The sequence below is a fragment of the Callospermophilus lateralis genome, chromosome 15, assembly GCF_048772815.1.
Source record: "Callospermophilus lateralis isolate mCalLat2 chromosome 15, mCalLat2.hap1, whole genome shotgun sequence".
NCBI classification, from domain to species: Eukaryota; Metazoa; Chordata; class Mammalia; order Rodentia; family Sciuridae; genus Callospermophilus; species Callospermophilus lateralis.
Genome location: NC_135319.1, coordinates 93905682 through 93974097, shown reverse-complemented (window position 1 = coordinate 93974097; position 68416 = coordinate 93905682). Strand labels below are relative to the sequence as shown.

The window sequence follows — 68416 nt, the reverse complement described above, 5'->3', positions numbered from 1 at the left end:
ATGTGCTGCCACCTGCTGCCACCTGCTGCCAGACACACCTGCAGGACAGCAGAGGGCCCAGGCATGAAAATCAGTCCTGGGCAGAGACCCAGGTGTGCCCAAGCCTTGCAGACATCCAGGGGCAGGGTCCCCTCAAGAGGTGTCTCTCAATAGATATCTCTCAGCAGGTCTCCCTCAGAATTTGTCCCCTCAGCTGGTGTCCCCTCAGCAGATGTCCCTCAGCAGCTGTACACTCAGCAGGTGACTGCTCAGCAGGTGTCCCTCAGCAGGTTCCCCTCAGTGATTGTCCCCCTCTGCAGGTGTCCCTCAGTAAGTGTCCCCTCAGCAGGTGTCCCCTCAGCAGGTGTCCCCTCAGCAGGTGTCCCCTCAGCAGGTGTCCCCTCAGTAGGTGTCCCTCAGTAGGTGACCCCTCAGCAGGTGTCCCCTCAGTAGGTGTCCCCTCAGCAGGTGTCCCTCAGTAGGTGTCCCTCATCAGGTGTCCCCTCAGTAGGTGTCCCCTCAGCAGTTGTCCCCTCAGTAGGTGTCCCCTCAGTAGGTGTCCCTCAGCAGGTGTCCCTCAGTAGGTGTCCCCTCAGTAGGTGTCCCCTCAGCAGGTGTCCCCTCAGTAGGTGTCCCCTCAGCAGGTGTCCCTCAGTAGGTGTCCCCTCAGCAGGTGTCCCCTCAGCAGGTGTCCCCTCAGCAGGTGTCCCCTCAGTAGGTGTCCCTCAGCAGGTGTCCCCTCAGCAGGTGTCCCCTCAGTAGGTGTCCCTCAGCAGGTGTCCCCTCAGCAGGTGTCCCTCAGTAGGTGTCCCCTCAGCAGGTGTCCCTCAGTAGGTGTCCCTCAGTAGGTGTCCCCTCAGCAGGTGTCCCCTCAGTAGGTGTCCCCTCATCAGGTGTCCCTCAGCAGGTGTCCCCTCAGCAGGTGTTCCTCAGTAGGTGTCCCTCAGTAGGTGTCCCCTCAGCAGGTGTCCCCTCAGCAGGTGTCCCTCAGTAGGTGTCCCTCATCAGGTGTCCCCTCAGCAGGTGTCCCCACAGCAGGTGTCCCCTCAGCAGGTATCCCTCAGCAGGTGTCCCTCAGTAGGTGTCCCTCAGTAGGTGTCCCTCAGTAGGTGTCCCCTCAGCAGGTGTCCCCTCAGCAGGTGTCCCTCAGTAGGTGTCCCCTCAGCAGGTATCCCTCAGAAGGTGTCCCTCAGCAGGTGTCCCCTCAGTAGGTGTCCCTCAGTAGGTGTCCCTCAGTAGGTGTCCCCTCAGCAGGTGTCCCCTCAGCAGGTGTCCATCAGCAGGTGTCCCTCAGTAGGTGTCCCTCAGTAGGTGACCCCTCAGTAGGTGTCCCCTCAGCAGGTGTCCCTCAGTAGGTGTCCCCTCAGTAGGTGTCCCCTCAGCAGGTGTCCCTCAGTAGGTGTCCCTCAGTAGGTGTCCCCTCAGCAGGTGTCCCCTCAGCAGGTGTCCATCAGCAGGTGTCCCTCAGTAGGTGTCCCTCAGTAGGTGTCCCTCAGTAGGTGTCCCCTCAGCAGGTGTCCCTCAGTAGGTGTCCCTCAGTAGGTGTCCCCTCAGCAGGTGTCCCCTCAGCAGGTGTCCCTCAGTAGGTGTCCCCTCAGCAGGTGTCCCCTCAGTAGGTGTCCCTCAGCAGGTGTCCCTCAGTAGGTGTCCCTCAGTAGGTGTCCCCTCAGCAGGTGTCCCCTCAGCAGGTGTCCATCAGCAGGTGTCCCTCAGTAGGTGTCCCATCAGTAGGTGTCCCCTCAGCAGGTGTCCCCTCAGCAGGTGTCCCTCAGTAGGTGTCCCTCAGTAGGTGTCCCCTCAGCAGGTGTCCCCTCAGCAGGTGTCCATCAGCAGGTGTCCCTCAGTAGGTGTCCCTCAGTAGGTGTCCCTCAGTAGGTGTCCCCTCAGCAGGTGTCCCCTCAGCAGGTGTCCCTCAGTAGGTGTCCCTCAGTAGGTGTCCCCTCAGCAGGTGTCCCCTCAGTAGGTGTCCCCTCAGCAGGTGTCCCCTCAGCAGGTGTCCCCTCAGTAGGTGTCCCTCAGTAGGTGTCCCTCAGTAGGTGTCCCTCAGCAGGTGTCCCTCAGTAGGTGTCCCCTCAGCAGGTGTCCCCTCAGCAGGTGTCCCTCAGCAGGTGTCCCCTCAGCAGGTGTCCCCTCAGTAGGTGTCCCTCAGTAGGTGTCCCTCAGTAGGTGTCCCCTCAGCAGGTGTCCCCTCAGCAGGTGTCCATCAGCAGGTGTCCCTCAGTAGGTGTCCCTCAGTAGGTGTCCCTCAGTAGGTGTCCCCTCAGCAGGTGTCCCTCAGTAGGTGTCCCTCAGTAGGTGTCCCCTCAGCAGGTGTCCCCTCAGTAGGTGTCCCCTCAGCAGGTGTCCCCTCAGCAGGTGTCCCCTCAGTAGGTGTCCCTCAGTAGGTGTCCCTCAGTAGGTGTCCCTCAGCAGGTGTCCCTCAGTAGGTGTCCCCTCAGCAGGTGTCCCCTCAGCAGGTGTCCCCTCAGTAGGTGTCCCTCAGTAGGTGTCCCTCAGTAGGTGTCCCTCAGTAGGTGTCCCCTCAGCAGGTGTCCCTCAGTAGGTGTCCCCTCAGCAGGTGTCCCCTCAGTAGGTGTCCCTCAGTAGGTGTCCCTCAGCAGGTGTCCCTCAGTAGGTGTCCCCTCAGCAGGTGTCCCCTCAGTAGGTGTCCCCTCAGCAGGTGTCCCTCAGCAGGTGTCCCCTCAGCAGGTGTCCCCTCAGTAGGTGTCCCTCAGTAGGTGTCCCTCAGTAGGTGTCCCTCAGCAGGTGTCCCTCAGTAGGTGTCCCTCAGTAGGTGTCCCTCAGTAGGTGTCCCTAAGCAAGGGTGCCCCTCAGTAGGTGTCCCCTCAGCAGGTGTCCCCTCAGTAGGTGTCCCCTCAGCAGGTGTCCCCTCAGCAGGTGTCCCTCAGTAGGTGTCCCTCAGCAGGTGTCCCCTCAGCAGGTGTCCCCTCAGCAGGTGTCCCCTCAGCAGGTGTCCCTCAGTAGGTGTCCCTCAGCAGGTGTCCCCTCAGCAGGTGTCCCCTCAGCAGGTGTCCCTCAGTAGGTGTCCCCTCAGCAGGTATCCCTCAGAAGGTGTCCCTCAGCAGGTGTCCCCTCAGCAAGTGTCCCCTCAGTAGGTGTCCCTCAGTAGGTGACCCCTCAGTAGGTGTCCCCTCAGTAGGTGTCCATCAGCAGGTGTCCCTCAGTAGGTGTCCCCTCAGTAGGTGTCCCTCAGCAGGTGTCCCTAAGTAGGTGTCCCCTCAGCAGGTGTCCCCTCAGTAGTTGTCCCCTCAGCAGGTATCCCTCAGCAGGTGTCCCCTCAGCAGGTGTCCCTCAGCAGGTGTCCCCTCAGTAGGTGACCCCTCAGCAGGTGTCCCCTCAGCAGGTGTCCCCTCAGCAGGTGTCCATCAGCAGGTGTCCCCTCAGTAGGTGTCCCTCAGCAGGTGTCCCCTCAGCAGGTGTCCCCTCAGCAGGTGTCCATCAGTAGGTGTCCCTCAGTAGTTGTCCCCTCAGCAGGTATCCCTCAGCAGGTGTCCCCTCAGCAGGTGTCCCTCAGCAGGTGTCCCCTCAGTAGATGTCCCCTCAGTAGGTGTCCCTCAGCAGGTGTCCCCTCAGCAGGTGTCCCCTCAGTAGGTGTCCCTCAGCAGGTGTCCCCTCAGCAGGTGTCCCTCAGTAGGTGTCCCCTCAGCAGGTGTCCCCTCAGCAGGTGTCCATCAGTAGGTGTCCCTCAGTAGGTGTCCCCTCAGCAGGTGTCCCCTCAGCAGGTGTCCCCTCAGCAGGTGTCCCCTCAGTAGGTGACCCCTCAGCAGGTGTCCCCTCAGCAGGTGTCCCCTCAGTAGGTGTCCCTCAGCAGGTGTCCCCTCAGCAGGTGTCCCTCAGTAGGTGTCCCTCAGTAGGTGTCCCCTCAGCAGGTGTCCCTCAGTAGGTGTCCCTCAGTAGGTGTCCCCTCAGCAGGTGTCCCCTCAGTAGGTGTTCCTCAGTAGGTGTCCCTCAGTAGGTGTCCCCTCAGCAGGTGTCCCTCAGTAGGTGTCCCCTCAGCAGGTGTCCCTCAGTAGGTGTCCCTCAGTAGGTGTCCCTCAGTAGGTGTCCCCTCAGCAGGTGTCCCTCAGTAGGTGTCCCTCAGTAGGTGTCCCTCAGTAGGTGTCCCCTCAGCAGGTGTCCCTCAGTAGGTGTTCCTCAGTAGGTGTCCCTCAGTAGGTGTCCCCTCAGCAGGTGTCCCTCAGTAGGTGTCCCTCAGCAGGTGTCCCCTCAGCAGGTGTCCCTCAGTAGGTGTCCCTCAGTAGGTGTCCCTCAGTAGGTGTCCCCTCAGCAGGGGTCCCTCAGTAGGTGTCCCTCAGTAGGTGTCCCCTCAGCAGGTGTCCCCTCAGTAGGTGTCCCCTCAGCAGGTGTCCATCAGCAGGTGTCCCCTCAGTAGGTGTCCCTCAGCAGGTGTCCCCTCAGTAGGTGTCCCCTCAGCAGGTGTCCCCTCAGCAGGTGTCCCTCAGTAGGTGTCCCCTCAGCAGGTGTCCCTCAGTAGGTGTCCCCTCAGTAGGTGTCCCCTCAGCAGGTGACCCCTCAGCAGGTGTCCCTCAGTAGGTGTCCCCTCAGCAGGTGTCCCCTCAGCAGGTGTCCCCTCAGTAGGTTTCCCCTCAGCAGGTGTCCCCTCAGCAGGTGTCCCCTCAGCAGGTGTCCCTCAGCAGGTGTCCCCTCAGCAGGTGTCCCTCAGTAGGTGTCCCCTCAGTAGGTGTCCCTCAGTAGGTGTCCCCTCAGCAGGTGTCCCTCAGTAGGTGTCCCCTCAGCAGGTGTCCCTCAGTAGGTGTCCCCTCAGTAGGTGTCCCTCAGTAGGTGACCCCTCAGCAGGTGTCCCTCAGTAGGTGTCCCCTCAGCAGGTGTCCCTCAGCAGGTGTCCCTCAGTAGGTGTCCCTCAGCAGGTATCCCTCAGCAGGTGTCCCCTCAGTAGGTGTCCCCTCAGCAGGTATCCCTCAGCAGGTGTCCCCTCAGTAGGTGTCCCCTCAGCAGGTTTCCCCTCAGCAGGTGTCCCCTCAGCAGGTATCCCTCAGCAGGTGTCCCCTCAGTAGGTGTCCCCTCAGTAGGTGTCCCTCAGTAGGTGACCCCTCAGCAGGTGTCCCTCAGTAGGTGTCCCTCAGCAGGTGTCCCCTCAGCAGGTGTCCCCTCAGTAGGTTTCCCCTCAGCAGGTGTCCCCTCAGCAGGTGTCCCCTCAGCAGGTGTCCCCTCAGTAGGTGTCCCTCAGCAGGTATCCCTCAGCAGGTGTCCCTCAGTAGGTGTCCCCTCAGCAGGTGTCCCTCAGTAGGTGTCCCCTCAGCAGGTGTCCCCTCAGTAGGTTTCCCCTCAGCAGGTGTCCCCTCAGCAGGTGTCCCCTCAGCAGGTGTCCCCTCAGTAGGTGTCCCTCAGCAGGTATCCCTCAGCAGGTGTCCCCTCAGTAGGTGTCCCTCAGCAGGTATACCTCAGTAGGTGTCCCCTCAGTAGGTGTCCCTCAGCAGGTGTCCTCTCAGTAGGTGTCCCTCAGCAGGTGTCCCTCAGTAGGTGTCCCTCAGTAGGTATACCTCAGTAGGTGTCCCCTCAGTAGGTGTCCCTCAGCAGGTGTCCTCTCAGTAGGTGTCCCTCAGCAGGTGTCCCCTCAGTAGGTGTCCCTCAGCAGGTGTCCCTCAGCAGGTATCCCTCAGTAGGTGTCCCTCAGCAGGTATCCCTCAGCAGGTGTCCCCTCAGTAGGTGTCCCTCAGCAGGTGTCCCTCAGTAGGTGTCCCTCAGCAGGTGTCCCCTCAGTAGGTGTCCCTCAGCAGGTGTCCACTCAGTAGGTGTCCCTCAGCAGGTGTCCCTCAGCAGGTATCCCTCAGCAGGTGTCCCCTCAGTAGGTGTCCCTCAGCAGGTGTCCCCTCAGTAGGTGTCCCTCAGCAGGTGTCCCCTCAGCAGGTGTCCCTCAGTAGGTGTCCCTCAGTAGGTATCCCTCAGTAGGTGTCCCCTCAGTAGGTGTCCCTCAGCAGGTGTCCCCTCAGTAGGTGTCCCTCAGCAGGTGTCCCCTCAGTAGGTGTTCCTCAGCAGGTGTCCCTCAGCAGGTATCCCTCAGCAGGTGTCCCTCAGCAGGTATCCCTCAGCAGGTGTCCCCTCAGTAGGTGTCCCCTCAGCAGGTGTCCCCTCAGTAGGTGTCCCCTCAGTAGGTATCCCTCAGTAGGTGTCCCCTCAGCAGGTGTCCCCTCAGTAGGTGACCCCTCAGCAGGTATCCCTCAGTAGGTGTCCCCTCAGTAGGTGTCCCTCAGCAGGTGTCCCCTCAGTAGGTGTCCCTCAGCAGGTGTCCCCTCAGTAGGTGTCCCCTCAGTAGGTATCCCTCAGTAGGTGTCCCCTCAGTAGGTGACCCCTCAGCAGGTATCCCTCAGTAGGTGTCCCCTCAGTAGGTGTCCCTCAGCAGGTGTCCCCTCAGTAGGTGTCCCCTCAGCAGGTGTCCCCTCAGTAGGTGTCCCCTCAGTAGGTATCCCTCAGTAGGTGTCCCCTCAGCAGGTGTCCCCTCAGTAGGTGTCCCCTCAGCAGGTATCCCTCAGTAGGTGTCCCCTCAGTAGGTGTCCCTCAGCAGGTGTCCCCTCAGTAGGTGTCCCTCAGCAGGTGTCCCCTCAGTAGGTGTCCCTCAGCAGGTGTCCCCTCAGTAGGTGTCCCTCAGCAGGTGTCCCCTCAGTAGGTGTCCCTCAGCAGGTGTCCCTCAGCAGGTATCCCTCAGCAGGTGTCCCCTCAGTAGGTGTCCCTTCAGCAGGTGTCCCCTCAGTAGGTGTCCCCTCAGCAGGTGTCCCCTCAGTAGGTGTCCCCTCAGTAGGTGACCCCTCAGCAGGTATCCCTCAGTAGGTGTCCCCTCAGCAGGTGTCCCCTCAGCAGGTATCCCTCAGTAGGTGTCCCTCAGCAGGTGTCCCTCAGTAGGTATCCCTCAGTAGGTGTCCCCTCAGTAGGTGTCCCTCAGCAGGTGTCCCCTCAGTAGGTGTCCCTCAGCAGGTGTCCCCTCAGTAGGTGTCCCTCAGGAGGTGTCCCTCAGCAGTATCCCTCAGTAGGTGTCCCCTCAGCAGGTGTCCCTCAGCAGGTGTCCCCTCAGTAGGTGTCCCTCAGCAGGTGTCCCCTCAGTAGGTGTCCCTCAGCAGGTATCCCTCAGCAGGTGTCCCCTCAGTAGGTGTCCCTCAGCAGGTATCCCTCAGTAGGTGTCCCCTCAGTAGGTGTCCCTCAGCAGGTGTCCCCTCAGTAGGTGTCCCTCAGCAGGTGTCCCCTCAGTAGGTGTCCCTCAGCAGGTGTCCCCTCAGTAGGTGTCCCTCAGCAGGTGTTCCTCAGCAGGTGTCCCCTCAGTAGGTGTCCCTCAGCAGGTATTCCTCAGTAGGTGTCCCCTCAGTAGGTGTCCCTCAGCAGGTGTCCCCTCAGTAGGTGTCCCTCAGCAGGTGTCCCCTCAGTAGGTGTCCCTCAGCAGGTATCCCTCAGTAGGTGTCCCTCAGCAGGTATTCCTCAGTAGGTGTCCCCTCAGCAGGTGTCCCCTCAGTAGGTGTCCCCTCAGCAGGTGTCCCCTCAGTAGGTGTCCCTCAGCAGGTGTCCCCTCAGTAGGTGTCCCTCAGTAGGTGTCCCCTCAGCAGGTGTCCCCTCAGTAGGTGTCCCTCAGCAGGTGTCCCCTCAGTAGGTGTCCCTCAGCAGGTATCCCTCAGCAGGTGTCCCCTCAGTAGGTGTCCCTCAGCAGGTGTCCCCTCAGTAGGTGTCCCTCAGCAGGTATCCCTCAGCAGGTGTCCCCTCAGTAGGTGTCCCTCAGCAGGTATCCCTCAGTAGGTGTCCCTCAGCAGGTATTCCTCAGTAGGTGTCCCCTCAGCAGGTGTCCCCTCAGTAGGTGTCCCCTCAGCAGGTGTCCCCTCAGTAGGTGTCCCTCAGCAGGTGTCCCCTCAGCAGGTGTCCCTCAGCAGGTATCCCTCAGTAGGTGTCCCTCAGCAGGTGTCCCCTCAGTAGGTGTCCCCTCAGCAGGTGTCCCTCAGTAGGTGTCCCCTCAGTAGGTGTCCCCTCAGCAGGTTTCCCCTCAGTAGGTGTCCCCTCAGCAGGTGTCTCCTCAGTAGGTGTCCCCTCAGCAGGTGTCCCTCAGTAGGTGTCCCCTCAGCAGGTGTCCCCTCATTAGGTGTCCCTCAGCAGGTGTCCCCTCAGTAGGTGTCCCTCAGCAGGTGTCCCTCAGCAGGTATCCCTCAGTAGGTGTCCCTCAGTAGGTGTCCCCTCAGTAGGTGTCCCCTCAGCAGGTGTCCCTCAGTAGGTGTCCCCTCAGCAGGTGTCCCCTCAGTAGGTGTCCCTCAGCAGGTGTCCCTCAGCAGGTATCCCTCAGTAGGTGTCCCTCAGCAGGTGTCCCCTCAGTAGGTGTCCCCTCAGCAGGTGTCCCTCAGTAGGTGTCCCCTCAGTAGGTGTCCCCTCAGCAGGTTTCCCCTCAGTAGGTGTCCCCTCAGCAGGTGTCTCCTCAGTAGGTGTCCCCTCAGCAGGTGTCCCTCAGTAGGTGTCCCCTCAGCAGGTGTCCCCTCAGTAGGTGTCCCTCAGCAGGTGTCCCTCTGCAGGTATCCCTCAGTAGGTGTCCCTCAGCAGGTGTCCCCTCAGTAGGTGTCCCCTCAGTAGGTGTCCCTCAGCAGGTGTCCCCTCAGTAGGTGTCCCTCAGCAGGTATCCCTCAGTAGGTGTCCCCTCAGTAGGTGTCCCTCTGCAGGTATCCCTCAGTAGGTGTCCCCTCAGTAGGTGTCCCTCAGCAGGTGTCCCCTCAGTAGGTGTCCCTCAGCAGGTATCCCTCAGTAGGTGTCCCCTCAGTAGGTGTCCCTCAGCAGGTGTCCCCTCAGTAGGTGTCCCTCAGCAGGTGTCCCTCAGCAGGTATCCCTCAGTAGGTGTCCCCTCAGCAGGTGTCCCCTCAGTAGGTGTCCCCTCAGCAGGTTTCCCCTCAGTAGGTGTCCCCTCAGCAGGTGTCCCCTCAGCAGGTGTCCCCTCAGTAGGTGTCCCTCAGCAGGTGTCCCCTCAGTAGGTGTCCCTCAGCAGGTGTCCCTCAGCAGGTATCCCTCAGTAGGTGTCCCTCAGCAGGTATCCCTCAGCAGGTGTCCCCTCAGCAGGTGTCCCCTCAGTAGGTGTCCCCTCAGTAGGTGTCCCTCAGCAGGTTTCCCCTCAGTAGGTGTCCCCTCAGCAGTTGTCTCCTCAGTAGGTGTCCCCTCAGCAGGTGTCCCTCAGTAGGTGTCCCCTCAGCAGGTGTCCCCTCAGTAGGTGTCCCTCAGCAGGTGTCCCCTCAGTAGGTGTCCCTCAGCAGGTATCCCTCAGTAGGTGTCCCCTCAGTAGGTGTCCCCTCAGCAGGTGTCCCCTCAGCAGGTGTCCCCTCAGCAGGTGTCTCCTCAGCAGGTGTCCCCTCAGCAGGTGTCCCTCAGTAGGTGTCCCCTCAGCAGGTGTCCCCTCAGTAGGTGTCCCTCAGCAGGTGTCCCCTCAGTAGGTGTCCCTCAGCAGGTGTCCCCTCAGCAGGTGTCTCCTCAGTAGGTGTCCCCTCAGTAGGTGTCCCCTCAGCAGGTGTCCCTCTGCAGGTATCCCTCAGTAGGTGTCCCTCAGCAGGTGTCCCTCAGTAGGTGTCCCCTCAGCAGGTGTCCCTCAGTAGGTGTCCCCTCAGCAGGTGCCCCTCAGTAGGTGAACCCTCAGCAGGTGTCCCCTCAGTAGGTGTCCCCTCAGCAGGTGTCCCTCAGTAGGTGTCCCCTCAGCAGGTGTCCCTCAGTAGGTGTCCCCTCAGCAGGTGCCCCTCAGTAGGTGAACCCTCAGCAGGTGTCCCCTCAGTAGGTGTCCCCTCAGCAGGTGTCCCTCAGTAGGTGTCCCCTCAGCAGGTTTCCCCTCAGCAGGTGTCCCCTCAGCAGGTGTCCCTCAGTAGGTGTCCCCTCAGCAGGTGTCCCCTCAGTAGGTGTCCCTCAGCAGGTGTCCCCTCAGTAGGTGTCCCCTCAGCAGGTGTCCCCTCAGTAGGTGTCCCCTCAGTAGGTGTCCCCTCAGCAGGTGTCCCTCAGTAGGTGTCCCCTCAGCAGGTGTCCCTCAGTAGGTGTCCCCTCAGCAGGTGTCCCCTCAGTAGGTGTCCCCTCAGCAGGTGTCCATCAGCAGGTGTCCCCTCAGTAGGTGTCCCCTCAGTAGGTGTCCCCTCAGTAGGTGTCCCCTCAGTAGGTGTCACTTTAGCAGGTGTCCCCTCAGCAGGTGTCCCTCAGTAGGTGTCCCCTCAGTAGGTGTCCCCTCAGTAGGTGTCCATCAGCAGGTGTCCCCTCAGCAGGTGTCCCCTCAGTAGGTGAACCCTCAGCAGGTGTCCCCTCAGTAGGTGTCCCCTCAGCAGGTGTCCCTCAGTAGGTGTCCCCTCAGCAGGTGTCCCCTCAGTAGGTGACCCCTCAGCAGGTGTCCCTCAGTAGGTGTCCCCTCAGTAGGTGTCCATCAGCAGGTGTCCCCTCAGTAGGTGTCCCCTCAGTAGGTGAACCCTCAGCAGGTGTCCCTCAGTAGGTGTCCCTCAGCAGGTGTCCATCGGCAGGGTTCTCTTGGAGTCCTCCTCACAGCACTGGCCTGACAGGCTAAGAAGCACCCATCTTGTGTAGTAGGCCACAGTCGGGCAGTGGGTGAGAATGGTGGGGGCCATTGCGCAGGAGCAGCCAGCTATGGCAGCTGCCCAGCCCCAGGCCTCACCACCTGGGCCCAGCCCCTCCTGTTTTCCAGCTGCTGGAGGTACCTCAGTGTTCTCACTGTAACTGACCTGCCTCCCAATGTAGAGAGCCGTGAGGCTCACCCACAAAGAGCGGCCAAGAGGCCACAGAAGCGGAAGAGAAAGATCCAGGAGCGCAGATGCCTTGCGGTCTTCAGTGTGACCATGACTTTATTGTTTTCAAACCACATCCTCGGTCCTTAGCTCTCCTCATGCATAAGACTATCATGATGTACTGACCTTGAGTGACCTGGAAGGAAGGACGGGGGTGAAGACAAGAGGAGACGGGACGTGCGTTTATAATGTACTGAAGCGAGTGGTCTGAGATCCGCGATTCCATTCTCTCCAGTGTGCTTACATTTTGAGGATGTCAGGGGCCCTCCCTGGTCTACCCATCCCCTGAGCCCCCAGCATGCAGTCACCAGGCTGGCACCTGCCCCATCCACATGGTTCAGCTGCACCCCTGTTCAGGGGGCACCTAAACCAGTTATTACTCTCCCAAATTCATCTTTCAAATCTCTACCAAAGCCAGAGTCGGCAGCCCAACTCCAGCCACCGCACAGAGGCCAGCACCAACCACCCCACTGCAGGGAGCAAGTGGGGCGCATGGCCGTGAGGTTCACCCTCAAAAGCACCTTTAAGCCACCAGGCCTGTAAAGAAGAGCACCCAGCAGCTACTGTGAGTTGTCTCGTTGGAAGAAAGGCCAACACTAAAAGAAAGGAGGGGAATGAAGCAATTTTCTTCTGGGGGAGTTGACAGCTGTGAGATGGAGCTGAAGGTTGGCTTTGCCCTTGACTCAGCACTGCTCTCAGCACTGCACTCAGCACTGCACTCAGCACTGCACTCAGCACTGCTCTCAGCCCTGCTCTCAGCATTGCACTCAGCACTGCACTCACTCAGCACTGCACTCAGCACTGCACTCACTCAGCACTGCACTCAGCACTGCTCTCAGCACTGCTCTCAGCACTGCTCTCAGCATTGCACTCAGCACTGCACTCACTCAGCACTGCACTCAGCACTGCACTCACTCAGCACTGCACTCAGCACTGCTCTCAGCACTGCTCTCAGCACTGCTCTCAGCATTGCACTCAGCACTGCACTCACTCAGCACTGCACTCAGCACTGCACTCACTCAGCACTGCACTCAGCACTGCTCTCAGCACTGCTCTCAGCACTGCACTCAGCACTGCTCTCAGCACTGCTCTCAGCACTGCACTCACTCAGCACTGCACTCACTCAGCACTGCACTCGCTCAGCACTGCTCTCAGCACTGCTCTCAGCACTGCACTCAGCATTCACTCAGCACTCACTCAGCACTGCACTCACTCAGCACTGCACTCACTCAGCACTGCTCTCAGCACTGCTCTCAGCACTGCACTCAGCATTCACTCAGCACTCACTCAGCACTGCTCTCAGCACTGCACTCAGCACTGCTCTCAGCACTGCTCTCAGCACTGCACTCACTCAGCACTGCTCTCAGCACTGCTCTCAGCACTGCACTCACTCAGCACTGCACTCACTCAGCACTGCTCTCAGCACTGCTCTCAGCACTGCACTCACTCAGCACTGCACTCACTCAGCACTGCACTCACTCAGCACTGCTCTCAGCACTGCTCTCAGCACTGCACTCACTCAGCACTGCACTCACTCAGCACTGCACTCGCTCAGCACTGCTCTCAGCACTGCTCTCAGCACTGCACTCAGCACTGCACTCACTCAGCACTGCACTCACTCAGCACTGCACTCACTCAGCACTGCTCTCAGCACTGCACTCAGCATTCACTCAGCACTCACTCAGCACTGCTCTCAGCACTGCACTCAGCACTGCTCTCAGCACTGCACTCAGCACTGCACTCACTCAGCACTGCACTCACTCAGCACTGCACTCACTCAGCACTGCTCTCAGCACTGCTCTCAGCACTGCACTCAGCATTCACTCAGCACTCACTCAGCACTGCTCTCAGCACTGCTCTCAGCACTGCTCTCAGCACTGCACTCACTCAGCACTGCACTCACTCAGCACTGCACTCGCTCAGCACTGCTCTCAGCACTGCTCTCAGCACTGCACTCAGCACTGCACTCACTCAGCACTGCACTCACTCAGCACTGCACTCGCTCAGCACTGCTCTCAGCACTGCTCTCAGCACTGCACTCAGCACTGCACTCACTCAGCACTGCACTCACTCAGCACTGCACTCACTCAGCACTGCTCTCAGCACTGCTCTCAGCACTGCACTCAGCATTCACTCAGCACTCACTCAGCACTGCTCTCAGCACTGCTCTCAGCACTGCTCTCAGCACTGCACTCAGCACTGCACTCACTCAGCACTGCACTCACTCAGCACTGCACTCACTCAGCACTGCTCTCAGCACTGCTCTCAGCACTGCACTCAGCATTCACTCAGCACTCACTCAGCACTGCTCTCAGCACTGCTCTCAGCACTGCTCTCAGCACTGCACTCAGCACTGCACTCACTCAGCACTGCACTCACTCAGCACTGCACTCACTCAGCACTGCTCTCAGCACTGCTCTCAGCACTGCACTCAGCATTCACTCAGCACTCACTCAGCACTGCTCTCAGCACTGCACTCAGCACTGCTCTCAGCACTGCTCTCAGCACTGCACTCACTCAGCACTGCTCTCAGCACTGCTCTCAGCACTGCACTCACTCAGCACTGCACTCACTCAGCACTGCTCTCAGCACTGCTCTCAGCACTGCACTCAGCATTCACTCAGCACTCACTCAGCACTGCTCTCAGCACTGCACTCAGCACTGCTCTCAGCACTGCTCTCAGCACTGCACTCACTCAGCACTGCTCTCAGCACTGCTCTCAGCACTGCACTCACTCAGCACTGCACTCACTCAGCACTGCACTCACTCAGCACTGCTCTCAGCACTGCACTCAGCACTGCTCTCAGCACTGCACTCAGGAGTCTGCCATCACCCGGTCACAGAGGACCGGGAAGCCATGCTGCTTAACTGGAAACTGCGGGGGCATCCCACTCATCTTACCAGAGAAAGGTGACCCAAGTCAGCATCTGAATCACTCTGTCACAGCTTGGATCTGGAATGTCCCCCAGAGCCTCGTGTGTTGAAGGCTTGTCCCCAGTGCAGCAGGATTCAGAGAGGAGGCTTTGGGGAAGTGGGGGCTCTGATCTCACTGGCAGAATATCCTCTGAAGGACTCATAGCTGAATGGATGACTGGGAGGTGGTGGTGAGAACCAGCTGGAGGTAGTATGTCCTTAAGGGTGTGACTTGCAGACTCTAGCTTGTCCCTGGCCCCCACCACTCTCTCTCCCAGCCACCATGAGGTGAGCAGCTGTGCTCCACCATACCCTGTCCAACATGATACTCTGCCTCACCACAGGCCCAAACATGGAGTAAAGCCAGGGACCAAAACAGATCTTTTCAGTTCTTCTGATAAACTGTGAATGAAGGCAGACTTCACTGGATGACTGAAATGTGTACCTCCTCATAGCAGCACATCTGAATTCTGGATTTTGTTTGTTTTAACACAGTGCATACCTAGTATTGCATAATCTAGAAAACAGCATGGAGTTCTTATTCAAACAAGTTATCATCCAATTTCTAACTTACTAATGAAGAGGAGCAGAAATAATTGCCCTGTAGGGAAAGTGGAGGGAGAAGTCCAACCTTTTGGAATTAACTCTCAAATATATCTGGATCCTTAGTTAGCAAAGTAAATGTCATGGGGGCTGGGGATGGGGCGCTCACCTGGCATTCACGGGACACTGGATTCGATCCTCAGCACCACATAAAAATAAAATAAAAATGTTGTGTCCACCAAAAACTAAAAAATAAATATTAAAAACTCTCTCTCTCTCTCTCTCTCTCTCTCTCTCTCTTTAAAAAAAAAAAGTAAATGTCATGGTTGATAACCGCATGTTTAAAAGGCCACTTCATTATTTTCAGCCAAAACTTCTTTTTACTTCAAAAAATATTGTTAATTGTAATTCATCTGCCCAACTTGGCTCAAATACTTTGATTATCTGCAAATAAAATCCATCCTCAGAGAACAGAAGTTGTCCACGATTGAGAACGTGTGCATGACATAACAGTGCATACACAAGTGCACACACATGCAGTTCTAAATGCACACCCATGCAAGCATCATTGTTCTGAGTTAGGGGGAAACTCTAGAACTGCTAAGTAAGAGTCTAGCTTATCAGGGGCAATTCAAAGAGACCAACACTCCTTTTAATGTATAATTATTATTTCCTGAAATATACTTATCTGAAATCTTTTTAACTAGAGGTTTTTCCTGTTTTGTTCCTCTTTAAACTGGTGGTTTCCAATAGACAAGAAAATGACATAAAAATGATTTTATCTATTTAAGAAAATGGAAATAGAACTGCTAATACAATGCTCATTACATGGTTTTCAGACCCTGTTCAAATGTAAAGCTTCCCATTCCCACCTGACATCGTACTCCTTTGCTGTGCAGGAGAAACAGAGCAGCACTCTGCATTGGTGCAGGACTCTGAAGACAGCCTGCCCCAGCTAAATCCCACCTATGCTGCATTTTAATTATGTGACTTGGGACAAGTTCCTGAGTCCATTAATATCACATTCTTCATCTGCAAAGTGGGGTTAATGATGGTATCTCTCCTACATAGCTATTGTACAATCTGCAAATATGCTTGTGAGTTTCTGGTACTTGGCAAACACAGTGTGATTACTGGCTGTTATCACTACGTATCTATAGATTGGAAAATAGCCCTCTTCCCCTACATCCCCGCCACCCAGTTGCTTTCTGTTTCTCCATATGAGAAAGGACACTCGAGTCCCTATTAATTACTGAATCGATAATACGAATAAATATTTGATCATAAAAACAAATAGGTCTTTTCTCCCGTGAATCGATCCTCCAGGATCTGAGGCCCCGCCCTCCAGAAGTGCAGCAGGGTCTTGCACGCCAGATGACACTGTGCTGCTCCTCAGCATCTCTGGCCTCTAGCCAGTCTGCAGCAAGGAAGGAGGAGGTTGCCCTGCTGGGGTCTGGGGCTGCTGCACAGCAGGTCCCAGTGTGGGTCCCTGCTTCTCCCACCACTGCCCCTCTCCCCCAGGTGTAGCTGAGAGATCATCAAGCCCTTGTCATGTGGGCCTTTACTGACCCCCATCTAGGTAGCAAAGGCATGAACTGATGAAATCAGAGTGCTCTTTAATTCACTTGAAAAGTAACTGCACAAAAGCACAAACATGGCCTGGCACGGTGGCACATGCCTGTAATCCCAGTGGCTCAGGTGGCTGAGACAGGAGAATCGTGAGTTCAAAGCCAGCCTCAGCAATGGCAAGGTGCTAAGCAACTCAGTAAGACCCTGTCTCTAAATAAAATACAAAATAGGTCTGGGATGTGGCTCAGTGGTCAAGTGCCTCTGAGTGGTACCGGGAATCCCCGGTACCACAAAAAAAGCACAAACACTACACAGTTATCAGTAGCCACGGATGGCCTAGTGTGCAGTCCCTGGGGTCAGTGTGTTCTCTGGCCCCAGGAGAAGGAGGCCTGTGGCAACACCAACTTTGGCCTGGGTGATGGTTCCTCCAGGCCCTGGGCAGACGCCTACAGGCCCCTGTGGTCTGCCCTATACTGGGCACAGGTCACTGCAAAGAGGAGCCATCAGAACCCAAACCCCACCAGGCTCCCACACCGGAGGAGAGGGCAGAGCACAGAGGCATGAGACTGGACCTTGAAGAGGAATGGACAGGGACAGGAGATGAAGGCCAGTTAAACGAGGCAGGTCTGTGATAAGCCCAAAAAGTGGTATTTGAGCCAAGAGCCAGGGACCCCATCAGCAGGCCCTGCTTCAGCTCTGGGAAGCTCCAGCACCCCATAAGAAGCAGAGAGGGCAATAGGGCTGGGGCTCGGACCCTCTGCACAGCAGCTCTAATCCAGCCCACTGCTAGGGCTCAGCCATCTCATGCCCCCGCCACCTGGATGACCACACAGCCAACCATGGGGCCTGGGTGGACCTGTAGCTCCCAGTGCAAACTCAGTTTTACTGGGCCCTGCTAAGTTCCAAGTAACCACCCCTCATTTTTTATCCAGGCCAACTAGAGAGAGTCTAGTTCTCAGGGGTCCTTGATAGCTGAAAGATCAGAGTGGACTTTGGGTGGAGGACAGTGCCCCTGTCAGTCATCTCAGATAAAATAAGAAAGATAAAGGGGGATAACCTATACATGGTTCTGCTAAATCATGAAAATAACCCTTAGAGTAGCCCTGCCTGGGCCCACTCCTGGGCCTAAGCTGGACACGTTGTCATCTCATGTGACAAGGGATCCACCAGATGGCAATTTCACAGGGCTCACAGATGAAGCAACAGAGGTGTGCAGTGGTTACATAACTGGCCCAAGTCATTGTTTCTAGCCCCACCCACATTGCTCCAAGAATAAGTAAGAACAGACCCTCCTGGAGGGTCTGACCAGAGCCTGAAGCCAACAGGTCTATTGAGCTGCATGGAGCCCCAGCCTGACTCTGACCCCTCCTGTACCTCTGTTCCCACAGTTCAGGGCCTGTGGGTGGCGTGAGACCTGGCAGTTGTGCTCTGAGGACCCCCAGTGTGAGGCAAGCCATGCAGTGATCCTAAGCAGCCCTTGCAGGCTGTGCAGGCCCCTCAGAGAGGCTTCCACAGGGTGTCCATCTGTGCTCTGGCCACTGTAGTCAGCCCCGGACAGCACACTGCAGAGGGCTCAGTGTGCTTTTCCCAGTGAGTACCTCTGGAGACCCCAGGTGGGGGTGGTGCAGTCTGGACGGTGGTACAGAGTCTGTTGGTCCCAGACCATATGACCAGGTCTCAGAGGCTGACCAGCCCCTGGTGCTGAGGGCCTTGCAACTGCACTATGGAGACACCTCCTGGGGGCTTGCACCCTATTTCTCTTCCAGAATTTGCCTGGACCCTGAGCCCCAGCCTCTGGGCAAACCCTGTGATGGAAGTAGAAACTCACCCCCCTTCCTGGGGGGGGCAGGGAGGGGGGCTGTACAACTTTATGGATGACAAAGGCCCAAGGCGGATCCAGGCAGTGATGGACACTACTCGGCCCCAGGGGTGGGGTGGTCGTCCCAGAGCTGACTCCCACCCTGGGGAGCGACCAAGGGGGAGGGCAGGGGGAAGCTCGCCCCTCACTTCCCCATGGTGGTCCTGCGCAGAGCCTCCTTCACATCCCTGTTCCGCAGAGTGTCTATGAAGGGGTTCGGCACCGGTGTGACGATGGTGCTGAGCACCGTGACAGCCTGGGTCAGGTCCAGGGAGCTCTCCGACGAGGTCCCCACATGCAGGAAGATGGTGCAGCCGTACCAGATGAGCACCACCGAGAGATGGACGAGCAGGTGGAGAAAGCGCAGTGCCGGCCCTGCGTAGAAGGGATCCTGACGATGGTGACGATAATGTGGACATGGGAGACCAGCGTGAGGCAGCACGGGCCCAGGATGACACACAAGGCGATGCTGAAGGACGCCAGCTCCACCACCCGCGTGTCGGGGCAGGACAGCACGATCCAGGGCGCGATGTCGCAGAAGAAGTGGTTGATGTCGCGTGAGCCGCAGAAGGAGAGGCGTGCGATGAGCCGGCGGGTACCGCCATGGCGGAGAAGCTGCACAGCCAGGAGCCCAGCGAGAGCCACGCCGCCAGGCCAGGCGTCATGATGCGCAGCGGCAGGCAGATGGCCAGATAGCGGTCATAGGCCATTGCAGCCAGCAGGAAGTACTCGGTGCATCCCAGCGAGAAGACAAAGTCCATCTGCGCGGCACAGCCTGCCATGGAGATGGTTCCAACCCAGAGGCGAAGATGTCCAGCGTCTTGGGCACACAGGCCGTGGTGAACCAGATCTCCAGGAAGGAGAGGTTGCACAGGAAGAAGTACATGGGTGTCTGGAGGCGGTGGTGGGCCATGACCAGGGAGATGATGGGCAGATTCCCAGCCACAGTGAGCAGGTACATGACCAGGAAGAGCAAGAAGAGCCCCACACACAGGCTCTTGGGCCCCGGGGAAACCCAAAAGGATGAAGGGCCCCTGCGTGGACATGTTCTGGCCTTGGCTCCAGACCATATCGCTGTGTCGGGCAACCAGGTAGCCAGGAAGGGGGCTGAGGAACCCAGGCACTGGCCCTTCCCCACCGTCTTTGGAGTCTACTCACCAGGAAGGCCCCACATCCTGTGGGAGCAAGTGAAGGGACAACATAGGTCACACTGGTGCCCACAGGAAAGGCCAGAATGCCTGTGGGTGTCAGCTAGTTGCTGCTTGTCATCTTGGGGGAGGAAGGGAATGGCCTTATTCTAGAGTCCTTGTCACCCAGGAAGACCATGTCCTTATTCTAGAGTTAATTAGCCTTGAAAAAAGCAGGAACAGTCAGCTTTTCACAAATGAAATGAACTTGGTCTTGTTTTAGCATTTTCCTCCAACAAACCGGACAGGGTCCTAGTAGAACATCCTTATCATTGAGCACCATAAAGACCCCCCACAGGACAGCCTTCAGGAGTGGAGCCCCTGGATGGCCCTACTCCTCCCTACCCAGGGCTGTAACCTGAGTCTATTTGCTAGCTTAGAAGGTAGGGAGGTAGTCTTCCCAAAATATGGCTTTTGAAAACTGTCACCAGTGCCCCTCCTGGCCAGAAGTCAGTGGGCAGGAGAGGCGCAGGCAGGGGCAGGTGACTATATCTGTTCAATACATCCTGCTGCCCTAAAGGATCAAGGATGGTCTATGTGGGGAGGACTGGAGCTCAAGGCACTGCCCACCGGCCACTCGGGGGCCTGCTGAACCCAGAGCCATCCTCTTGCTCCCTCCCTCTCCCTGGCCCCACGCAAGCACATGTCCCTGGACCAGCCCTCTACCCCAGAGCACTTACCCTCTTCCTGACTGTAAACCAGCAGAGTCCGCCACCAGGAAGGCTCGCGGGTCTTCTGGCTGCCGCCTCGTTTGCAGATCCTTAGCACAGTCCTGCACAGCCGCCTTTCATCTGCTTCCATCTTCAACTAACCAGCACCATGGGCCACCTCAGGCCTGATCCAGACACCTGCCCAGGTGGAGGCCACACCCTGCTGTGTGGCCCTGTCCCAGGAGTTTCCAGCCATAGGCAGCCAGGCAGGGACACTTCCTGCAAAAGGAAACCCCAAGAAGAGAGGCAAAGACCAGCCGGTGTTGCCCTGAAGGAACAACCTTATCTTCCCCAGGACACTGCTTCCTGAGGCCACCTCCTAAACCTGGGGAACCTGCCGGCTTACACCTGAGCTGGTGGGCTGGACAGCCCTTTCCAGATGGCAGCCACTCCTCCCTGGGTTGGGGGTCCTGACCTGGGCTCAGCACTGAAGTCCCTCAGCCCTGACTCAGAGAGCCTCTCCTTTCAAGGAACAGTTTTGCAGTTGACAAACTTCCTGGGCTGAAGGAAGAAAAGGAACCCGCAACTTCTGCTCCAGGTGGGGCCTGACCACCCTCCAGTGACCATCCCTGCAGCCACCTCCAGTCTCCCACTGTACCCCACAGATGAGGAGGGGGCCCTGCTCAGTCTCACGTCCAGGGGGCCGGCCACGTGTGGGTGTGCAGGTGGGGGGCCTGCCTGCATGGTGGGGGAAGCTGCACCACAGGTCTGCTGTCACAGACATTCCTTGAGGCTTGGAAGATGAGCTTGAAGTTCGAGAGCTGGGCCAGGCCACGTGGGGTCCACAGACCCTGTGTGCATGTGGGACTCACACTGTCCAGGAGGAGATGAGCCCTCTGAGACACACCCCATGTGGCCTGGTGCTCGGGGGCGGGGGATGGACACACAGGGCTGAGAATCCCCTGTCCAGGTTAGTCTAGGGCCAACTTCAGCCCCTCGTGGGGATGGAGGGCTGTGGGGCCATTCACCCAGCTCCAGAATACATCCTCTGTAGCAGCCTAGAGACCAGGAGGACCAGCAGGGGCGATTCATAGCCACTCCAGGCAAGGATACATCCCAGGCCAGGGAAGCTTGACTGTCCTGCCTGGCTGACCTCCTATAAAGGTCTCCCATGGGCTGAGCCACTTGCTTTCTGCTGCCCATCTCCTCAGAGGAGGTGAGAAAGAAGGGCACAGGGGTCTCAGTCCACTCTGGATGCTCAAGGAACACAACACTCTTCTTCCCTCAGCTCCCCCATGGTGGTGGCCAGTGCTGCCTTCCACCTACCCAAGTACAGCCCCTGGGCAGACAGCCCAGGCCTCAAGTCCACCAGGCTGCTCTGCCCAATCTCCCTGGCTGTGGTCCCTTGGAGCAGCCAGCCCTGGCCCTGCCCCTGCCCAGGGGACACTTCAGGGCCTGGGGGCACAGGAAGGGGGCCGGCAGCACCTCTGCTGTTGCTCTGCTCCTAGGCTCCACTGCCACCAATGACTCCCACCAGCCCACCCAGCAATGTCCCCCTGACCCAAGCTCTGCCATCCATCAGCACATGTGCTGTCCAGAGACCCAGCCCTGAGCCTACTGGCACTCACTCCCAGTCTCAGTGGCAATAACATGAGACAGGGCAGCAGTGAGGTCCCCACCCTGCAGCCAACATACCTGGCCCACCTGCTTGCCCACAGGAGCTACAGGGCAAGCCCTGTGCATTGCAGGCAACACCTGGTGCTCGGTACTGCTGCTCCACCTGGCCTCTCCGGGCTCAGGACCGGGAGGACCTTCTTGACAGACATGGCTGGCAAGAGCCTGGCCCTGGAGCTTGGCTGGCCCAAAGGGTGAACTGCCTGCCCTCAGGCTGTGCCCAACTTCTCACCCCCCCCCGGGGCCATCTCCTGGGGCAGTGCCCCACGCCGGGAACCACGTGCCTGGGGGAGCAGCAGGTCAGGCACTCCAGGGAGTGGCCCAGCCATGCATGCAACGCTGGGCATGTTGTTTCCCGCTGTGAATAGGCAGAGGCCCCCACAGATCCTGCACTGCCCTGGCAGGGTGGGAGGAGGTGGGGTGCCCTTCCCCACCATCGCCTCCCAAGAGAGCTGTTCCACAGGGGCCTGGCTGGGCTCTTTCCTGCTGGGTCCCTCAGCTGGGCCTCTTCTCAGACAGGGGAGGGGGAGATGGGATCCTCAGCCAGTGGAGAGGGCCGTGGCCTGGGCAAGGAGCCACCATTGTCAAGCCCTTGAGATCCTTTCAGCTCCTGCAAGCAGGAGCCTTGGGCACCTTAGGCCTCTGTGGCCAGTGCTGGACTCACAAGAGGCTGCATGCTGTTAGCTAAATGGCATCTGGGCGTCAGTAGCAGGGACACAGCCACCTGGGGTAGGGGTCCTTGGTGGGCCCCACCCTACCTGCAGCCAATCTCTGTGGTCAGCACATTGAGGCCCCACAGGTACTTGGCAGCTGTTCAAGAGAAGTGGGGACCCTGGCCAGCCACATGTGGATTAACACTGCCCTGGAACACCAGCTCCATGCAGCCACCCCAGCTGGGAGCTGGTTAAAGGTGGTGCAGTCTCCCTGGTGCTGAGCAGGCCAGAGTGAGCATCTGGCAAGTAGCACCCACTGCAGGAGCTGTTATGGGCCAGGCAATGACCAAACAGACTCCATTTTACCCTGACACTCCATATCATGTAAGAAATACTTCTCCCATGGGAAAGCCCCATCTCTGTACCCATTAATAGGTAGCTACTATAGCATACTTGGCAACACAAAATAGCAATTCTTATACAATGTAAAATTCTCTTTTTTGGTTCTCATGTTTCTTAGGCAATGTACCTTGTCAGAGATTGATTATCTAGACATTAGTTACCATTCTCTATTGTACTTAGCTAGGGTCATTTTGACCCACTTCCCGTCTGCTTGCTTTCTGCTATGCCAACCTGGAAAGTCCCGTGGGGAAGACCAGTGTACCCATTGCATTGTCTTGCTGACTGCCCAGTTTAGCTTCTATACCTGCTTGCCTGCAGCTACGTCAACCTGGATGTGTTTTTTGCAGATTTTGCCTTTAAGTATCCTAAAATGTTGAGGCTCGAGGCTGTTCTTTGCACTTATGAGTCCTGAGGGGAACAGTCACTAACCTGTCGGCTAAATAAAGACTCTTCAATTTGGACAAAACTGGGACTTGGTGTGTTTTCTGAGCAACCTGCCCTACAACAGAGCTGCCCTGGTCTGGAAAACACAGGGCTGCTTTCTGTTTGGCTAAGTGAACTTCATCTTCCCACTGTACCAGCATTCTAGGACAGAAAAGTAGAAGAAAGCTTTTCAAAGCATGGACAGTAGCAAGGTTTGGTGGTGTTTCTTTCCCATTCCCTGAAGCTTCCCACATCAGCCTCAGGGTTCCCTCCCAAAAGCCTCTGACCCCTTTTCTTTCTCAATATTACAAGATGTTTCCCACACACTGCAGGCCACAGTGGTCACCCCCAGCCGACAGTTGGAAACCATTCCCCTGGCTGCAGGTCCTGCTCTCATGCTCACGCTGACTGACAGCTTTCTCTGGATGCCTGGTAATTTGCTTCTTGTAGGTAAAGGGAGTATTAAATACCTCCCTTCTCACAGAATTGTCCACTCTCGGGGCTCACCCTCCTGCCAGACCACTCTGGGAACCCCATTCTCCAACAGGGATCATGGTCTGTCCCTGAACCTCAGCCTCAAGGATCAATGTGACATGAGCCATAGAACACTAGAGACTGGTGAGCATGGGGTGTGTCCCTGTCCCCAGGCTCCTTGGACATGTGTGTGTGGCGGTGGGTGGAGGGAACAGTCAGAGCAAGGCTGGTCCTGCCCACTCCAGCTCCACGCTGAATGGGAATCACAGCCCCAGGAGAAGGGCAGACTTCATGTTGCCTTCTATGATCATGAACAGTAACTCGAGGGGTTTTGCTGCACCCTGCCCCACCTGCAGACTGTGCTGTGACTGCACCCCCCACACTTATGCCCTCCCACTCTCCTCCCTCCCCTGTCCTTGTCCTCTTCCCCAACAGCCTCTCTTCAACTTTAGGGTCTTTTTTTTTTCAATTTCTACATATGACAGAAGACATGTGACACCTATCTTTCCGTGTCTGGCTTGTTTTGCTCAGCATGATGACCTCCAGTTCCATGCATTTTCCTAAATGCAGATTTTTTTATTTATATATGGCAGCAGAATGCATTACAATTCTTATTACACATATAGAGTACAATTTTTCATATCTCTGGTTGAACACAAAGTATATTCACACCAATTCGTGTCTTCATACCTGTACTTTGGATAATAATGATCATCACATTCCACCATCATTAATAACCCCATGCCCCCTCCCTTACCCTCCCACCCCTCTGTCCTATCTAGAGTTCCTCTGTTCCTCCCACTTTCCCTCTCCCTACCCCACTATGAATCAGCCTCCTTATATCAGAGAAAACATTCGGCATTTGTTTTATTTGGGGGGGGGATTGACTAACTTTACTTAGCATTATCTTCTCTAACTCCATCCATTTACCTGCAAATGCCATGATTTTATTCTCTTTTATTGCTGAGTAATATTCCATTGTGTATATATGCCACATTTTTTTTTTATCCATTCATCCATTGAAGGGCATCTAGGTTGGTTCCACAGTTTAGCTACTGTGAATTGTACTGCTATAAACATTGATGTGGCTATGTCCCTGTAGTATGCTGTTTTTAAGTCCTTTGGATACAGACCAAGGTGTGGGATAGCTGAGTCAAATGGTGGTTCCATTCCCGGTTTTCGAAGGAATCTCCATACTGCTTTCCATGTTGGCTGCACCAATTTGCAGTCCCACCAGCAGTGTATGAGTGTAGCCTTTTTCCCCACATTGTCACCAACACTTACTGTTGTTTGTCTTCATAATAGCTGCCATTCGAACTGGAGTGAAATGAAATCTTAGAGTGATTTTGATTTGCATTTTTTCTAATTTCTAGTGATGATGAACATTTTTTCATATATTTGTTGATTGATTGTATATCATCTTCTGAGAAGTGTCTGTTCAAGTCATTGCTTTCAAATTTCATTCCATTATGATCTGATAGAATGCAAGGTAATAGCTCTAATTTTTTATATTTGCTAAGAGTTGCTTTGTGGCATAGTATATGGTCTATTTAGAGAAGGATCCTTCTCTAAATAGACCATATACTAGGATATTCAGGATCTTCTGCTGAGAAGAAAGTGTATTCTCTCATTGAAGGATGACATTTCTATATGTCAATTAAGCCTAAGTTATTGATTGTATTATTGAATTCTATAGTTTCTTTGTTCAGCTTTTGTTTGGAAGATCTATCTAGTGATGAAAGAGGGTGTGTTAAGGTCACCCAATATTATTGTGTTGAGGTCTGTTTGACTCTTGAACTTGAGAAGAGTTTGTTTGATGAACGTAAATGCTCCATTGTTTAGGAACTACTTTCCATTTCTCCTGAGGTTAAAGGGCATGCTTTTCATTTAAGAAGCTTAATTTTAAAAAATCAGGAAGATATACATCAAAGATGATGAAGAGATAAACCAGCTCCTTTATGAGATACATCAAAACTCTTAACTGTCATTAGGGAACAATGCCGCGCTATCCAGACACTGGTAGCTTAGATGCAGAAACACGGGAATGAATGTCTTCCGGGCCAGTTAGTCTCAAGCATTTAACGACTTGGGATCTATGCTGTGAAGCTATTTTCAACCTATTCAAAATTTATAAATGTTATCCTCCAACCTTCCCCTTCTAGACAAACTACCTCCACAAGCTCAAAATAAAAAGAACCTTCAAAAAGGGGAGCACACACCTTTGAAAACTGTCCCCCTCCTGCTCCTCTCTCTTTACCTCCCATTTCTCTAGCAAAGATTCCATAAGACTAAGGTCCCAGCTATGCAGACACGTATTGAGGAAGCTAAACAAGCAGGAGAAATCATTAAAGCTTTCCCAGTTTTGAGGACAAATAATCATAATCCTCAACATAATAGGCTGCCATTTGCACTTGTAAGGAATTACAAAGGTCAATGGAATAAAATGATATACAAAGTCATGTTACTGGAGTTTAACAGAGGAACTTGCCAGTGTGTATGAAGGAACCCCCGGGACTGGAGGGCCCTGGTGAAAGCCAGCCTTGCACTGCTCAGTACAGGCCACGATTACAGGAATGGAAAGATGAAGGGTCGTAATGGCATTGACAATTTGAATAATGGCATTCTTATTTCTTTCAAGCAGCTTAGTGGTCAAGGAGATTCTAGTACTGGGCTCAACCAATTAATGATTCACACGCGGCTCGTCATCATCTCAGGCGGCCATGAAAGTGAGGGATAAAGCGCCCGACGTGAAGACTCCTACAGGTCCTTTTCCCAGACTCATCAAGAAGCCACTAAACCCTACATGGATTTTGTTAATAGACCAGAATGCTATTGAAAGGCAAATAGAAAATTCTGAAGTTGCCAACATGCTTGTGCTTACTCTTGGTTATGAGAATGCCACCCAGGATTATAGGAGACATGCTAAAGGCTTGTCAGAATATTGGAACTGAAACCCAATATACTCCCTTTGGAAAATGTAAATATATACATGTAACCATTGATACCTCCTCTACTATAATCTTTGCTATAGTACAAACTTCTGAGAATTTTAAAACAATAAGAAAACATTTGCTATCAGCCTTTGCCTTCTTAGGACAGCCTAAAATAGTAAAAACAGATAACGGTACAGCCTATACATCTAAAGCATTTTCTAATTTCTGTAGTCAATGGAATATTATCCTTATACATGGTATTCCTTACAATCTTCAAGGACAAGCCATAATCGAACATGGGCCCCAAAATCTTAAAAACATGCATTTTAAATAAAAAGGGGAATAGACTCATTCACCACATGAACAATTAAAGCAAGCATTATTCACTTTAAATTTTTTAAATCAAAATGATCATAAGTTAACAGCTGTACAAAATCATGTTTATAAAAAGGTATTAGAGAATACCCAAGCTGCAAAAACACCTGAAAATCTTTTCTTGGAAATGATCTCTAAACCCATTGTATTTAGAGTGTTCCCATGTGCCTTTGTATTTTTATAGTTTAAGTTCTTGGGTGCTAACATATTACCCTGATAATGATGTGCACATGGGAACTCTATAAATTATAATGGGTTTGGCATTGGGATGAATCTGAAACATTCACCATAGTTAATACTCCCAAAACATATATTTTAGTTTTAGTCCAAACAATTAATATTTCTAATACATATATTACCTCTTGGCCCATAAATATCATTAGTAGTAAAACATACTTGCATAACTCCTTGCTATTTGAGGAGTTGCCTTACCACAGTAAATACATGTGCTATATTAATCCTCAAGTAAGGAGATAATGGTTAGATGCCTGCCCATCAGTCTTACACTTCATTAGTAGAACAAGGTTTCCTTAATGGATATACCTACAAACTGTTAAACAAAAGGATTCATTGCAACATGGACAGCTGCAATTGTTGCTATTATAGTCACAGCTGCCATCCCTGCCACCCAGCTGCTGCCTTGGCTACTTCATTACAACTGCACAACAAATAAATAGTTACATGCAAAATGTTACATCTCACTTATAAGAATAAACTTTTACAGACCAACAAATCTTACAAAGCTTAGACCCTCTAGAAGCACCAGAGTCCTGGCTTGAGGGACATCAAGAAGCCTTGTGGCTTCTGTGGTTCAGAAAAGCACAGATTTTGCATCACTCCATGACCACATAATGACTCCTGTGGAAATTTGTCTGTTATAAAAAACTCACTGTTGTCTGCATCTGCTTTCCCATTGGGAAAGATTGTAAATGCCTTGCACCAAGAACTGAATGAACAAATGCATTCTTTTTTAATATTTATTTTTTAGAAGTACTTGGACACAACCTTCATTTATTTATTTTTATGTGGTGCTGAGGATTGAACCCAGGGCCTTGCACGTGCTAGATGAGCGCTCTATTGCTGAGCCACAATCGAAGCCCCACAAATTCATTCTTTAAAAGCACAAGGGCAAAGCAAAGCACTCCAACAGTGAGTTCAGTTTCTACATGATCCTTCTCCTTCTTCTTGGTTTGCAGAATAAATCTTCAAGGATGGATCTTACCCATATTGTTGCTTTTTCCCTGGCTGATGATTCACTGTGATCCACCTGACCTGTTTGCTTGCTAAAGAGCATGATTCAGCAGTGTCTGCCACCTGTCATCACTATGCCACCACCTACCACACCAGCACCAGGACTCACTGCTATGGCACTTTCACTACTAAATGTTTTTAAAGGGAGAAGTTTGGAGTTCACATGAAGCACACTGACTGCCATGAGTGACTTCATTTGGTTTTCTGGCTCTATCCTGTGCTTGTGGATAATTTTCTAAAGATAGACCTTGTAAAGAAATAGGGCAAAGGGAAGTTTAAAACAACAAGTGCTGAACACAGCAAATTATCTATTAACTGAAAACAGAACTTCCAAGAAAACTGTGACATTATCGGGAAAGTGGAATTGAACATTAACAACAGGAGAAAAACATCTCGTGTTTTTATAAAGTTCTGGTTTGCTGGTTCATAATGCTGAGAACTATCATAATCAAAGGATGAGGAGAGAACTCAAAGCATCGCAGCTCACTCATGACAACTCACGAGTCGCCCTTGATTTCGCTGCACTGCCACCCCAGCTGGGTCCAGCAGAGTGGATCTACCAGCCCTGGCCCTCGAGCTCACAGGAAAGGGAGCAGGCAGATCACCTGAGTCAGTGTAGACTCACCGCCACCCTCGCAGATGGGGCCTCACTGGGTTTTTCTTTATTTTTTTCTTTTTCGGGGCACTGAGGATGGACCGCGGCCTGGCACGAGCTAGGCAAGCGCTGTGCCGCTGAGCCACACCTCGCCCTCGCTGTAGCTGGGTCTATCTCCCTAAAGGCTGCGGTGTTGATCATCTTTACACCTGGGGACAGACAGGCACCTGCAAAGACCAGGAAAGAGCCCAAGAGGGCCCTGCCCAGGCCCAGAATGGGAAGCTGGCTCCGGGTGGCCTGGTGCACGAGCGCCCTCTGGCGGCTGAATCGGAGACCCCCCCACCCCCACCCCCACCCCCACCCAGCACCGCAGGCTGCGTCCCGGGTCTGCAGGCAGAAGTGCCAGGTGTCCCTGGGCTAAAGTCAAGGCGCAGGAAGGGCTGGCTTCTTCCAGGCTGCGGGGAGAGCCCACCTCCGGACGAGGCTCCAGTATCCAGAGTGTGTAAAGGGCTTCTGCACTCAACAACAAAGAGAGAGACCGCCCGATCCGAGCGCCGCGAAGCACCGCACAGGCGTTTCCAAGCACCTATAAAGGCCACCGGCAGCACGGCCCTTAGGGAGACAGACCAGCCACCGCGAGGCGGCTGCGGCTCTGCGGCCCAGCGCTGACCTAGCTCGTGCCAGGCCGCGGATGCCACTCCCAGTGCCCCCAAAGAGAAAAAAAGTAAAATAAAAAACCCCGGGAGGCCCCGCACCCGAGGACAGCGGTGAGTCCTAGTGGAAAGCGAGCGCGGCCGGCAGCGGGGGATGCAGAGCCCTGGAGCTGCCGGTGGCCGCCGGAGGGCCACGCCTCCGGAGAGCCAGAGTGAAGTCCCCAGGGGGCGCAGTCACCACAGGACCCGGAAGTCCCCCAGGAGACTCGCACCTGCGCGTGGACGCTCACAGCCGCAGAAAGGAGGCAGCCCACTGCCCATCAGCGCGTCGGGACGCAGCAGCACAACCTGGAAGCGCGCAGCTGCTCAACTTGGGGGAAAGGAGCGCCAAGGCGCCACGAGGCCGCACACCCCGAAGTAGGTTCCAAGAAGAAGCAGAGCAGCACATCCGTGGGCAGAGGGCAACCTGCGTGCATTCCAGGGAGCACAGGGCCCACGGGCGGGCCGGACGCTCTGCGGCGGTGGTTGCAGGACCTTGTGGACCGACTCGAGTCCACAGAACTGTGCGCTTAGAATCATTGATGTTATGTCATGGAGTTCCACCTCGATGGTTTGAAAAATAAGAAAGAGGAGAAAGCTAAGAAAGAAGGACCCTGAAGACACTTCACCAAAGTGTAGGTGGATGTCATTCCTGAAGGAAAGCAAGGAACCCGGAGCCGGAGACCGGCAGCCCCAGCAGGAGAGCTTGATGTCAGAGCTGACAAATAAAGGCATCTCTCCGTGGACGGAGAGCGCGGGCCTGCAGGCGGTGAAGGGTGGGGCTGCTGTGAGCAAGTGGTGAGCCTTTCTCAGGAACGCCCTGGGGCGGGAAAGCCAGATTGTCCTTAAATGGCTGCTGTCACTTAAGACGGCCATCCAGATGCTAAGCAAGTGATAAACCCAGCCTGATTCCCTCTTAAGACTGGGAGCCATCTCACCACAAAGGCATGAAAAGCTAATTTCGGCTTGACTATAAATTACTGGGATTTCTAAGCTCAGAATGCCTGCTCTGCCTTGAACTCACCCAGGTCTGGCTTTCCCTGAGGAGATAACAACCCTCTCTGAAACTTCAGTGGCGCCTCATAAGTTCTGGCTTTCCCTGGCCAGATAAGGACCCCCTCTGAAGCTGTGATGACTCTCATAGATTCTGATGTCAGGGCCAGCTAAAATATTAACTAGCCTTTGTGTGATTATGCTTGTCAAAATTCTGTTATCTGTAAGTTCTCAAGACACCCCCCTTTTTGTAACTTTCTGGGCTATAAAGCTGTGTTCCTAGAGAGCTGCGGGGCTGTCTTCTGTTCCTGTGGTTTTTGGGAGAGATAGCCTGGCTGGTCAAAATTATAAGCTTGCTTTAATTTGATACCAATTGGAATCGGTGGTTTTTTTGTTTTGTTTTGTTTTGTTTTGTTGTTTGTTTTTTGTTTTGTTTTGTTTTGTTGTTTGTTTTTTGTTTTGTTTTGTTTTGTTGCATCAGGGTCTAACACAAGGACCTTACAATTCCAAACTCAGCCAAGAGCTGCTCATGAACCATAAAAGATGGAAATTTGGCTGTATCAAGACTTGACTCTTCACCACAGATACCTGGTGGGAAACACGAGAAGGTGTTTGGCCTGCTTTGTTTTCCTGCTCCAACTGTTCTCCTTCGGCCACTGCTCCCTGGTGTTTCTGGCCCCTGACACCCCATTGCTGGTCTTGCTTCTGCTTAACATTTCCTAGCACCCTGGGCTAGACACGCTCCAAGCCCATCCTGTGCTTCTTGCCCCACCCTGGAAGCTGCTCCTCCAAGGTGTGCTGGCAGCTCTTATTAGGTGCGAGCACCAGTGGGGAAGAACGGCACAGGCACAGGGTGATTGCACAGGACCCAAGTGTGTGTGTGCTCACAGGTCTGTAAGCTTGTCTCTGCAGTTTGTGGTTTTACTGGTTTTATGTGTTGCCTTTCCCAGTTTCTATTCCACGATTTCTGCTCTGATCTCCACGACTCCCTTGTTTTCCTCATTTCGGGCTTCACTGGTCACTATATCTCAGCTCCTTCAGGTGGGGGATGAGTCACTGATTCAGGACCTTTTTTCTGTTCTAATACAGTCTGTGGTGTTATTTCTAAGTACTGCTTTAGCAGCCTCCTGTGATTTTTGACATGTCGTGTTTTCATTTCATTTCATTTCTTCCTTTCTTTTTTCAATGCTGAGGATCAAACCCAGAGGCTTGCATATGCCAGACAAGTGCTCTACTATGGAGCCACATTTCTAGCCCTAAAATATTAATTTCTTCTTGGATTAATGGACTATTTAGAAGTATATTGTTTTGGGATACTTGGACATGTTCCAGAAAACTTTCTAGTTTCTTGATTTTTATTTTAGTTCTATTGTGGTCGGAAAACATGCCAGGTATCACTCTTAGTTATTTTAGGTTTGGAATTTCTTTCAAGGCCTAGAATGTAGGTCTGCCTTTGTAAACATCCCATGTGTGCCAGAAAAGAATACTGTGTCAGCTTTTTGTGGTGGTGACTAGAAGTGTTGACAAGAACCACTTACTCAGAGGAGGAAAAGTCAACCTGGGCTCCGTCCTTTATCAGCCAGCATCACTGTGGTGAGCTGAGGTGAGGCAAGACATCAGGTGTAAGGGCCAGAAGATGGAGGCTGTCAGCCCACGGGGCCAGAAAGCAGGGCGAGTGGGAGAAGCCATGGACAAGATGCCCATCCCCAAGGCATGACCCACCTGCAGGCACTACACAGTAGTCCATTCAAAGCATTAATCCATCAAATGGATTAATCCACTGATTGACTGACAGCTCTCATCCTCTGACCATTTCCTGCATCAGTGTAGGAGCTTCTGGGGGGACCCCTCACATCCAGGTCATAACAGATGTGCATGCTGCTGCTGGCAAGCACTCTGTGAATACCACCTGGGTCACCTTGATGGAGGGCCAGCCTTCCATGCCCTCTGGCTTTCTGCTGGCCCCTTTTAATGGGCTTCATGGAAAGAGCTGCTTTGGAGGCTGCTTCCTGATGAGCCTGATGCTTGCTCTTCCACCAGCTCTTACTTCTTCCGGGGACATCTCCATGTGTTGACACTGCTGAAGGGTCACTTGAGGGAAGGGTTCCACTCACTCTGACACTAACCCCCTCTAGAAGGGACTGTTTGTGCGCTTACTTCTTCCAGACACATGGTGGAGTCTAGCATCATGTGACTCCAAGTTCAAGGTCTGCACTTTGACATGACTGGCGATCCCAAGTTGTCCTTGGCCCACAGAGGCTGGGACGTACCTACTGTCCTCGATCCTGGGTTCAGCCCCTGGAACCCACCAGGCAGGGTGGGGTCACATAGTCCCTGGCTGCCAGGGTTTGGAGGCTGAAAGGGCTGGCATAGGCCTGGGTGTTAGCCCTATGGCACTAGCCTTTTCTGCCCCTCAGCCTGGCAGCTCCTCCCTGACTTTTACCCTTGTGGGGTAAAATGATTGATGTCCCTCTTGTTAACAACATTCAGGGTGGCAACAGAATTGTTAACCTGTACTCTGTAGTGAAGACTTCAAGCAAGGTAGGGGAAGGGGAGCTGCAGAAGCTGCAGAAGCCCTCCAGGAAGCCACACATGCACAGGACAGACTCCACAGGAAGACAGGAAGTAGTGACCAGCAACAGAGGAACATTTGCAAGGACAGCACCTGTCCAGAGCCGCAAATGGCCATTATGGGCTGGCGTGTCCCACCTCCAGCTGGTCAAGGCAGACAGGAATTGTGGAGAACCTGGTCTTTTAGCAAGGACTCTTGGCCCCTAAGACCTAGACCCCTTGGGGCAAGCACTGTGGCTCTAGACTTGATGTATCGAGCTTAGAAAGACGACTAAAGGGTCACAGTGACTCTACTTGAGCTAATTGTCTACCAAAACAGAAGATAGAACACTCACACACACAGTAACACAGAGCCCATGACCTAAAGCCATGCACGATTTATTACATACACAAAGGAGCAGAACTATAAGATCCAGAAGCAGGAAGAAAGTCTATCAAGAGAAGCAAAACCCTAGTGGCAACATCAGAACTAGACATCAAACATCTTCAAATTTCCATCACAAATATGATCATGCATTAAAGGAACACACGGATATAATGAGAGAAAGGGGAATTATATAAAAGAAACAAGTTGGAAATTCTAAAGTGAAAACACAATGTGTTAGCTAAAATTTCACTGGATGGGCTAGAGTGAGGTACAGTAAGACTGCAGACACAGAAACGACATCAGGAAGAGAGCTGGTGCTCACGGTCACAGCAGGCCAGATCAGCCAGCAACAGGAAGGACAGGAAGGGGCAGGAGGCAGGAGGAGGGGAAGGGCCGGAGCCCCATGGAGTTTGGGGAGGGACAAGTGCCACAGGGTAGCAGGATCAGCAGGTCCCCCAGGGTCAGCAAAGGATTGAGTCAACAGAAGTTTGGGTCACTGGGGTCATTTCAGTGGGCTCTGGGCTGTGGGGTGGCCTCTAGCCCTCAGGCGCCTGGTCTTAGGGCAACTTAGGTCAGGAGAAGATCAGCTTGGTGTGTGAGTTTGCTAAAGGAGATAGTCGCAATGAGGGCCCTGGATAGGTGTATCCAAGGTGCAGCACGGGTCCTTCACCTGTGCGGGACGCAGCCAGGCTGGGAAGTCTCTCCAGGATCACTCCCAAATGCCTGAGACTCAAGGACACAGAAAGCAATGAAATGTCACAGCCACAGCTAAACTGCACATTAGACACTGAAAATAATAGCTCTGAGAAACTGATAACAAGATGGAGGTTGTTCTAAAGACCCAGATGTCAACCAAGCCTCACTGCCCTGTGGCAGATACAAGCTGCAGCAAATGTAAGTGGACTCCCAGACAGAGGAGGAAAGGGAAAGGAAAAACCCGTAAGTAACGACCTGGTGCCCAGGGAGTGCAAGAGTCCAGAAGGAGGGGCACAAGGACCCCACACCAGGGGACATCAACCCACACAAGTGCTGTGCTCAGCAGTCACAGGACCCACATGCTTTGTAGGTGCATGTACGATACACATAGGGCAGGGCTAGTAAAGTTGGAAGGTTGAAATAACTGCATACATTCTAACTACAACAAAATTAAATTTAAAATTAACAAAAATCTGAATGCCCCCATATCTGGATAATTTTTAACACTTTTAAATAATGACCTGTCAAACAGAATATTCTAAAACTATTTAAAGATATCCACTTTCAGCCAAAATGGAGTAGCAGAAAATGAAAAAGAGGCTTTTAAGACACTGCACACCAGGCAGTGAAGGACAACAACGCCAAGAGATGGAAATGATCAAGGTGAACCTGCAAAGGTCCCAAGTGAGTCTTCAGGCCTCTGTGCAGGCATGAATTGATATGGGATGAATGAAAGAAAGCCAGGCATCTCCAGATGTTGGAAACAAATAAAGGAGAAAGTAGAGGTTGCAGAGAAAACCCTGTAGTCATGCAGAGGGTCCCCACATCCAGAGCCTCCGAAGCATGCCTGGCAGGAAGCCTGTGGCTCTAGTCACATTGCCTTCCAGAGCAAATGAAGCTAATCTGCAAGGAAAAGAATCACAACAGAGCAGGGATGGCTAGGAAAGGGCATCAGGACATCTCTCAGCCAAGGAGGTACCTTGATGAGCGTGATTTCCATACACACATGTGCACTTTGGTCAAAATCCATCAAACTCAACACACAGCATAAATTACACCTCAAAGAGATATTTAGAAAGTGAGTTTTAAAAATAAGAGCTCCTGGGGCTGGGGATGTGGCTCAAGTGGTAGGGAGCTCGCCTGGCATGCGTGCGGCACAGGTTCGATCCTCAGCACCACATACAAACAAAGATGTTGTGTCCGCCAAGTACTAAAAAAATAATAATAAATGTTAAAAAATTCTTTCTCCCTCTCTCTCTCTCTCTTTCTTTAAAAAAAAAAATAAAATAAAAATAAATAAATAAATAAATAAATAAAAATAAGAGCTCCTACAAATCAAGTAAAAGAGGACACCATTGGAAGAAATGGACAAAAGATGGGGCACCTCACAGAAGCAGAAGCTCACATCTATAGGAAACACTCATGAGAAACAGGGAAATGCAAGCTCCGCACAGGGAAACACGGCTTCGCCTGTCGGAGAGGGTGGGAATCCATGTTAGGCGATAATCAGGCTGGGGCCTCCCCAGGATGGCGTCCCCGGGCACCCAAGAGCAGACTCCTCTGGAGACCTCCTCTGGGCTGACTCCCAGCGGCGCGCCTCCCGGCTCCCTCCACAAATTGCCAGGAGAGCAATTAAGAGTCCCCCCAAGTTAGGGAGCAGAAAGAAGCCTGGGAGGAGGGCGAGGCCCTGAGGAGCCCAATAAAGACCACGTGGAGCCAGAGGCTGGAGGCCCCGCCCCCGCCCCAGCCTCTCCCAGACCTCGTCCGAGCTTCACCAAGACCAGGCCCCGAAGGCCCCTTGAGCGCAGCATTTTTCCGGCGACCCCCAGCTGCCACCGGCGGGCTTGCTGGCCGGAGCCGCAGGAACCGAGACCCGGAGCCGTCCAGCCCCGAAGCCGCCAAGGCCAGACCCAGGCACTAAGCCCTGGGCTCAGTCTGCGTTCGGGCCTAAGACCTGCCAGTCCAAGGCGGGCCCACAGACCCTTGCAGGCCCCTCGCAGCTTCCTGACCCATCTCACTACCGGGGTGCTGAGACTTAGGGGCCCGTCCTCTGGGTCCTCCGCCAGAGGCTCTCTGGCCCCGCTGCGCCCCTGCCTGGGTGGCCGCAGTGATCCGCAGAGCTAGCCATTCGGCCCAGCGGGAGTCTGGCGTCTGCCTGAGCCCTCGGTGGCTTTGGGGAGTTCACCTTGGTGGAGCCCTTCTGCGAAGGGCAAATTGCTGAAGTAGAAGCTGAGCACACAGAGGAGCCAAGGACCGCGGACTCCCTCCGCACCACCCAAGTACAAGCAGGAGAGGAGTAGCCGCAAGGCAGGGCCAGGAGCGCCTGGCAGGCCAGTGGGATCCTTCCTCAGCCGGATCTCAGGCCACCTCCTCCAGGCAATCAGCCATCTGCCCTCAGGCACAGACCTGCAGGGGTGTCCTACAACCGTTCCCAAACTGCACATCCCGTCTTTCCTGAAGCAGGAGGGTCCCCTGGCCACAGAGAGCAGTATGAACCAGCCAGGAGGCCTGGGAGTCAGCAGGGAAGGTAGGGAAGTGCCCTAGGGCACCCCAGGCAAAATAAGTCTTCCTGATGCTCTGTGTGTTCTGGCATGGCCAGGTGTGTGTACACCTCCAAAGTCTGTGAGTATGTGCATCTTGGGGTGTGCATCTGATGTAGATTTCACCTGGGAGTGTACACCCTTGAATCCCTTCTGTATGTTGAGGCAGGAGAGGATATATGCCTGAGGGCATATTTGTGAGGAGTGCCTCTGCTCAGACAGGTGGGTCCAGGCCCTGTGGCCACTGATAGATGTTAGCCCTGGGTAGGTGTGCAAGTTGAGCTGAGAGGTGAGGTTGGCTGCAGTGGGTCCCAAAGGCATGCTGTGGTCGTGATGTCTTCTGCTAGTCCCTAGTCCCTGGGCAGCCACATGGGGGTGGGGGAGGGAAGCCCTGCCTCTGAGACCCCCAGAAGGAGTGCAGTGCTCACAGCTGCTCTCACCAGTGTAGAAGTAAGCCTGACCCTATCACGTGTCACATCTTAGTGTCACTGTTCCAGGGTGCTCAGAAGTGACCTCCCCTTCCAGGAAGGGCCATGAGCAACCCCAACAACACCTGGGTGGCAGAATTCATCTTGCTGGGCTTCCCCGAGCTGCACCACCTGCAAGGATTGCTGTTTGGGTCATTCCTTACCATCTATGTGGTGACAGTCCTGGAGAACCTGGTCATCGTGGGCACCATCAGGGCCAGCCACCAACTGCACACACCTATGTACTTCTTCCTGGCCAACCTGTCAGTGCTGGAGACTTTCTACACCACAGTCACTGTCCCCAAGCTGCTGGTCAGCCTCCTGGCAGGAGTAGGGATCATCTCCTTCTCCGGCTGCCTCACCCAGCTGTTCCTCTTCCTTTCACTAGGCTCCTCTGAGTGCTTCCTTCTGTCTACCATGGCCTGTGACAGGTACCTGGCCATCTGCCACCCACTACGCTACCCAGCCCTCATGGGCTGGAGGCTCTGCCTGTACCTGGCGCTCAGTGCCTGGCTTGGTGGCTTTCTGGCCTCCTTTGTGTCCATAACTCTCATCTCCCACCTCCGATTTTGTGGCCCCAATGTCCTCAATCACTTCTTTTGTGACATCTCACCCCTGCTGCAGCTGTCCTGTTCAGATACCACCACCATCGAAACACTGGACTTTGTGGCAGCCCTGGCGGTGCTTGCCACCTCCCTGCTGGTGACTGTGGTCTCCTATGCCCACATCCTGGCCACAGTGCTAAGGATTCCCGGGAGAGGCAGCCGCCAGAAGGCTTTCTCCACCTGCGCCTCGCACCTGGTGGTGGTTGTCATCTTCTACACTACCACCATCTTCATGTATGCCCGGCCTCACGCCATCAGCTCCTTCAACCTCAACAAGTTGGTGTCTGTGGTCTACTCGGTTGTCACTCCCCTGCTCAACCCCATAATCTATTGCCTGCGAAACCATGACATTAGGGAGGCCCTGACCAAACTCCTCCAAGTCCCTGACCCGTCCTGAGGACCAGCAGCAGGATGCACTCTGGAACTGCTGACCACTCTGCCCTGCTTGCAGACACTGCCTCACCACCAAGACCAGGCCAGCTGTCTCAACTGGCAGCAGAACTTCCTTCCTCTCCTCCCCCATCCCACCCTGGATTAGAGCTGCCCAGGACACAGTGGCCTCAAGTGGACATCTGAATGAGCACAGGAGGTGACTGAGACCTAAAGACTTATGTCCAGGCCCTGGACACTGCTGCCCAGGAGATCAGCACTGAACAATGGACAGCTCCCAGTTCTCCAGGCTTTTCCCAGTGAGATCAGCACTGAACAGGGGACAGCTCCCAGTTCCCCAGGCTTCTCCCTGGGATATCAGCACTGAAGCAGGAATGGCTCCCAGCTCCCAAGACCTCTCCCAGCAAGATTAGCACCCTGGCAGCCACTTAGCCTGAAAAGCTCAGTGCAGAGTCACAGGTAGTCCCTTTCTAGTGCCATTCCCCTGACCACTGAGGTCTGGACTGCTTTGGTGGTAGCCAGCCCCCTCTCCCTCTCCTAAGCCCTGCATCCCTTACCCCCAAGCCTGCATGGATTGCCCTCTTCCCATGAGAACTTCAGAAGGCTCAGAGTGGGCATCAAGGAGCCCCAGGCCGCAGGTCTCAGCAGCACCCCAACACACAGGTGACACCATTCCCCAGAAACAAGGGCATCCTCCTGCTTGATGCCTGGTAGGTTTTGTGACCATGTAACATGCCCATGCCCGAGTTTTCTGCCCCCTTTCTTCTCAGGATCATGGAACTTGGTAAACCACGCACTCCCTGCCCAGTGCTGTCAGGGCAAGACCTCTTGCATTTGGTTTCCACTCCTGCCCCATTTCCTTAATAATGGCACCAGGAGGTGTGCCTTGTCAGTGTGTATATGTGACAGATGTATCCCGTGGTCTGTGTGAGAGTTAAATCTATGCAAAATTTTGTGCTATAAACATCATCTTTCTCATCATGTTGCTTTGTGCATTTTAAAGTATGTCAGAATGAATACAAATTTAGGGTCACTTTATCATCTTGGTCAATTTAACCTTTATCATTAGGAGGTACTACTCTGCCTCTAGACAGCTCCCTGCCTTAATGTTTAAGGCTTAAATTCTACTTTGTCTGACGCTAATACAGTGACATCAGTTTCCTGTGGGCATTTTCCTGATACAAGAATCACTGCCTCTCAGCTCCTGGCTGCCTGCCATGCTTCTCCACATGGCTCTGTTGAAGGCTCAGTGTCAGTCTTATTTTTATTCCTTTTGCAGGTGACTTGGGTTTCCTCTGCTTCTGGAAGCTTTAAGATATTTTTCATTTTGACCTCCAGCGTCTCTCCTGGACTGCTTCTCTGTTTCTGTTGCTCTTGGTTTGGATGCTTCCAAAGCTCAGATTTGCCCTCCTGTCCATTTTGGAAAGCATTTCCTTGAACACTGCCTCTACCACATGCACTTTCTCCTCTTCCTCTGGTCCCAGAATCATGTACCAGACCTTTTCAGTGTCCCTCTACTCCCGCCCTGATCCTATGCTCTCCTCTGGATATTTCTTCTGATCTTCCATCTCTCTAGCCATGTCCAATCTTCTGTTTTCACTTCCAGAATTTTCATTTTGTCCTTTTTATGTTTTCTGAGCAGATAATATAAACTCAGTTTCTCCAACTCCTGCTCAGTAGTCAACACCGAAGACTTCTGAAGCCAAGCAGGGGTCCCCACACACTCAGCAACAGTCTTGCAGCAGACACTGCTGGGTGTCCTCTATTCGGCTCAGTCCTACACTGTTCACCTGGAGGTAGCTCAGTTCCCCCCAGGACTCAGACTTGAGGACCTGACCACTTCCATGCCAGTTTTAATCCTTGGGTGTTTTATCTGCACTTCTGACAAACTGGCTATAAACTGGCATCCCACAACCCCTCGTCAGGTTGGATTATTTTATTAAAGGAGCTTACAGATCTCAGGAAACATTTGCTTACACATGCAACTTATGAAAAGGACTTCAGGGGATGCAGATGAAGAAATGTATGATCAAGGTATGGGAGAGCAGCTGGAAGGAATGGTCACCCATGCCCTAGTTCCCTGTGCTGGTCTGCCTGTCCCTTGCCCAGAATGCTTCCTCACCATGACTTTCTGTGATGCCTCAGTATCTGATATAGTGAGTCCTCTTTGATCTTCTTTCTAAAAATTATCTTAGTTATTTTTGGCCTTTATGTTCTATCCAGAGTTTATGATCTCTTGGGTCTATATTAGTTTTAGTACCATAACAAAGTGCCACAAACAGCTTATATGATAGAAATTTAGCAGGAATGATTCATGATTTGGCAGGAATGGGTCCTTCTGAAGCCTATCTCTATGACTTGTGTCAGCACCTCCTCTCCTCCCTGGGTCCTCACACGGTCACCCTTCTGTGCACGTCTGATCTCCCCTTCTTAATGATACCAGTCCTTTGGATCAGGGCAGCTCCTATGACCCCAAATAAACTTAATTATTTCCTGAAAGGTCCTGTCTCCAACTTCAGCCACCAGGGTTTGGGAGTCAGCATATGAATTTTACAGGGGTGCAGCTTAACCAACAGCGGGTTCCTTTAAAAATCATACCGAAATAATGCTCTAATAAAAAAATGTGCAGGAATTTTTGTTGGTATTTCTTTGAATGAATTAACTTGTGGGTGGAGAATCATCACTTCCACAGTCCTGAGCTGTTCTATCCTCGTTCATGCCTCCATGCAAGCAGGTCTTCCTTTGTGTTCTAGAACAATGCCATCTGCATTGTGGAATGCTAACTGCACTGCTGACTGCTTTCTCATTCTGGGGAGAAAAGCTAGTGCATTTACTCAAGTCTAAGATGCAGTTTTGCTGACACAGAATATCCAGTTGATAACTACTTTAACAAGCAGAGTCAGGAGGCCAGGTATGCCCAGCACAGGGCGATGGAGCAGCCTCGACAAGCAGGGACCCAGATCTCCACCCACCACCCTCACTCTGCCAACAGCACCCTGTGGCCATCAGATGATGGCAGCACCCTGGGCACCATGTCCAGGCAGGACAGAAGGATACAGAAAGGTTGTTCAATCTCTGCACAGACCCTCTTCCTAGGGGGAACAGAGACCCCCTGGAATGCCCAGAGCCCTCTGCGTGGGTCTCAGGGGCCCTCCAGTGCTTTGTGGCCCCTATTGCAGGTGGGAAGTCAGCACCAGTGGGCAGCAGCAAGTGTCCTGCCACTGCTGACTTCACCCACTCCAAACACTGCTGTCTTGTAGGTGGCCCTGCCAGTCCTGTCTCACACAAAAGTGGTGAAAGCAAGGCCATTCTCATTTGTGTTCTCAAAGGAGTGCATGTACAGCCCCACCACTGAGCAGGATGTTTGCTGTGGTTCTGAAACACAGCAGAGTAAAGAAAATTCATTTCCTTGACTCACTTTCTTGGCCTTTCTCCCCTCACCCCCACCACAAATGAGTGTTGGTTGAAATCCAACGCTTTGTCTTCCTCTTTTGAGAAAATTAAGAGAGTCTCTCCCTCTACCCACTGAGGAATGAAGTCGCTGGCATGTCTTGAGGCAAGACCTGAGTCCCACTGGATGCTGGCATGCTTCCTGCTGCACCACCATGCACATTTTGCTAGTATTCCATTAAGAACTTTCATGTTCACACTCAAACATAAAGTAGTCCAAGTGTTTTCCTTGCCTCCCTACATACCCTGAGACCATCCTACAATCTTCAGATAAGAGGAGGTGAGAGGACCTCTCCCGCGCATTTCCTGCTGGGTCACTAACCCTCCTGCCTCCATGTTCACCTTTGCACAACTGTCAGGGGTCAGAGCTCTCTCCTCTCATATTCTGTCTTTTGCCTGAGATTTCCTTAGCTTTATGACTCAATCCCTCTGTTCTCTTTTTTCTCAACAAATTGAGATTGAAAAGTTTCTTTTATTCTTTTTTCACAGCAACCTATTATTTATTTTATTAGTATTGTATCTGCCGGTCATTCTAAGCCTTTGAGATTATGTATCCTTTAATGTCTGTTTTGAAGTTTCCCTCGGATTCCTCAAACTTCTTATTCCACTGTTCCATCTCTTTATCTTGGTCTAGCTCCTGTGTGTTGCAGGGCTCTTTGAATGTCTGAGAGGTTCTGGTTGTCATTTATGCTGTTGCCATAAAGCTGTGGGAGGCTTCCTGGGAACTCTATGTACTTGAGTGGGGCACTTAGAATGAAGGGCAAGGAGCCAGGCACCAGGCTGGGCTCCTCCTCACTGAAACCCTGAAACATTTGAAACCCAAATCTAACTGGCTTCAATGGGAAGAGAAGTTTCCCTCACTAACCTGGATCTGCTGGGGCAAATAAAACTGGGTCACCTTGACCAGCTCCCTTCCTCTGCCCCATCTGTAACAGGCTCCACTTCAGCTTCTGTGGGCCTCCTAGAACTCAGGCTGCAGACCCTGTGGCCAGGAAACTGCATGCTTTTTGGAGCAGAGGTCATATGCCCCTCGGAGGGCCAGGGAGGGCACAGCAACAGACAGACCCCAAGGCTGGCTCCCCAGGAGAGCACTCCCAGAAGTGGTCCCAGAGCCAGGCCTGGCAAGTTCATCTAGTGCCATCAGGATACTCCCAGTGGAGCACAGGGTCCCTGGCAGCATTTTCAGTGGCACTGCAAGAACAACAGGATGACCATGAGTCCCAAATTATGGTCAGGGGCACATCCCAGTGCCCATGAGCAAGTATCACAGACCTGGGAAGGGAGCCTGTTGCTGGTGGGACTCAGAAAGTTGGGACCCTGGGCAGGCATCCCCTCCTCTCCTCCTGGCACATTTTTGTGGCCCCTGTGGCTGGGATGTCCACTCAGATGGGGATAACAATGTGGAAGACCGGAAGGAGGAGCGTGGATGGGCTGGGGAGAGGCCCTGGGGAATGGGAATGGACGAAGTGGGCAGGTGGGGAGGGCACGGAGGGAGGGGGCTGGCGTGTTCCGCTGGGTCAGACGCAATCAGAGACGCCTGGGTGATGGGGACAAGAGGGTCTTTTGTGGGCAAGTGAGGAGCTGGGGAGGGAGGCGGGGAGGAGAAGGAAGGAGGAGGGGGCGCGCCGACCATGGGGGCCGGACCACAAGAGGGGCTGCGCCCTCCTCCGAGCCTGCCTTATCTCCTCCCTTCCCCTCCGGTCTCCAGGGCTGAGCCGCCGCCGCCGCTGCCGCCGCTGCCGCCCTCAGTCCTCCCTGAGGCCTCGGCAGTGTCCAGCCGCGCGGGTTGGCAGAGGGTCTTCGCCCCCGCCCGTCTTCCCCGGAGCAGCATCTGGGCAGAAGTTCCGACCCAGGCCCGCAGCGGGTAAGTCCGAGCGGGGGTCCGGGCGCGGGCCGGAGAGGCTGCAGTGGGGGCGACTGCGCGGTCCCGGAGAGGATGGAAACGCCGCCCAGACCCTCGGTGCAGAGCGGGGTGGGCCCATCCTCGTCCGCTTCCCCTCCCCCACTGCTGGGCCTCGGCCTGGGAGGGTGGGGCGCGGGGCGGGGACAGGAAGGGAAATTTCTGGGGTCGGGCCTTCCCGGGCGGAGTCCAAGGGTGTTACCAACCCCGCACCCATTTCGCCGCGGCCACTGGCTCCGAGGCTCCGGAGATCCATCCGAGATCGGGGATGCCAGGTCGGGTCACATGCCCGTTCTTTCTCTAGATGCTGATCTGAGTGTTTGGCATCCTTCAGTCACGACCCCCTCCAACACCCCCAACATGGCTGCGCAGAGCCGGGGATACAAGCCCCTACCGCTAGGCCTGAGCACCCCCACCACAGGCGCTCAGCACCCCCCAATTCTGCGCCCCTTCCTACCCCAGGCACATAACAGTCCTGCCGTGTTAATCCCTCCCAGCCCACCCCATACCCTTCCCAGTTGGTGAACAGGACCCCAAGCCCCTACCCCAGGCCTGAACACACACACACAGCCCAGTCCAGCCTCACCACAAGTGGTCAGCCTCCCAGATCTTCACAAAAGCAGCTCAATCTGTCCTCAGGCTCTGAGCCCCTGTCCCCAGATCCTGAACCCTGTCCTCCCAGGGCTTGAGCCACTTCACCACTGTCAGCAAGCCCTGAATCCCCTAACCCCATCCTGGTCCCTAGATCACAAACCTCTGTTGCCTCAGGCCCTGAACCCCCTCACCCAACAGCCTGGTCCCCAGGTCCTGACCTATATCTCCTCAGAACCTGAGCCTCCCAAGTCTCCAAGCTCTCATGTTCCTGTATCCAGACCCCGAGCCCACTGGTCCCAGACCCTGTCCCCAGGCCCTAAGTTCCCTGTCACCTCATCTCTGCCCCATGCCCTTGTGCCCCTTCTCGCAGAAGCTGAAGTCCCTTCTGCTTCCTTTCTGCAGTTTTGCCAATGAAGATGAACTGGACAGCTGCAACTTGCTGGGCTCTGCTACTGGCTGCAGCTTTCCTCTGCGACAGCGGTGCAGCCAAAGGTGGCCGTGGAGGAGCGCGGGGCAGCGCCCGCGGAGGCCTGCGCGGTGGAGCACGCGGGGCCTCAAGGGTGCGCGTGAGGCCTGCCCCCCGCTACAGCGGAGCGGGCTCAACTCTGCGCGTGGCAGCAGCAGGGGCTGCAGCAGGGGCTGCGGCAGGGGCTGCAGCGGGGGCAGCTGCCAGCTTGGCTGGGGGCCCAGGCTGGAGAAGGGCCACAGGGCCAAAGGAGGGTGGCCGGGAGGACGACGAGGACTGGGCACCCGGCGGCAACGGGACAGGCAGGAGTGTGTACAGCTACTGGACCTGGACTTCTGGTGCAGAGTCCACCCACCACCTGTGCCTCTGCCTGCTGCTGGGTGGTGCCCTTGGAGCTCTGGGCACTCTGGGGCTGCTACAGCCCTAGGCTCAGCTGGGCTTGGGATCCATATCCTGGCCCCCAGCCCAGCCTTCTCCATAGGCCCCTCAGGCTGTCCCAGAGGCCAGCAGCATTTGAACACTTCTTCCCTGCACTGCCCACAATCCTCAGGCCTGGAGGACCCCACCCTCCACCTAAGACTGTCCCAGCCTCCCCATCTCCCCACCCTACCATGGAATCAGCAGCACCCCCAGCTCCAGGATGTCAGGGTCCCCTGAGAGAGGCAATTAGCTGTGGCTCCTGCTCAGGCCTGCAGGCTGGGAGGTGTCAAGACCAGGCATTCAGGCCACTCCTGCTCCCTGGCCTTCCCTGGACAGAAGAGTGTAGACAGTGTTGACCAACCAGGCAGAGGCCACCTTCAGAAAGGTCCCACTCTGCCACTGAAGCCCTGAGGATGGAGGACCAAGGGCTTCCCACCAGAGCCGCAGGAATGGACTTCCCACAGGAGCAGAATATCAGCGAGGGAGGAACATTCAACTAGGCTGCAGGGAGAAGCGTCAGGTGCTAACCACTTGCCTGGGGCAGGTCCTGAAGATTTCACAGCACAGTAATGTTTGGGGGAGGAAAGCCATCCATTCCAGAAGATGCCCACTGTGGTTCTCAGAGCTCCCAGCAGAACACGCCCTGGGAGGCCACGGCAGCATCCCTCTCTGCCTGGCAGACTTCCCACAAAGCCCATGCCAGGTGATGGTCTCCACCTTAGAGCCAGTGGGCCCTAAGGATCATTTAATTCATCTTGAGACCCATTCTGGGGGAAAACCCACATTCAAGAGAATTCCATTTTCTTGTAATTTAAGTTCACATCCAGTGATCACTCAGGGGACAGCAGCTGCCAATCCCACTATAGAGTCCCCCTGTGCTGTAAGTGGTCCTACACTTCTGGTGAGCAGCAGCATCTCCAACTGGGCAGTCCCTCCCTCAGAGCAGATGGACCAGGTGGAGGCAGAGGGTCCTCAGTAAGGTTGTGGCACAGTGGCCGAGGACAGACAGGAGACACCATGGTTCATCAGACCCAGGGCCACCTGCAGGTCTTTGGAGGAAGGCTGACCAAAGCAGTGGGCCAAGGCTCCAGCAGGTATAGTCAGACAAGAGCAAGCCTGGGCTCAGGACAGAAAGTCGAGCTCCTTACTCCACCAAGGGCTATCTAAACATGGACCTCTTGAGGGGAGGGGTACCCAGAACAGCCTCAAGATACTGGCAGTCCTTACAAGGACTGCCTCCAACTCCCAAACACCTCATGCATAGACTGGCCCCTTGTGTCTCCAGGGCCCACCAGCGCAGTGCCCATGAGCCCAGTTCAGGGGTTCCCAGCTCTGCCAAGATGTCTATCTCTAAGCACCTGAGGCCATCTCCTAGGTGCTCTTGTGAGACCCTCACCCACAGACAATCTATTTCCAGGACTTCCCTCACCCTCGGGACCAAAAAGCCTTTGTGCTTAGCCAGAACAATGCTGAGACCAGCATCTCTCCATCCAGCACAAGGCTCCGGTTTGGGGATAGGTTTTAAGGCTACTGTCAAGACCTGGGCCAAGCAGTCACAGGACACTACTCCTTGCATCCTGTCATCCACACTGCCATTGCTCAGGGCACAGCCAGCCCCGATGCTCCTCCATACCTTCCAGACCAAGCTGGATGCCACCTAAGACCAGCAAGCCAAGGCCAAGCCCGCCGATCTCTCAAAAGCAGATGAGATCCCTCCATCATCCAGTTTGGTACAGGGAGACCCACCAAAGCCCTCTTGGCTTCTCAGATGCCTCCCTGATGGGCTGCATTGGACCAGACCCTTGCACACCACAGCGCATGAGTGTCAAAAGGTTCCAGAGGCAACGAAAACATTTTTCAATGCTTGCTTCACACCAGCCTCACCTCAAGTGTGTTAGCTTTTCGCACAGCCAAGGGCCCTTGAAGACACAGACAATGCTAAGAAGCAAGACACAGACAATGCTAAGAAGGCACCCTCAGAATGGGTCAATCATGTGGCAGTTGCAGTGGGAGGCACCACTGGAAGACCAGCCTCTGGGAGCAGCTGCCCACAGCATGGAGAGAGTCAGCTGAGCATCAGAGACGGCAGACGCTCAGGCAGCTGTGGGAAAGCTAGGCCACCACCAGACAATGAGGTCAGAGCTATTCACCAGGTCCAGACTCACCAGCACCTCCCGTCTGCGCTAACCCAACCACCCTGCCTTCTAGAATGCAGGCTACTAACAGCAACATTCCCTACACAACACTGGGATGGGTCCTCGGCACCTCCTCTGGGCCCCCCCCCGAAGCAGAGGGCCACTGTCCCATTGGCTAGGAGGTGGTCTGGGTCCCCTTGAAGCACAGGGCCACTGTCCCCTTGGCTAGGAGTTGGCCATCCATGACTCTCTGGTCTGTTGTACAGCTGGGCCATGGGCCTGTGGCCTCCTGAAAGCGGAGCACTGAGGGGGAGGGAATCCTTGGGTTCCACTACTCTGAACTCCATCCATGTTTATGTATTCATTTAATAACAAGATTGACCAAAATAAACCCCTGCACTGGGTATAAGACTCTTGGTCACTGCAGGGCCAGAGGACATCGAGGGCCCCATTCCTGACTTGCCTGTTCCAGCTTTCACTGGTGAGAGGGACTTCAACATGTGGGCCCAAGGTAGCATGGGTGTGCGATGAAAGAGCCAGAAGAGAGAGAGCTTTTCATCCAGAGCTCTAAACATTACCGATTACAGCTTTAGCTCCTCGAGACACTAAACAGGAACCGCCTCACCAGGCCAGTCAGGCAGGCCTGCTCCATAGGGCTGGCCAGGCCACAGTGAGTGGGAAAGTGGGGCCCTGAATCAAAGGGACCAGCATGGTTGCTTCTGGAGAAAAGTGGGAAGTTGTAAGCCTCAAACGCTCTGTCCACATGAGGTCCAGGAAGCCATCTGCCACGCAGTAGGCGCTGAGTCTACAGTTCTGCAGGGGGGCAGTCCTGTAGAACATCACGGTCCAGCATCACCGGGCCAAACAGCCCACTGCGGAAGGTCCGGAGGAAGTCGTGGGCTGCCGCAGAGTAGTTGGGCTGGACGACATTCACATCCCCTAGAGACAGTGGGTCTGATGAGAAAGAGTCCTCCAAGAAGGATGGCCCAGCCAGCCCCAAGACAGTCACATTGGGCATCGGTGAGTAAAGCTCAGGCCAGGCCTGTTCATAGAGAAGAACATAATGTCCACTCAGCACCACCCAAGGACAGGGGACAGGGCCAGTCCCACACTCTGGAGCCTGGACTACAAGCTCCTTTCTCTCTAGATACTTCAATAGCTCCTCTGCCCAATCCCCAACCCCAGGACAGCACCACCGCCCATGCATGTTCCAACCCCCACGCCTCCCTCCTCTTGCCCTCCTCTAGGGACAGCCAGGGAACACACAGACCCTGAGTGGCACAGCACAGCCTCACTCACCGGTGCCTGTAAGCACTTTCACCTTCCGGGTCTTCCGCAGCCGCATGGCCACTCTCTTCAGCACATGCTCAATGTCGTCAGAGGCGCCGTCCAGGCCATAGTGCTGCACGTACCTACACATAGGCCACAGCCACATCAGACCTTGGGGGCCTGCTGACCACACCCCAGAGCAGCCAGTGGCCAAGCTCCTGAGCATCCCAGGACGAGGCTCAAGAATTCCTTCAAGAAAGAAAGATCCATGGCCCAACAAGGCGAGATCCAAAGTCTGGTACCTAACACTGACCAGCCTGCAAAGCAAGTCAGATCCCAAATGAGAGGAAAATTGAAGTGGACCCAGAAGTGGGAGGTATCAGAATGTACAGACTCACATTCACATGCCATGTGGTTACAAGAGCTGAGGAACAGATGATGAGAGAAGGCAGGACCTGAGCTTCGAGGGTCCTGAGAAGCAATGGGATAGGACGAACAGCAGACCAGACACCACAGAAGACAGTGACCGAAACCCAGCGAGGACCCAGACAGGACCCAGCGTCTCAGAGCAAGCAGCACACAGGCCAAGTGCCCAGCAGCTGGCACCCAAGCCCTGGTGAGCAGGAAGAAGGCAAAAGATACACCGAAGACATAACACTGGGAATCAGCCCAGTGAGACAGACACACGAGGTCACAGCCCGGAAGCCCGGAAGCCCACACACTGAAGCACAGACACAGAAGAAGAGCCCAGCAGGCCACATAACTGCGAAGGAGTGACCAGGAAAAGTCACTCAAAGCAGCCAGAGGAATATGAAGACAAAGAACAGGAGGGCAGGAAGCAGACCCCTCACCAGAGGAAAACCAGCACGAGGCTGGGCCACCCTTCCCACCAAAAATCTGCCCACAGGGAAAGCATCTCCCTGTGAGGTGAAAGGAGACAGACCATGGGAGCTAAAAGGACACACCTCAGCAGACCCCTGCCCTGAGAGAGGGGGCAGGCAGACCTACCCCACAGAGGGAGGGGCCAGGCAGACCTGCCCCACAGTAAAGATCGAGGAAAGTCCTTCACACACAGTGAAAGACCAGATGAACTCAAGAAACAAGCAGCACCTTGAGCAGCAATGTGCTAGGTAAGCATAGAACGTGCTCTTCGTACAGCGGAGTCTCCTTAACAGATGACTGTGTATGCAAAGAGAAGAGAAGGAAAGTGTGTGCAGGACTTATCCAACACGCAGTGGTGGAATGTGTGGTGACAGTGGCAAGCTCATCAGGTGAGGAAAAGGGCCTGCCTGAGTGCTGCAGGTGACTCTTGTGACTCCTGAGACTCCTGCAAACCTGAAGCATAAGACCCCAGGCACCAGACTAACAAAGGAGATGGAGCTGGATATCAAGAGGCAGAAAAGGGAGAGAAGACACAAAACTCATGGGACAACTAGAAAACCAACAGCATAACACATTCAAACCATCAACGATGACACAAAACATAAATAGTCTAAATATCTAATAGGAAAGGTAGAGACCGCCACATTGGATACAAACAAGGCCAAACTCTACGCAGCCTATAAGAAATGCACTTTTACTATAAAGATAAATGCACAAAGTAGAACGGTGGGCAAGGATACACCATGATAATACCAATCAAAAGAACCTAGCATTCTGTGCTGTGGACAAGGGGCCCAGAACAGAGAGCTCTCTGAAGATAAAGAAGCACTTCACAACACCCTGCACACTACTGCACCTACAACAGAGCCTCAAAATGCACAGTGCCAGTGCAAGAGGACGCCCAGGGAAGCAGACTGGTGTGTGAGGGTGAAGACTTCAATGCCCTTCTCAACAATCAGCAGTACAGATGGAAGGAAAATCAGCAAAGTATAAATGAAGAAACAACAAAGACTGAAATCAGTGAAGTAAAAAACAGAAAGATAACAGAGAACGTCAATGAAACCAAAAGCTGACTCTCTGGAGATTAAATAAAAGTAAATCTCTGACCAAGATCTGCAAACAACATGGTGTCCACCCACAGGTGACTGGATAAACGTACTGCAATGTCTGAACACTGAGCACCACTTAGCAGGTCACACAAAGATAAATTTCAAACAAGCCAATTGAAAGAAAGGCATCTCTTTTGTTTGTGCAAAATTCTAGAAAATTTATATCTAGTGACAGACAGCAGAGGGTTGCCTGGGCGCAGAGGGCAGGAAGGGAAGACTACAAAGCACAATGGGCAATGGGAGTGCCCGTTTTCTTGACTATCGGATGGTCTCAGGTGCATTCATGTCAGACTTACCCAATTTTTAACAATGTGCAGATTATCACGTCTACAATACCTGTGTGCTGTGTCTAGAGCCGCACCTGGCCAGGACAAGCAAGCAGGGGCTTCCCACCCTGCCCTGCCCTGCCCTCACTGCCACTCACCCAAACAGCTGGTGTCGGTTAAGAGTGTAGAGGAGATAGTCGGCCATGGTCTCCTCCCCGACCAGGTGGTCCAGCACGGTTCCTGGAAGATGGCGGCAAAGGTGAGCATATCCAACAGCTGGCATCTGTGTCCCCAACAAGCTTGCGCGCCTCCCAGTCCCAGCTGCTACAGAGACTCTCCACAGAACACAGCTGTCATCCTGACCTTCCTCCCACTTGGCTAAGCCTTTGCTGTAAGGTCTGACTGCCCACATCTGTCAAATGGGAGAGTGAAAGTCACTCTCACAGGCAGGGTCAGATAGCAAGCAGCATGCTTTGCGAAGCATCTAGCAGCAGCCAGGGCAAAAGTGGGACAACTACTCCTGCTGAGGGTCTGTGCCAAGGTCACTCGAGGTAGGAGGGAGGGCACCAGGCTTAGCTCACCACACAGGGCCAGCTTCAGGCCCGTCTCCACACTTCCAATCCGAGGAGCTAGCACCCCAGGGGTGTCCATCAGGAATATCAGAGGCCGTTCACACACCTATGTAGACAGAGTTCACAGTGAGCCCCCACAGCAGCCTCCTGATGGGCTGGCCCCACACACTAGGCCTCAGAGGCTCCGTGGGAGGGCCCAGGAGCAGACCTTCCCTCAAAGGGTCATTTTCACCAAGCTCAGGGGTGGCCAAAGGTTCAGAGTCACCCGATTTGGAGAGTAAATAAGAGCACTAGGTCCCATGGAGAACAAAAGGGAACGTGTAGAAAGTGGGTCTGCTCTTTCCTGACAGTGGGGTGCCCTGGCGGCTGGGCAACAGGACAGGGCAGTGCCTGGCACAGGTGAGTACCCGGTGGAGATGCAGTGGAGTGTGGGAAAGGACGGTCATGGGCAGGGCCAACAAGGTTGCTCAGCAGCACCAGGCAAGCACCTGTGCCTGGCCACAGAGGACCCACCTGGACTCTGGACATCACAGCTCTGGTGATCCCAGGCTCACCACCCACCCTGGCAGCTTTTCCTGTAAGACAGAGGGGGCTCTTGTGTATTCAAGACACACAACTACAGAACGCGCGGTCAGACACACGTGTAACTAACCCATTTGACAAGCAGAATGCAAACCCCAAAGGCCAAACGAGCTTCCCAGGGCTATGATTACCCACATTTAGCCCCAAAAGCTCACGCAGGGGCTTTTTTTAAAAGTCAGATGCAGGGGCCACAAGGCTTGACAAATGCCCAGGACTCATGCCCCAGAGCTGGGAAGGCCCACAACAGCAAGACCTGAGCTGTCCCCCATCATGCCCCACCCTCCTGGACTTGCCCACCTTCCAACAGCCCACAGCAGGCCTGACCAGCCTGCCCAGACTCTGAATGCCAAGGCCACTGCACAGGTCCCAGCTGAGGGCATGCCCCAAGGACTGCTCTACCCACTGCCAAACCAACTCAGGAATAAGGGGAGCAAGAAGCCAAATAAGCTTTGGCAGAGACACAACAGAGGACACGGAGCCCCAGGAAGAAAGAGTTCTGACAGGAGCTCCAACACAGTGCACAGGGCACTGCACTGCTGATCACAAGAGCCAGTCAGAGGAGGGCTGCACTGACACAGACCGGTCAGACACAGACCGGGGCTGCGGGGGTGGGGGGACCAGGAGCTGCTTTGCTGTAAGTCTGGGGACAGTGAGGGTAGCTGAACAGCACTAAGAACACACTTAGTGCCACTGACCACAAAAGGACAGAGAAAATACACAGATGGCCAGGCATGGTGGCACAGGCCTGTCATCCCAGCAACTCAAGAGGCTAAGGCAGGAAGATTGTAAATTCAAGGCCAGTCTCTGTAACTTAGCAAGGCCCTAAGCAATGTAGCAAGACCCTGTCTTAAAAAATAAAAAAAAGGCTGAGGGCTGGGATATAGCTCAGTTGAGAGAGTGCTTGCCTCACACGCATAAAGCCCTGAGTTCAATCCCCAGCACCAAAAAAAAAAGAATAAAGATGTGGCTCAGTGGTAAAGTGCCCCAGTGCACCCTCCACAAAAACAAACAAACAAAAAAAAAAAAACAGATCACCAGATAACTAAGAACTCTCCAATTAATGCCAAAAATACTCTCTGGAATAATGGTTCAGCATGGCTTAAAGCTCTCAGATTTTATATTGTGAATAGATTTGTTAATAAACACTGTAATACTAACATGAACAACAAAATCAATACAGTTAGATCCAGCATCAGACTTTAAAATTGTCAGCCAAGGCACTGTGAATGAGCGCAGCAGGCCACATTTTATCAAACATGAGGATGAGCAGGAGACTGGTGCTGAGGGCTCAGGTTTCCAAACTAAGTCCAGGAAACCTGGGATGAGAACACCCCGCACCCTCTACCCTACAGCAAGTGGAATCATCTGCACCAAAGGGGTTTGAACAAATGAAAAACAAAAACCATCGAGTTTAGAAAACCATCCCACATGAAAGCCATTAGAAAACAAATCCAGTGTAAAATCCAGTGCAACAAACAGCTGTCCCCCACACTGCCCTCTCCGTTGCTGTCCTGGCGGAAGAGCCCTGGATGCAGGGCCAATTCGGCGGCAGAGGGCGCAGGCTCACCTGTCCTGAGGTGCTGTCTCCTCAGGGAGTTGATGAGGGAAGACTTGCCCACGTTGGGAACGCCGACCACCAGGATGCAGCAGTCCAGGTTCTACAGGGGCAGGGAAGACCCTCAGCCCATCCTGCCCAGGCCGTGGACTCTCAGCCCAGGAAGGAGGTCAGGCAGAGACCTACCACCTGATGGGCCACCCAGCCCTGCTGGCTGAAGAGACCCAGGAGAAGGGCCGAGCCTCCTGCTAGGGCACTCCCCATCCTCTCACAGGCAGGAAAGGGCTGGCCCACTACCAGCTCTGGGGCCCACTAACCAACCTCTGATCGGTGGTAGCGGTAGCTGCTCCCAACCAGTTCTGTGACCTTTGGGATTATCTGAAACAAAAAGCCATTCATTTCAGCCTGACAGCCCCTAATGCACCCCCCCTGCAGCCACCTCCACACACCAGCCTCAGGGACCCTCTCCCTGCCACTCATCAGGAGACACGGACCTCACACACAGACTCCAGCAGCTGACAGGGAGGTCTGACCTGCCTGAATTTCTGAAGGTAGTACTCTCAAGTGCCCAGATCACAGACCCAGAGGCAGACTGTCCCCACCCCGACACTAGGGAGGAGTAGGTGGCTCCCCAGGGGGCTTCTAGGACAGCTATACTCCCGCTGACTGCCCACATCCCTGGAAAGCAGAAGCCAACCCCAGGATCTCCCCCAAACTGCTTCTTCTAAAATAATGTTATAAAGCAGAAACATGTGAGCAGAAAAAGGCCTACCTGCTTGACGTTCTCATCCTTTATGCAGTTTGTAAAAATGACATGTTTTAGGCCTTCTCCTGCTAAGTGCTGCTGAATTTTCTGAAAGAGATATTGCCATTTTACATATTAAATGCAAATATGGGTGGCACGGCACAATCAAACTCCAGGACTGAGCTCCAAGGAACAGTTGGCCAGGAGCACCGTTGCTCAGAACCACCTGAGCTCTGCAGGCCACTGGGGTGTGCCAGTCACCTAGGAAAATGAAGGCACTGCTGCTGCTGCAGCAAGGAAATTTCCATGCTACTAACAACTTTTTAAAAATTGCCTTGAATTTAAGACCGTGACACCACTTAGCAAAGGTCTCGACCACAGAGCAAGAAAAGCAGAAGCAGCACCTCCAATAACATTTCCAGCCTCCACATTTCCTGGTCACACAGAAAGTACCCTCCCACCTGTGCCCAATTCGGCTTGGCTCTGGAGACACCAGACCTCCCACACCTCCCCCAGCCCTTCCAGTTTCCGGATCACTGTGTGCTGAAGGCAGCCAACCACAGAAAACCTAGGGTCAGGTTGGTGAGTGCGGACACCTGGGGATGCTGCAGCCATCACAGACTGCAGGCCTTGGCCTCACGAAGCTTCTCAACTTAACTAGAACTAGGTAAGATGTGAAAGTCAGTTCCTCAGCTGCAGTGATCACTGTTGGCCAGAGGCCACCACGGGGGGCAAAGGAGATACAGCATTCATGGTTTCAGAAGGGCCTAAGGGAAGGCTCAGCTGTGGCAGCCTCCAGTGGCACAATGCCACCTCCTGGGGAAATGGTGTCCATTCTGAGCATTTGCAAGTCGACATCCAAGATCAGAATGCCAAGCACACTGTGCTGGGCAGCACTGGTCTCTGTGATGGCTGCAATGCCCCCAGACATCCATGCTCACTAGCCTGAACCCAGGTTTTCTGCTGCCAGCTGCCTTCCGTACACCCTGTGATCTAGAGGGTAGAAGGACTGGGGGTGGGGAAGGCAGGCCCAAAGTAGCTAACAGATTTCTCCAGAGCTAAGCAGAATGGGGACAGAAGGCCCAAGGGAAAAGGAAACATGGAGACTGGAAATATTACTGGAGGTGGTGCCTCTGCTTTTCCTGTTCTGTTGTCAAGTCCTCCTGAAAAGCAGAGATGTGGGCTGGGTTGTGGCTCAGCGGTAGAGCGCTCGCCTAGGACATGGGAGGCCCTGAGCTCAATCCTCAGCACCACGTAAAAATAAATAAATAGAATCAAGGTATTGTATCCAATTGAAAAAAAAAAAAAAAAAAAAAAGCAGAGCTGTTTCTGAGGCAGAACCTGCCTAGAGAGATAACACTGAGCCTGGCTGATTCTGAGTCTGTTCAGCAACATCTGTGTCATGGTCTGCAGGCATCTTTTGGAAAGGCCCTCACCCGCTGCTCTGTGAGGTCTGCCAAGTCCATCTTATTGAGGACCAGCAAGTGAGGCTTTAGTCCAAGGGTCTCCTGAAACAGAGGGTTGCGGCCTGAAAGTGGGATGTGGCAACATTAAGGCAAAATTTCCTCAAAGCTTTACCAGCCCATCAACCTACTTTACCTTAACTACCTCCTGTCAGTAAGAGCTGAAGGCAGAGGACAAAGCCCTATCTCAGATCAGGAGCCAGCCCAGTCCACTCTCCCAGCCTAGCGGCTGCCAAGCCAACCCAGATTCTGCCCTTCAGGCTGAGGACAGGGTGTACCTCCTGCAGTAGCCAGGACAGGCAGTCAGCAAGGCAATAGCTTCACTCAGCTTCCCAAATGGGAAACCAGTTCAGAGGGAGGTTTTATAAGCAAGTTACTATTTAGCTGCCAAGGCACCTGGGCTCAAAACAATGACCTGATGACTCAGGGAGAGCCTCCCATAGAATACCTCAAAGTACCACCCACCTATGGCCACCAAGGAGTTGGGGGTCGCTGCCACCCTACAGGTGGGTAGGCCTTCTCCCAGAGATCCCCAAGGAAGATGCTGCCTTCTCAGTCCTGCCCTCAGCCAGGGACTCTGGGACTGAACGTGAGACTAACACAGGCAGGCAGCAGCTTCTTTCTTCACTGTGTAGAGACCCCTGGCTCTCCTAGTACTTGTCTCTCCCGGGAGTCTAGCTTTGAGAGTCCAGAGGCCTCTGACATGCCCTAGTGAGGCTTCCACTCTAACCGCTACCTGCCATACAAGGGGACCCTCCCTCAGTGCTGACCAAGTCTCTGCCCATTCAGTCATCCACCAGCCTCCAGCATTCTCTCCCAGGATGTTACTATCCAATACCGCTTCCCTGCCATATCCTAGATAAAGTAGAATGTTCTAGAGATGAAAGGTGGAAAAAAGTCCTCTCATCACACACACTAAATAATGACTACGGTTTTATTCATTTTTTAAATAATCAGACATAAGAACAGGAAGGTAGCCCATTACAGCACTTGCCTAGCATGTGTGAGGCCCTGGGTTCAATCTCCAATACTGAAAAAACGTAATATAAAGTTTAAAGAACAATCAGACATATAATTGCCAGTAAACACCTTTGACCAGCCTGTCAGTAAATCGATACATATTACAGCCCAATGCAAAAATTCCTGCTATTTTGTTACTTAAGTTACAACCAGCCTTTGAGCCCTGAAAATGGTCATCCTCCACTTCTACTTCCAGAGACTCCAGGCAGTGGAGGTCAGGCACACATTTGCACCTGGCTATTCCTGGGTGGTCCACAGGGTCAGGCCTATGGGGCTGGCATCCCCAGCTTTTCTGGGGTTACACAGGCAGGTTGGTGACAGCTGGCAAACACCACCACAGGAGAACCTCCACACTTTTTTCAAAAGTGTGAAAACCAGGTCTGAGCAGTACAAATTAATGAGCACAATCACCCTGTCTTGTCCATGATTCACTCAGTTAAGAGGAAAGCCCGGGTTGGCAGGAACCTTTAATCTCAGCTTTCATACCCTACCTAGAAATTTCCATGCGGGGTACCCTGGAAAGCCTGAGTGGCCCATTCAGGCACCAACACCACAGGTGTGGAGCTTCAGAACACATGTGGCCTGGACCCCGCAACACAGACTATGATCTGAAAGGGGGCCCGGGTAATTCTGACATACAAGAAGGTGGAAAAGCGCTGATTTAAATGACAGTAAGGACAAGTCAGGCCGCTGGCTGCTGCAGGCAGCTGACCGGACTAGGGCCAGGGCCAGGCAAAGGTGGGCGGAGACCAGCACTGCCTGCTTGCTGTCTCATGCGCAGTCTGGCTCAGGAATGGGCCCCTCCAGCGCGGCGAAAGGATATCCGGGCGTCATGGACCTCGATGACACAGTCCACCAGTTTCAGACTGCTCTGCATCTTCTTCAGCCCTGCAAAACACAAGAGCACTAAGGGAGGGGCCGTGGGCTTTCGGAGGGCAGAGTTTCAGTTGGCCTGTCAGGGAGGACACCCCCGAGTGGACGCCCTTGGTGGAGTCAGGTCCCCACAAGGTCCCTCGGCCGGCCGCACAGGGCCAAACGCGGTGTAAATTGGAGACTCCGAGGCGGGGCAAACGACCACAGAAGAGCGACAGCGCTGCAAGACCGCAGGGGGAAGCCCTGCGCCTGGAGCGGCCCCGCTGCTCTCCCGCGCCTCCCGCCGGACCTCACCCTTGGCCATGTGGCCCGGGAACCAGCGTGCCACGTCGCGGCCCTGCAGGGGGAAGCACTCGCGCCAGGCGGCTCCGGCGGCGCGCAGCGCGACCGCGGACAGCCGCATGGCATCGCGTCCCGGAAGCGCTCTCGGTGCACAGCCTCGCCCGGCCCGCGACCCTGCCACAGCCGCGCTTCCGGCGCTCCAGGTGCAGCCGCGCGGTCGCGCATGCGCACACCACTCTCCTGGCCGTGAGGAAGCCTGCACAGGCGGGCCCTCGGGGCGGGGCGGGGCGGGGCGGGGCGGGGCGGTTCTCGCTCAGGTTCTGGGTTTTGTGGGATTTTTCTTAAGCAATTAAGGCACGTATTAACCCTAGTTAGATTTAAAAAGTTCCAGAGATTGGGATGCATCTCAGCGGTGAAGCTCTTGCCTGGCATGCTCAAGACCCCGAGTCCTATCACCAGCACCGCAGAAAATAAAATTAAAAACTGAAAAATCCCAGTTGCCCCTTAAGCATATTCTGAGTATATATAGCAAAACTTCGTGTCAATGTTTGGCCCCTTCTTACAGACTTGTTTTAAAACGCTATCATACTTTAAACTTACCTTATACACTTAAACAGCTCCACTTCTTTTTCAAGTACTCCAAGTTCAGTGTAACAATGCTTCCAAACGCTGACTGCAACGTTCAATGATACAATGAGACTGCAGTGCTCCTCGGGCTGCAGGACAAGATGAGCCTGCCCAGGCTGCCCCCATGTGAGCAGGCCAAACCACTCACCCCAAAAGGGCTACAAGAGCCTCCCTCCAATGGCATCATTGAAACAATGTCCTAAACACTACACATGCTCAGATTACCATGTTATGATGTTATGATGCTTAACCTCTAATACTGAGCTCCCAACGCTCCTGGATTGGATCTGGGTCCCCACAGTACACAGCAGAGCCCTTCCCAATGAGGCATTCAGAGCCTCTCTTTCCTACAAAGAGAGGGCAGCCTGGGTCTGTGAAAACAGAAATGTTTCCTCAAGGCATGTGAATTGATGAAACTTCAAAGTCAACAATGAAGATCTTTGCCATTGAAGAAAGTTGCACTTTCATATCCTGGGACCATAAACTATAACAAAGCAGTTTGAATGTTTCCCACACCAGTCTGATTGGCAGGTGCCTCTTGCAGCACAAGGCAGCAAGGACTCTACAAAGCACTGGATATGACATGCTATGGGGGGAGCCTGAGTAGTCTCTGGGCCATCTAGGGGTCACGGCATGCCCTGGAGGACTGATAAACCTAGACATGAAGTATGAGAAAGGAAGGGCCAGGGGCTGGGGATGTGGCTCAAGCGGTAGCGCACTCGCCTGGCATGCATGCGGCCTGGGTTCGATCCTCAGCACCACATACAAACAAAGATGTTGTGTCCACCGAAAACTAAAAAAAATATTATAAAAAAAACAACAACAACAAAAAAAAAACGAAGGGCCAGGCAGAGCTGAGCTGGGCTGCAGAGGTAAGGGCATGAGCCTGGCAGCTCTGGAGGGGTGTGGCCTTGAGACCTTCCTTCCAGATTCTGAAACCAAATGGGGATACACAGACTGTCCTGAGGTCCCTAGGCCAGGAGCTCCCCACACAAGCCCTCCAGCAGCCCCCCAGCCTGTGGGGGTGGGAAGCAGACTTCTGATGTTCTTGTGCCTCCCTACAAAGTGCCCCCCCAGCTATACCCACCTGCCCTCTGGCCATAGTGCTCCAGGAGAAATGTCAAGAGCCCATGGTAGCTCTGGTGCAGGGCAGTTACTCAGTCTGAGCTTTCTGTCTCTTCTGCTGTGAAACAGGAGTAGCATGGCTTATCCCCCAGAGCTGCTATAAGGATGTAGTAAGATCAAATAGAAAGCACCCAGCAGATCCACGCCAGCACTGCCTGGCTCCCCAATACCTTGCCCAGGCCTACTGCTGTGCTTGACCAATCTGCTCCCCCATCCTCCCCTTCTCCAGAAAACTTGGGACCCCCAGGTGAGGATGGGGTGCCTCATGCACCATCTATCTCTCCAGTTTCTCGCCCTTGCCCAGCCCATGTGCAGAGGGTGCCTGATGCAGCATCTTTGATGGGTAAGGTAGGGTGGCTCACCAACCACACTGTGGTCCCAGACTGCAGCAATGGGAACTTGGGGAGCACCTTAAGACGCCAGGGATCAGGGGCCAGGGCAAGGGTACCCAGGGACAGAGTACACACTAGGGGCACAAAGGGTCAGAGACATGGCCCCAACCTGGCCTGCAGCACAGCAAGAACAAAGGTGGCAGTTTCTGCAGCCCCAGGTACAAGGACAACTCTAGACAAAAGGAGGTGGCATTAACTGCTTTATGTACATAGCATCCCCACTAGCAGTGGCATCCAGTGACTTCCAGATCAGTCCAAGCTCAATCCTGGCAGGTTCCAGTGACAGACATAAGAAATGAGGTGACCCAGTTATCCAAAAAGGACTGTCAGTGAGGTCCTGGAATCTCAAGCCAGATTGAAAGAAGGCAGGTCCCAGCATCCCCCAAGGGAGCAACCCAGGTAGAAACTGAGCTCAGAGCCGGGGCCGGGGCTGCTGGGACTGCAGGTCCCACAGACCAATGAGGCGGTCAGCCTCCCTCCAGCCAGACAGCAGGGCCCCATGCGTTGTAGAGTAAAACGTCCGATGTGTGGCTTCCCCTGCAAACAGGATCTGGAGCTGCAGAAAAGGGTCAGGGTTGGATGCAATTGAGACAGCTGACACAGAAACAGAAAACAGAGCCCCATGCTCACCTATTCACTCCCAAGACTGGCAGGAGACCTCATGCCTGGACTGTGCAGGTGTGAATAGCACCTGGAGAAACCAAGCTGTGAGGCAGTAAACACTGACCTCACCAGAACTGCTGAGTCCCCCAGGAGGATGAGGAGAGACTCCAGAGCCAGGCAGACAGAGAAGTAGACAAAAGCTAGAGCCTATGAGCTGGGCAGAAGATGACCAGTAAGTGACTTGGCCCATAAACGAGCTGAAAAAAGATCATAAGATGACTGGAAAACTGAATGGTGAGTACTGGATGATGCTCAAGAGTGTTTCTTTTTTAGTGCGGTAATAGTACAGCTACATATGTTTGCTGGGCTTTTTGTTGTGGTTATGGTTTTGTAGTGCTAGGATTAGAACCCAGGGCCTCGTGCACACCAGGCAAATGCTCTACATTGAGCTGCACCCGACCATACTTTTAGAGTGTCCTTATTGTTTAGAGTTACACACAATATATGTGCGTATGACCATGCTCAGAAACCATGGGTCGGGAGGCTGACGAGGACAGGGTAGGCCCCTGCAAGCTTCTGCCTACTTCTGTATACGTTTGATGTTTTCCATAATTTTTTTATAGTTGTAGATGGACAGCATACCTCTATTTTATTTATTTTTATATAGTGCTGAGGATTGAACCCAGTGCCTCATAAATGCTAGGCAAGTGCTCTGCCACTGAGCTACAGCCCCAGCCCCTCCACAATTTTTTTTTTTTTTTTGAAAGTGATAATATAAACATGTGCTTTACAGAGAGAGTAAATTTAGAGATCAAGTCATCTGAGGGGCTGAGGATGTAGCTAGGGGTAGAGACTTGCCTAGCGTCCATGGGACTATGAGTTTATCCCTGCACCACAAAAAAGAATAAAAAAATTGTTTGAAATAATAGTCTGGGTAGGGGATGAGTTGCCCATCAGCTACTTTTGTTTCACTTTGTTAGCCAGTATTGTAGAATTATGACTCTTGAAGCTATTTGCATAAATAGTTTTTGTATAAATAGTTTTGATATAACCAATGTACTTTTAAATCAACTTTTAATTTTGAAAAGAAAATGGCTGAGTCTGGAGGTCCAGCCCTATCCACCACTCACTCGTACTCTAGTGCCTCTGGGTCTTCACAGGGACTAGATCTGCAGTGGGATGCTGGTACCCCACCAGGGCCTGCCATCATACCTGGGTGCTGGAGTCGTCCACAGGGAGAGGCTGGGCCAGCAGGTCTATGTCATCTCCAGTGCTGCCCACGGCCACGTAGCTGTAGGAGCCCCGGGTGTATGGGGCACTGTGCCAGCAAGACCTCAGCACACTCTTAGGCGCAGGCAGCTGTGGGTTTCCTGAACCAGAGATGTAGCATGTCAACCTGGAGCCCTCAATCATGTGTCTTCAACTGGTATTCATTTTAAAGACTGAGGAATTTAAAGTGAAAGACACTGGCTAGGGAAAAACTGAGCCACCAAGTGCTTTCCTTCTTTCTTTTTCCTGGTGCTGGGGATGGAACCAGGGGTGCTTAATCTTCAGTCCTTTTCATTTTTTATTTTGAGACAGTCTTGCTAAGTTGCTGAGGCTGGCCTTGCTTGAACTTGCAATCCTCCTGCCACAGACTCTAGAGCTGCTGGGACTACAGAGCATGCACCACTGTGTCCAGCTTCAAGACTGTTCCTAAGAGGCTCTTTCTTCCCTTCTCAGCTGCTCTGCTAAATGCTGCAAACACAGCCAGGGCCAACAGGCAACACCAGCGGCCAGAGGCCCTGCTAACCAACTGACCCTTGGCTGCCTGAGCAACTTTTCTGAGCCTCAGCTTCTTCACCTGAAAGTCTCTGTTAAAGGACAAACAGCATTTATTTTGGTGGCAGATTTTAGAAAAAAGAAGTAATAAGTGTTTATAAAGGCATTTTAGTTCCTCAATGATAAGAATGTTATTGACTCCACCAGTAGGAGCAAGGGCTGTCCTGGAGATGCACAGAGCTGATTCAGTTCTCTGTTCTGAAATGTAAACTTCCTGCCTACAGATTACCCAACAGCATAAGGCAGTAAATCTGCTTTGGCGAGTTAAGCACCTGTCACTCTCCGGAGCACTTGGGTTAGAGAGAGAAGTACTTCTTCATCAGACAGAGTCTCCATAAACTCAGACTCCAGGCCAGCAATGAAGCCGCAGAGCACGTGCACAGACCTGCTGGAAAGAGACCATAGAAGAGCCACAGCTAGCCCAGCTCTGCTGTCCCTCTGTAAGGACCCACACTCTGTGGACCCCACCACACCCACACAGTGTCCCAGAGCTTTCCAGGACAGCGCTCTAAGGGTCCGAGCAACTGCATAACACCAAGATGATGTTTGCTGCTCCGGCCATCATTTGCAAAGATGTGCACTGGCAGTGACGTGTTGCGAGGTGCGGGGAGCTGTGAGCATGGCCACACGCATGTGCAGTGAACAGTGCTGACTATGCTGGCTTCACTCGGGGTCCTCACCAAGAGACTTTTCTGAGATTGGTGGTGACAGGGTTTCACGGGTGCTAGGCAAGCCTTCTATCATTGTGCCACATGCCCAGCCCCAAACTTTTTCTTATTATATAACAAAATGTGTCAACATTTGGAAGATTGCAAAAACCAATATTTTCTGAATGACCAAAATCAGAGATAGGTGAAGGATCCATTCAAAGTGCCAGACAGAGGAATGGACTTCAGTGGAACAAAGTGCAAAGTCCCTGGATATGGCCTCAGACTCCATGCCTGGCCCTCAAGAACCACCACATGTTGAGCGGTACAGCTGTCTGAAAGCTGTGTCTCACTACTCCCTCCTTCCAGCCGCAAGTCTGTGTAGCTCGGCCCTCTTCCTGTCCACCAAAACAAAACACCGCTGCAGGGTAAACCCAGCAGCAGCTTTGAGAACCAGCAACTCTGGAGCCAGACTCCAAGAGATCTGCAGACAAGCAAACTCCACCACCCTTCTCATCAAATTTGTTTGAGAAATATAGTTATTTTTAATTGTGAAATGCTACTAATGCTATGGAATAGGTTTATTACTGTCATCTTAAATAAGACATATCTTTAAATTTCTGAGTTTCAGTTTCTCACATGGTAAGTGCAGACATGATCCCCATAGATGAAAGCTCTTGAGATCCTCACCACTTTATAAAGGGATCCTGGCCACAAGTCTGAGAGCCACACATCATCTGCCACACTGGTTTCCAAACTCTTGAAAGTAAGTTTTCTCTTCAATGAGAGGGGATAGTGGAAGGGCTACTCAGAGGCCACGCCTCCTGCTCCCATCTGGGACCCTAGTCTTTCATGCTGGAAATAAGGTCCTTGAGTATAATATAAACTTCTCTTTGCCACAAGACCACAGAACTGCCTGTTCTGTCTCACCCTCTGATCATACCTGGTGCTACTTCCTGAATTAGCACCAGCTAAATATGCTATGCTGCTGGACCATGAAGTCAAGCCTTCCCCTATGGTGCTTGATCCATTACTTATAAGTATTCAGTAATTGCATCCCCTTCAAGTATCATCTCTCCCCAAAAATGAACAGACCCATATTTCAAATTTCTTCTGCATCAACAAGTCCCAGTTTCCTACAGAATCCCAGTAAGTGCAATGGAATCGAACATTCCTTCAATCCACCAGCACATTCTGGCCCTTTGAGACACTGATAACCTGTGTGTAGTTAACCTCTATCTCTCCCTGCAGGAGTGAGGCCCAGGATGTCAGTAGTCAGACCCTTAGAGGCTCATGCCCCCCCACCCACCCATTAAGCCCTCAGAAATGGCTGGCAGTGAGCCCACGTGTTGTTTTCTCAAGCAGACAGACCTAGTGAATGGGCCAGCCTCCCTCAGAGCCCTTAGGACACAGACATACCCGAAGGGTGGCAGGACCAAGAAGCCAATGAGCTTCTTGAACCAAGCATCCTGCAGTGAGGGAGCTGTGTCCTGAAGGGGTGATGTGTCCTCCCATACCACCTGGATGAGCTGGCAGTCGGGCTCCCAGAAGGGCTCCTCAAACTCCAGGAAGATTTTGTTGTTGGTCCCAAAGCCTATTTTCCTGATTGCTTCTGCTTTCTCAGCAGGCAGTGGAGGATCAAAGAAGGTATTCTGTTGTTCTTTGAGAAAACCTGGAATTCAGAATTAGATGTGATTCACACCACATAGTTCTGAAACTAGAATTTGTGCCAACAAGATCCCAGCCTGAATGACAGTGAGGCATCTAAACATGCCACATGTTCATTCAGGACCCTGGGGACACAGAGATGAGGCTGGCCCTGCCCACTGGGACTCTAAAGGAACACTACAGGCCCAGTGGCCACCACTGGTCATGTGGAACAGTTTGCATAAGGGAACCCACACACTGCTTTGCAGGAAAGCTCATTCCTGAGCCTTCTGTCTCTCCACTCTACAAGCCATGTGGCTTGAGATCAGTTAAACATATAGGCCCATACCATATCAGAAGCTATATAAAAATTAGTCTGCATGGCAAAAATGTAACTTCAGTCCAGAGATAGACAAGAGGATGAACAACAAACCAATAGCACAGTCAAATGAGGTGATGGAACATCTGCAGCACATGACGGCAAGCCAATTTCCCAAAGTCAGTGAGGAAAGGAGGAACAACCAGCAGCAAACAGCAAGGTCATCAACAGGCAGTGAACAGCAAGGTCATCAACAGGCAGTGAACGGGGACAGGGCTCCCTTGCATGGTCATGGGGACACAGGTGGGGTCACCCTGTCCAGATCTTCAGCCAGCAACTCCCAGCTGGAATCTACTTTCAGACCAGCCACTCAGTCTCCAATGCACACAGACACTGGTGACACAGGCAGTGAGGACCACTGCACGCCCATCACTATGATTAACTACCATGTGGTGAAAAGCAGACATAAGCCTGGAGCACTGCCTTGTGAACGATGTGGACACAAGGGTCAGGTCAATCTACTGACCACATACCCAGGGTTCAGCCCTAGCAGCTTGGTTAGCATGAACTGCAGATGTACATAAATTAAGCCATTGGTGTTCAACAAAAAGGACTCATGACAGATCCATACATGCTGATTTGGAGACATAGAAAGCTCTGTTAAATACAAAGGAAGCTGTGGCTGGGGTTATGGCTCAGTGGTAGAGCACTTGCCTAGCATTTGTGAGACACTGAATTTGATACTCAGCACCACATATAAATAAATAAATAATAAAAGTACATCAACAACTAAAAAAATATTTTTTAAAAAAAAAGGGAAGCAGAGCAGATGCTAATATTCCCAGTATGATTCCATTTGAGAACAGCACAATCTTGTCCATCCCGGGCACATAGCATGGCAGCTGCAGCCACCTCAGGGCTTTCATCTCACACCTCGCCCAAACCTAGACTCCCAAGGCAGCTCTGCACTCGCCATGACTTGGGCAATCAAGTGACTACTCTCATCACCTACGTGTTCAAAGCTGTCCAACAGCAGGGAGTGGCAGACACTTCCTGAAGCTGCTCTAAGGAATAAAAGACCCAACAGAAACACAGATCCATGGGTTTCACACACACACAAAGCCCAAGTCCAGTCCACAGCAATTACGCTGGCCACTCCACCTTCAGCCAGCCCCACTGCTATCAAATGGCCAAACAACTTTGGCTCACACACTTAGGTGTAAAGTACCAGATCTGGAATTGGGCAGATTGGGCAGATCCTTGGGCCCAAGGATCCCCAAAGGACCTAATCTGCAGATCAGATTCTTCCTGCCCTTTCCTCCCCAAGAAAGCGAAACTTCACAACAGCCTTTCCAATCCCCCATCCCCCCCGCCCCCCCCCCACCAAACAAGCAGAGCATACTTTTACTTGCATTTTCTTACTGTGAAACCCTTAACCCAAAGCAGGCAATTGCTACAAACATGAGAGTGGTTCCTTCTGTCTATCCAAACATTATCAGAATAAGAATGGGAGCCCACAGCCCAGCAAACATCCCAGAGCTTATGCAGCCTGAGGCCATTGTACCAGAGAGGGGTATTGGGACTGAAAGTGGACTCTACCTAAGGGAACGGTGACAATGACGTGATGTGCTGGAAGGCGGCTGCCATCCTCACACTCCACCAACACAGGAAAGGCCTCCCCAGGAAATGTGCTCTCCCGGAAGGACCCGTTCCAGTGAATAGTCTTCACAGGCATGTTGAAAATCATCACATCCTTCGGCAAGGAGGCCATGATGCAGTTGGTAAGTTCCTGGTAGCCCCTAGGAGAGATAGATGTCGGAATTGCTTAAGAGAACCATAAGTCTGATGGAAATAAATCCTCCAAGCTCCCACAGATGTCAAACGGAGCACCACTCCCAGCCAGGCATGGGGAGGTAGGTGCAGAGTCTGCCCATAAGTGGGGAGCAGCTCCTGTGGTTTTCCTGTCAGCCACAGGAATGCTAACACCACCTTCCTGAGATAATGGACACAAAGCTATCCAGGTAAGCATGGAGAACCAGGGCTCCCTCCTAACCACCCAAGACTTCTGTGTCTGCACATTTCTTGAGTCACAAATGCCCATCTCCTGGGCAGAAGCCTCGGGGCTGACTTCTGAGAGTCCAGTGGATCAGCCCTGCAAAGCCACCCTGTCACAGGGGAGAGGCCTGCCTGGCACCCCTCTGGTAGCACTTTGTACTTAAGAGGCCTCAGGGATGAGAGAGAGAAGGCATTCCAACATATCTTTCCTCTCCCAGTTGTGCTTTTGAAAAATAACTCTCTTTTGCTTAAGTAAACAAAGCTAGGAAAAATAGTGACTGGTTTTTCTGCATGGGAAGGGCAAATGTCTCTAGTCTTCCCCCACTTCCTCTGCCTCTCAAAGTCAGAGAACAGAGTCCAGCCAGCCCCTTGGCCCTGGGGTGTACAGAGGGCTTTCTGGGGAGGCAGGGCCACATCCATACCCAGAGAAGGTGCAATCCAGCCCTGGCAGCACGGTGTACTCTCCAAAGGGCGCAAGGGCCACCAGGTCCATGCTATGGGTGCCACTCAAGCAGCACTCCACGTGGAAGAAGGTGTTCAGGATGGCCAACTTGAGCTTCCTGGTCTCCTCATTCTCTGTCCAGCCGGTTACCTGCTGGCTGATCTCCTTCTTGAGGTACTCCCCAACGCTGGGCACTGAGGTCTCAGTTGCATGAAGGAACTCCCGGGTCTGGTCTATCAGCCCGTAAAACAGACTGGCCATCTCTGCCACCAGCTCAAGGCTCACACGTGCCCCAGAGCTAGTACAGCACACAGAAGGCAGGCCCACATGCCCACCTGTCTCCACCAGCTGGTTCTCCTTGGACAACTCCTTCTCCCCTAGGAGACCATACTCAGCAGCCAGCTGGAAGACAGGGTTGCCCTGGGAGGGCCCATGGATCCAGTGTGCACCCACCTCCACCAGGCCACCTGGGGGCAGAGGAAATGCCATTTGGAGGTCCCCTCTTCAGAAAGGTCACCCCAGCCCTCTCCTTCCCAAGCATGCTCTGAAGACCAACTTGAAGGCCACGCTTCCCATGACAGCCATCCATTGTGTCCTCGAGGGCCAGGTAGTTCCCATGGGCAGGACTCTGACAGACCTGGCTTAAGGGGGTCACCCAGGAGAGGTGCTGGCCTGCACCTGCCTCCGCAGGGCACTTACAGGAAAGACTTGGAGGGAAAGAGAGGTGCCTGGAACGACCCCGGGCTGGAGCGGGCACGGTGCAGGGCCCTAGGCTGCCTTCCCCTGGCCAGACGCCTCCTGACTAGCTTTGGGTCATGTTTTGCGCCCAGAGAGCTTGGGCTGTGTGAGTGAGGCTACCGGCCTGACGCCCTCGTGCCCCGGTAGAGTGGACTGGGCTCCGGAGCGGGGGTCAGGAAGGGGTTCCGCGAAAGGGTGCGAGGCGGTTACCGAAGCGGCGTTCCGAGCGGATGCGACCCCCGGCGCAGGCCGTGGCTTCCAGGACCCGCAGATGCTGGGCGGCCGGGTGGCGGCAGAGCCTCTGCGCCGCTCCGAGCCCCGCGATGCCGCCGCCCACCACCAGCACCCGCCGGCCGCCGGAGGCCTCCGCGCCATCGCCGCCTGACTCCATGGCTCGAGCTGGCGTCCAGCCGCGGGACCTGAGGCCGGGGGCCGGGTTTGGTGGGAGGGGGCGGGGCCTGAGGGCCGGGTGAGGCCTGGAGAGGGTGAGGCGGCCGAGGGCGGGGCCTGAGGGCGGGGCGGGGCCTGATGAGGGTGAGGCGGCCGAGGGCGGGGCCTGAGGACGGGGCGGGGCCTGATGAGGGTGAGGCGGCCGAGGGCGGGGCCTGAGGGCGGGGTGAGGCCTGGTGAGGGTGAGGCGGCCGAGGGCGGGGCCTGAGGGCGGGGCGGGGCCTGATGAGGGTGAGGCGGCCGAGGGCGGGGCCTGAGGGCGGGGTGAGGCCTGGTGAGGGTGAGGCGGCCGAGGGCGGGGCCTGAGGACGGGGCGGGGCCTGATGAGGCGGAGCCTGAGGGCTGGGGCCCTGCGGGGAGAAAAGGGAGGGGGTGAGCCGGGCAGGGGCAGAGGTCAGCGGGTGGAGGGCGCAGTGTGGCGCTGGCCTCTC

The 68416-nt window shown here is 53.7% G+C and overlaps 4 protein-coding genes and 1 pseudogene across 8 annotated transcripts; 2 read left to right on the top strand and 3 right to left on the bottom strand.

The window, feature by feature from the left end:
* Positions 1–17743: 17743 nt before the first annotated feature.
* Positions 17744–18668, bottom strand: LOC143638068 (olfactory receptor 287-like; annotated as a pseudogene).
* Positions 18669–36607: 17939 nt separating this feature from the next.
* Positions 36608–37543, top strand: LOC143637987 (olfactory receptor 6B9-like). The gene has a single exon (XM_077105372.1). The coding sequence runs from the start codon at positions 36608–36610 to the stop codon at positions 37541–37543; it is 936 nt and encodes a 311-aa protein (XP_076961487.1).
* Positions 37544–43896: 6353 nt separating this feature from the next.
* Sprn (shadow of prion protein) lies at positions 43897–44373 on the top strand. The gene has a single exon (XM_077105270.1). The coding sequence runs from the start codon at positions 43897–43899 to the stop codon at positions 44371–44373; it is 477 nt and encodes a 158-aa protein (XP_076961385.1).
* Positions 44374–46849: 2476 nt separating this feature from the next.
* Positions 46850–57340, bottom strand: Mtg1 (mitochondrial ribosome associated GTPase 1). 2 transcript variants are annotated; one of them, XM_077105413.1, is made up of 11 exons: positions 57132–57340; positions 56788–56852; positions 54918–55022; positions 53509–53589; positions 53058–53114; positions 52749–52839; positions 51113–51174; positions 50609–50705; positions 50186–50267; positions 47801–47913; positions 46850–47440 (listed from the first exon to the last, which is right to left on the bottom strand). In XM_077105413.1, the coding sequence occupies exons 1-11, from the start codon at positions 57238–57240 to the stop codon at positions 47307–47309; spliced, it is 996 nt and encodes a 331-aa protein (XP_076961528.1). In that variant the 5' UTR covers positions 57241–57340; the 3' UTR covers positions 46850–47306. The 2 variants fall into 2 exon arrangements, with proteins under 2 accessions (XP_076961528.1, XP_076961529.1); XM_077105414.1 differs by lacking the exon at positions 46850–47440 and adding an exon at positions 47447–47543.
* A 300-nt stretch (positions 57341–57640) lies between these two features.
* Paox (polyamine oxidase) lies at positions 57641–68077 on the bottom strand. Of its 4 annotated transcripts, XM_077105447.1 has the most exons (8): positions 67746–68072; positions 66778–67264; positions 65900–66099; positions 63754–64006; positions 61960–62075; positions 61079–61236; positions 59709–59819; positions 59451–59632 (listed from the first exon to the last, which is right to left on the bottom strand). In XM_077105447.1, exons 1-8 carry the CDS (start codon positions 67924–67926, stop codon positions 59609–59611), a joined length of 1530 nt encoding a protein of 509 aa, XP_076961562.1. In that variant the 5' UTR covers positions 67927–68072; the 3' UTR covers positions 59451–59608. The 4 variants fall into 4 exon arrangements, with proteins under 4 accessions (XP_076961563.1, XP_076961562.1, XP_076961561.1 ...); XM_077105448.1 differs by lacking the exons at positions 59451–59632; positions 59709–59819 and adding an exon at positions 57641–57792 and having other exon boundaries at positions 67746–68077; XM_077105446.1 differs by having other exon boundaries at positions 59451–59819; positions 61960–62072.
* Between the last annotated feature and the right edge of the window lie 339 nt (positions 68078–68416).

What these genes read in the sequence shown, in the direction of transcription:
- Paox (XM_077105445.1), bottom strand. Translation starts at nt 67,926, where the DNA reads ATGGAGTCAGGCGGCGATGGCGCGGAGGCCTCCGGCGGCCGGCGGGTG. An exon ending in CCGCTCGGAACGCCGCTTCG is followed by an intron (nt 67,265 to 67,745) that starts GTAACCGCCTCG and finishes CTCTGCCCCCAG; the next exon opens with GTGGCCTGGTGGAGGTGGGT. An exon ending in AGTGCTCCGGAGAGTGACAG is followed by an intron (nt 61,237 to 61,959) that starts GTGCTTAACTCG and finishes TCTCTGGTTCAG; the next exon opens with GAAACCCACAGCTGCCTGCG.
- Mtg1 (XM_077105413.1), bottom strand. Translation starts at nt 57,240, where the DNA reads ATGCGGCTGTCCGCGGTCGCGCTGCGCGCCGCCGGAGCCGCCTGGCGC. An exon ending in TCGAGGTCCATGACGCCCGG is followed by an intron (nt 55,023 to 56,787) that starts ATATCCTTTCGC and finishes TAATGTTGCCAC; the next exon opens with ATCCCACTTTCAGGCCGCAA. An exon ending in CAGACCTCACAGAGCAGCGG is followed by an intron (nt 53,590 to 54,917) that starts GTGAGGGCCTTT and finishes TATCTCTTTCAG; the next exon opens with AAAATTCAGCAGCACTTAGC.
- LOC143637987 (XM_077105372.1), top strand. Translation starts at nt 36,608, where the DNA reads ATGAGCAACCCCAACAACACCTGGGTGGCAGAATTCATCTTGCTGGGC.
- Sprn (XM_077105270.1), top strand. Translation starts at nt 43,897, where the DNA reads ATGAACTGGACAGCTGCAACTTGCTGGGCTCTGCTACTGGCTGCAGCT.